The sequence below is a fragment of the Heloderma suspectum genome, chromosome 1 (genome assembly GCF_057233095.1).
Source record: "Heloderma suspectum isolate Gila_16-S chromosome 1, 16-S_ref, whole genome shotgun sequence".
Classification (NCBI taxonomy): domain Eukaryota; kingdom Metazoa; phylum Chordata; class Lepidosauria; order Squamata; family Helodermatidae; genus Heloderma; species Heloderma suspectum.
Genome location: NC_139458.1, coordinates 380,533,272 through 380,605,360, shown reverse-complemented (window position 1 = coordinate 380,605,360; position 72,089 = coordinate 380,533,272). Strand labels below are relative to the sequence as shown.

The 72,089-nt window shown below is 46.9% G+C and overlaps 1 long non-coding RNA gene across 2 annotated transcripts; it reads left to right on the top strand.

Annotated features, from left to right (window-relative positions):
* Positions 1-22,150: 22,150 nt before the first annotated feature.
* LOC146359932 (uncharacterized) lies at positions 22,151-60,576 on the top strand. Of its 2 annotated transcripts, none has more exons than XR_014786860.1 (4): positions 22,151-22,253; positions 54,449-54,816; positions 56,859-56,943; positions 59,919-60,576. It is a non-coding gene; the product is annotated as an uncharacterized LOC146359932 (long non-coding RNA). The 2 variants fall into 2 exon arrangements; XR_014786859.1 differs by lacking the exon at positions 22,151-22,253 and adding an exon at positions 24,611-25,081.
* Positions 60,577-72,089: the final 11,513 nt, after the last annotated feature.

Genomic DNA, 72,089 nt, shown 5'->3' with positions numbered 1-72,089 from the left:
GAGCAAATGACTCAGACCTTCATTTATAATCAATGCTTTCTTTTCTTAGATGGCTGGTACTTTTCTGCTCTGAACTGGGCATCTCACCCATGCTCTTTGGTATCCCAGCTGTGCCAAATAAGCCTTATAACTCAAGCACTCTAGAGATATGCCTCTTAAAAACCTTCCATAGGATGCATATTGCTCCTGGACTCTGGTTTCCAAACTGTTAAGACTTCCCACTTGTGCCTTGGCAATTTTCCATTTTGTTTCCCCAACCTCATGATGTATAATTTTTGTTTTGTCTTGTTTGTTACTCTTGTACCCAACTCTTCTTGCAGAGTTCAGAACGGGTTACATATGGTTCCCAGGTGGCTTCCAGTCCAGGACCAAGATCCGCTTATCCTCAGCAGCTGAACTACTAGGGTTGCCAACTTTATAACTGGTTCTAGTTTTAATGGCAGTGGGACATGCAGAAATTAAGCAGGGGAAGCTTCCTATTAGGAAGCTTCCAATTAACATGCAGGGTCAGTATAAACAGCTGCCAACTCTATCTTTCTCGTTTGCCTTCACATTTTTACAAACTCTTTCTCTGTAAGAAAGCAATTCTGGAGGAGGAAGAGGATAAATGATCAACAAAGCTGGAAGTAAACAACACTATAGTAAAGGGAAGGAAACAAAATGAAAATAAGGCTAGGGAAATAGGTTTGATGTGTGGAAAGCGTAACTGGAGAGGTCGCACATAGTGGAAGCTGGTGACTCTGATGTCAATGGGGCAATGGATCCTCTCCGAGTTACAGTCAGAACCAGTCAGAACAACAAAGGAGCTATCCAAGGTATGGAAGAACCCTGGAAGCTCCTCTAGAGTTCTGACTGGAGACTGGAGCAGATTCATTGCCCCACTAACATTGAAACCACCAGCCTCCACTGGTCACATGGCAACATTATTCTGTACTGTCTGAGCAGCTTTTCTACACTCTGGAAAAAAGACAGAAAGCTGAGAAGACCTCAAATTATAGACCTACTGCTGGCCTCTGCAGTCCTGCCTTTCATAGCAATTGGATGTGCAGACATGAGTAGGTGACAATGTTTTATCTCCATACTGTGAAAAGCTATTAGAAGCACAACAGCAGGCCAGGTGGGATTATTTTCCTGATTAGTTGGCAACCTCCAAATCATAGGAAAGAAAATGTTGTTGACATGGAACACCCACACCCATCTTCTTTCCCCCTCAATACCATGCTGAAGACAATGGCCTGGTTTGCATGACCACCGCAGCTTAGCAAGTCATGGTGGCTTGTTCAAGCTGTGGCGAGCGCCAGCATATGCCAGGCGCCTTTTGCCTAAGTACCTGCCTCGGCGTGCGGTTTGTCGTGTCATCCAAACCTGGACAGCTTGGCTTGTTTGAAGGGGAAACAACATAGCCCATGGGTTATTTGAGGGCTGTTTCCCTCTCCAAAAAGCCATGGTGCCCAGGTTCAGATGACACAAGAAGTTGTGCCTGGGCAGATAATTAGGCATGTGCCCTGGCTTTAACAAGTGAAAGTGGCTTTTTTAAGCCATGGTGATTGTGTGAGCCAGGTCAATGGTACCTTCTGCAAGTGTAAAGTAAGCAAGACTGATCTCTGAGTGGCTTTTCTGGATGAGAAAATGCCTTTGGCATTGAGGCTTCCATCACTTCCAAGCCTTTGTTTCTCCCAAGCTTGCCTTAATATTAGGACTCATGATGCCCTTTTGCCTCATTCTCCTCAGCTCTTCCTGAACTCAGGAGATACTCTTTGCTCTCCCACATCGCCTAGAAGTGAGAAAGCCACCTCATGTCCCGCACCGAGTAGTGACAATACAAGGCACACCCGGTTTCCTTGAAGCGCCTTTTCCTGGCAGGATAGCTTTGGGGCAGGTCTCTTTCACAACACATTAATCACTGTGTGCCCTCAGGAGGACACAGTCCAAATGACAGCAATAGCTCTGCAGGACAAACAAACATATTCTGGAGAGACTGGATACACTGCACAAATGCATCCTATGCATGCCTATAGCCCACCCAATTGTCAGGGTTGGAGCTGAGCCCATAGAGCCCCAAAGCAGCTCTGATTCTGAGGAAGAGCTACAACCCGTGGGAGAGGAGCCCACTCATCAATCAGAGGTGCAGCTGCAGGGAGAGGCCCTCCCTGCTCGTATTCCTGAGAGAGATAGTGACCCTGGCAGCAAAAGAGCGGGAGATCGGTTGTTGCTAGATGCAAGGTGCTGGCGCAGAGAGAGGTGCGATGTGGAGGGCGCCGAGAGGAGGCAGCCCGCTTGGCGCTACGGCAACGGCTGCACCCCGATGCCCCACGGGTAAGGGGGGGAGCCTCCCCTCGTAGCCCATAAGTTTCAGAGCTTTCCCGCCCTTCTCCTCAAAACAGGGACCAACTGAGTAGATGGAGCTTAGGTTACCCTGTTAGGATATCATTTGCAGTTCCTTGCTTAGTTGCTGGCAATTAGCATCTGAAAGAGTCATTAAGTTGGAAAGGAATAAAGCCTTGGAGAGAATCCCTTTTGTCTTGTTTGGGCTACTGGAGGGGACTTAAAGAGGCAGCTAGGGCACTCCTGACACCAATCTAGGTTAGACAATGAATTTAGATCTCCACTTTCTGTATAAAATACATTCAATATGGCTTACAGGCTTGGGCAGGGCTGGCCCTACCATGAGGCAGAGTGAGGTGAACACTTCAGGCAGCAGATGCTGTGGGGCAGCAGAGGCAACCCCTTGGCCATTCCTCTTGATCCCTCTGACCATTCTTCTCTGTAGGAGGACCACATTGTGTGTCCCACAAGACCTATCCTGCATCCCATGAACTTGTCCTTCGACTCAGGCAGCAAAACATCATGGGTTGGCCTTGGCCTTCAACTTAAACTGGCCCTGGTATTCACACTAGATAGCTCAAGGTGACAGTTGTGGGCTGTATAGTGTGAAGGTGCCTTCTTGCTAGTGTGTGTGTGTGTCCATCCAAGGAGGGAAAATGGCCCCTGCCATTTCTCCCCAGCTCCAGTGGTACAAGTCTGGAGCACCATCCCAGCCCACCATCGCAGTCTTTATTTCTAGATGTGCATCTATATGTATAAAACACATGTAAATGTTATGCAAATCTATGTCCTCTGTTGAGGACCAGCTGAAAAGATTTTGCTGCCTGAGGCAAAGGACAAGATGGCACCACCCCCATTCTACCTACAGAGGCCAACTGCACCAGCAGGTGAATCTTGCTTCTACATTGGCAATGGGACAGCATCCTCCACCTCACCTGAGGACAGCAGGCTGGCCTAGGAGATGCAAGGCAGGCTGCCTGGAACATACAGCTATGCCCTCCAACAGAGGGGAACAGCCAGGGGGCTGCCATTGCTGCCCCCTCCACACCACCCAGCATCTGCTGTCTGAGGTGGTTGCTTCACTTTGCTTAATGGTAGGGCCAGCTCTACATCTGGTGACCTCTCTTTTGGTGATGCCTTTCCTCTTTTATGGTGATGTGTAAGCAGCCACCCTAATGGCAGAAGGGAGGGGCTTGGGTTCCCCATTGTAATATGTCACAGGCAACATGGTTCCGGCCCAGCCTATCTTAAGGAGCGCCTCCAGCAGCACCAGACAGGCCGCTTAACAAGATCAGCCTCGGGTGGCCTTCTCTCTGTCCCATCAGCCAGGACAGCTAGACTGGTGGGGACGAGGGAGAGGGCCTTTTCTGTGGTGGCCCCCACTCTGTGGAACTCCCTCCCTAGGGAACTTGGTCATGCCCCCTCTTTAAGGAGCTTCCGTCGTGCATTAAAAACGTGGTTGTTCAGGCAGGCATTTGGGGTGGGTTAGGGTACTTTAGAAAATGTTTTTATTGTAGAATTTTATTGTTTTAAACTGTTTTATTGTATGCTGTACATCGCCCAGAGGGGCTGGGTGACCAGCCAGATGGGCGATTAATAAATTTATTAATAAATAAATAAACAAATAAATAAATAAAACATGACGTTGCATAACTGCTACCCAAACGATACCACTATTGTGGGTGGGAAATAAAATTTCCCAGCAACTTGAGGGCCCAGTTATGTCATAGGCCACATCCAAGAGGCATCTCATCCAACCAGTATCGGAACCTACTTGTAAGCACAGAAGAAAAGAGTTGACATTGTCCCAGTTGGCCAGTCATTAGCAAGAGTGCTGAGAAAAATGTGATTTGCCTGCATCAGGTAAGCTGACTGGGGAAAGCTGTCTACTTTGTCTTTGACAGCTGTGGGGACCTGTGGCTAGCTTTTCCTGCACTAGTGCAAAGATGAAAATTGGATACCTTCCTCTGTGCTCTTTGTGCTCTCCCACAAGTAGAATAACTATATATAGCCTGTGAAAATTGATATTTTTTAGACAGGGTTTCAGTTTCCAATGATTTCAGTACTGAATAGAAGAGGCTTTTCTTGAGCTTGTTGACAAGGTTCGTTTAGGCAGGAGAAGATGACTGCACCCCCTTGGTGTGTTGTTCGCTGCCTGTGTTGCAGGCCCTTTGGGACAGGCTCACACTCAAGCTCCCCTGAAGTCTTTGTGTAGGACCTACCTGGCACGGTGTCAACTGGGTCTGCAGTACAAAACAACACATAGCGATAAAGTCAGCACTGCTAGGGTGAGAGAGCTCTTCCCAGGGCAATTTAGAATGAGTTGGCAGCATGCATGGGAAGCGGGGGCAGGGGGAGAGAGAATCCCAGCAGCTCGCAAACACACTAGACAAATAACATGATCCATTGCATCAACCCAATAAAAGTTGCTATTTCCGTTGACAGTTATGTCATTGCTCTCACGAGCAGTTGTAGTGGAAAGGTCAGGAGGAGTGTGGTGTGGCCTGCCAGCCGTACAGAGGTTTCCTCCCTAAGCATGGTGAGTCACAAATGTCCATTGTACCTTTGCCCCAGCCAGAATGTTTTTCCTCCTCCATCATCATTGGATAAGGAGATGCCATCCGGACTGTTTTCTGGAATCAGAGGCTACGTGGAATCGGAGCAATGTCCTCTAGTGACTTTGGTACCCAATGCATATCTGACCCAAACGAAAACAAACAGAGATGATAAGTGTGAAATTCAAGGCAATGTTGGCTTGCATTCTGTGGGCATTGACAAGAAATCTTTGGGTTTTCCCCTCCAAAAGACGTGACTTTGGAGCATGCTTCTTTTGGGAGGGGAAACCCAAACACCTTTTGGCAAGATAGGGCTTCAGTGCATTGGACAAACATTTGCCTTTCCCTCTCCCAGCAATTGCCTGAGAGTGAGTACTGTGTCCAGGCCGTGGTTTGGCATGGATCACAGGCACCCAGTGGATATGATGCCTGTGACATCACAGTGACAAAGGACACAAGTCCCCCACTGCCATTCTTTGACTGTTACAGTGGAAATCTATACATGCCTACTCAGAAGTAACCTTCACTGAGTTCATTGGGGCATGTTCCCAGGTAAGTGTGTATATAGGGTTGCAGCCTTAAGTATTAATTAAAAACAAGCAGACACGAGGTGCGGGCCAAAAAATTTGACCCACAGTTTTTTTGGTCACTTTTGGGTGTGTGTGGAAAGGACAACAATGGTCCTGAAAGACAGGAATAATCTTCAGAGGCTTGGATGAAATGGAATAAGTTTCTGGTGGAAGGCTTACTGTTATAGAGGAGACAGCAGTGGGTTTCCACTTCCCTGCAACACACAAAAGCTTTGCTACTGCTTTAAGCAGTGTTGGGGCAGCCATGAGCAGCCCAGCAGAATTCCTCCCTTGGTTTCCAGTGAATTGCCCAATGGGAACAGCCATCTCTCCCCCTCCCTCCCACCAGAACAATGCCCTTGGGAATGACTACTTCATGATGTAGCATTATTCTCATTGGCCAATTCACTGGGAAATTAGGCAGGAATGTCGCTGGGCTGCTCATGGCAGCTTCATCAGCACTTAAAATGATAGCAAAACTTTTGTGGGGAAGGGGAGTAGAAACCCACTGCTGCCTCATCTATAATAGTAAGCCATCCAATGCAACATTATACCTCCTTGTTATAATTCACCCAACCACGCCAGAAATCTCTGAAAATTCCCCCTTTCATGAGGGACATATGGCACTGTGAGAGTGCTGGTGATAAGTGGTGTCTTTGGCCAGCACTGGAGGCTAAACCAGGGGTGCAAAACCTCAAGCACAAATTGGATTCTCTAGAGGATCCCCAGAAGGACACACCCCTGCCCCCACCCGCTTCCCTCTGATTATTTGGTGTCTTGCTGACTTCTAGCTTTTCTAGACTAGGCTGTTAATCAGATGTTAATCTGCTATATCTACTTTCAGTTTTGTTGCAGAATTGAGATCCGAGCAGGACAGGAAGAGCTTTTCCTTTCCTGCTTTTCTGCTACATAACCTCTAGGTGGCACTATGGTATAGCAGGCTAGAACAAATACACACCTGGCTTCCTTTTGCTTTCACAATTACATGTCATATTTTCCCAGCTCTAAAAATACTTACTGATAGTGGTGGTTAGACACAGAAAAAAAACCTGGAGGATCATGTTGTTGTCTGGAAGGAAAGGTTCCTCCTTTGCAAGCACCGGGTCATTACTGACCCCTAGAGGGACGCCTGCTTATGCTGGCATTTTCATGGCAGATTATAGTGGGGTGGTTTGCCATTGCCTTCCCCAGTCGTGACTACCTTTGCCCCAGCAAGCTGGGTACTCATTTTACCGACCTCAGAAGGATGGAGGGCTGAGTCGACCTGAGCCGGCTACCTGGGACCCAGCTTCCGCTGGGATCAAACTCAGGTTGTGGGGAGAGTTTTGGTTGCAATACTGCCGCCTACCACTCTGCGCCACACGAGGCTCTGTCTAAACAATGCATAAACAACTGTGAGTAGGGAATGATGAGCACCCGATAAACACCTGGTGTGGAAAAGCCCTTTTGCATAGTTTCCCCCGCCCCACTTCTAAAAGATTGAAATGCCTCTCTTTGGGCTTAGTTACTGGCAGTTGGAGCTTTAAGCTAATATATGATGATGCTGTTGTTTTGGGTTTTTTTGGCCTCGCTTACCACTGGAATGCAGCGCCTGAGAGCTTCTCTGAAATGGAATTTGGCTTTTTGGCTGAAAGAGGTTGTGCACCTCTGGGTTAAGCCCTCAAGTGGGAGCACTCGAACAATTCCTGTTCTCTGCAGCACCGTTCCACTATTTGGTGATCTTGTTTCTATTCTTTTTCCTCTTCACTTTTCATTTCAAGCACACTGGAGGCTGCGTGCTCCCTCTTTTCAGTGCTGGAGCGTATACCTCCTCTGGTAGCTTACTTGCTGCTTAAGAGGCATCAGGATACATGGCGCTCTGACACCCAAATAATTGCAGATATGGCTTGCTTGTGCCATTTGGGAGACTGGAGCTGCACAAAATCTTAAAGGGATGTCTGTATCCAGTGCAGTTCGACTTAGAATAGATCCACTGGAATGCATGGGACTTTAGACTAACATTGGATACACCCAATGGCTGGTGAAGGCCTGGTCCCTGCGCTTGCCAACGTCGTGCCTTTCTGTTCCCAGCCTCATCTAGATTAATATTTGATGTTCTGAAAGAAAAACAAATACTTTGATTTGGCTATGTATCTCAAAAGTGCAGCACTATTCATTGCACAGGGGAGATACTGGAGCTGAGGAGGTTGCGTTAGGACGCTCTCAAGGCAGAACAGTTTGTAGGGAGTCAGCTGAAGGAAATCCTGCTCTGAAATAACTGGAGACTTGTAATTCGCGACTGACATGTGTTGGATAGGACTGAACTAAGTGTTCATGGAGAAGTTTACATCAGACAAATTTAGACTCGTGGAGCATCATGGCAGCTAAAGCAGCATCCAGACCAAGAAGCAAGTGGAGCAGAGCCATTCAGATCTGCTCTGTTTGCTACGGAAAACTGCTGTGCAAGTGGACTTTTTCTTCCTCTACAGTCTCAAGAGTAGCAACATGGCCACACCATGGGGCAGGGAGGATGTTTGGCCCATAGGATCAGTGCTGGCTCCAGGTTTTGGTGGGCCCTTGGGCAGGACAACTTCAATGGGCTCTCTTCCTCCATGCATTTACCTCCTCACCAGCATTGTTAGCTGCTGCTGTTTCTTCTCTTCCTCATCATTGCTACCGTCTGCTTGCTTGCCAGGCAGAGAGCCAATGGGCATGCGGGCAGTGGCATTCACTGCTCTTCCTTCACACCACCACGGTTTTTTGGGCCAGAGCAACAGGTGGGCAAACACGCAGGTTGCAATGGTGAGGAGGAGGTGCAGGTCTGGGGTTTCTTGTCAGTAGACCCTTTCCTGAGGTATGGGCTCTTGGGAAGTCCCTAACCATGCTGATCCTTGTTGCTGGCCCTGCTTAAGATTCTGTACAAGAGTCCTTGATCCCCCTCCCCATAATGGAGCTAATTATAATAAGCCAGATCTTTGATGTATCCAGTGGAGGCTGATGGGTCTGATTTTGGTGGGGCTGTAATTACATTCTGGGTTTCAGTCAGAACCAGCCAGAACTCTAAAAAAGATGCCAAGGTGCTGAACCCATTTTGTGGATAGGGTTCAGCACCTTGGATAGCTCCATTAGAGTTTTGGCCAGTTCAGATTAAAACCCAGAATGGAAGCACAGCCCCACCGAAATTGAAGCTACCTGCCTCCACTGGAACTAGCCTGGTTCTTGGCTCTCCAAGGAAGCAGGCATTGGACTTTCCTACTGAGAATTGTATACATGTTACCGTAGATTATTCTTCAGTTGGAGATGCCAGGGTTGAATCTTTGACCTTGGGTGCTTCCAGATTTATTTATTTATTATTATTTATTAAATTTATTAATCGCCCATCTGGCTGGTCACCCAGCCACTCCAAAGCAGCATCCAGACCAAGAAGAAAGTGGAGCAGAGCCATTCAGATGGAGGGCTAATAACCCTACCAATCAAAAGATGTTGTGCAGCCATTCTATCTTTTCCTCCTTAATGGATATTTTTTTCCTGGTAAGAAAAAAAAGATGGAGGAAGTGGTGGAAAAAATGGGAGGGCTACAAGTAAAAGACGTTGTCTGGACCTCCCCTGTAAAATTCCATGCTTGGGCCAAGGCGATTGCTCAATAAAAGCCTTGTTTCGAAGCACCCCTTATAACATGCAAAATATTGTAATGAGATGCAGGTGGGGTGGGGTGGGGGTTGAGCTGGATGGATAACCTCAAGGTCCTTTCCAGCTCAATGGTTGAACGGTTGAAGTCTGGACAACAGGGGGATTTAAGTGGTCCAACCTACAAAACAGGTCCAGCTTTGTCAGGTAAAATAATGACCAAGTACCTTTCTTTTCGTTAAGGAGATTTCTTTATATAGCTGGACTCTTCTGAAAGGAGAGAGTATTTTGGGAATTGGGGCTTAGCTCCCCCAAATCCCTCCTGTGGGAGATGATGTTATCAAGTCTTTTGTGATGAGGTGGCAAATTTGGTTTTGGGGCAGGCAGAGCTGCAGCAAGGGGCAGACTCATACTACATCAGGCTGGGTGACCAGAGAGGGAAAAGGAGCTCTGGAAGTATCTTTAAGGTGCAAAACCTTCTCCATGAAGCCTGATGGAGCAGTATCTGTTGGACTGATAGTGCTGTGGACCTCCACTGATGCCAACCTGTATATTTGTAGATAAACGCAAATAGTACAAAATGCCCTAAGTCTCTGGTGATCCCATTCAAAGGAAACCAGATCCTTGGAAAGCAAATGTTTGCACTCCTGGAGTTCTCACTGCTTGGGGAATTGGTGCACGAGGTGGAGCAGTAAATTCTTTACCATTGGTTTGAGCCCCGCATTACCCTGACAAAGTGCTTTATGCAGCACAGATGCCCTGCCCAAAGCAGCTGTCTTGACAGTGACACAAAAATCATGTCCAGGTTTGTTCATAGTTGTGTTAGGCTGCAGTGCCACAGTAGTGCTCATGGACACCCTTGCACCTGCCTTTGCGTGAGAGCTCGGCTCTAGTGCTGGTACAGGTACCAGTTATGTTGACCTCTTCTGTCAGCAATGGAACCCTGCTTCCTGGTTCTGAGAAGCTTGCTCACGTTGGAGGGAAATGGGAGGGGCCATGGCTCAGTGGTGGAGCACCTGCTTTGCACGAGAAGGTCCCAGGTTCCATCCCCAGCAGCTCCAGGGAGGGCTAGGAAGGAATCCTGCCTGACACTCTGGAGAGCCGCTGCCAGTCAGTGTTGACAATACTGGGTTAGATGGACCAAGCGTCTGACTCAGGATAAGGCAGCTTCCTATGTGTCTGTTGCAGCCAATGGAGCTAAGTGCTTATTCTTACCACAACTCTGCTTCCTGTCTGTGGTGTTTCCCTGAGGATGATGAAGAGGATGTTGATGATGATTTTCAGTTCTATATTGCCCAATAGCCAAAGCGGTTCACAACAACTCACAAAAAACGCAAACAACATTATCCAACATTACATAATACATTATGATAAAACATGGTCTAAAAATTTTAAGGTACAAAATTTAAAACAATTTAAACAGCTAAAAACAATTTCAGTAAACAATTTCAGTAACAGACCTCTTCAGACAGCTGAGGTAAGTGCCCCATCAGATGCCATTAGAGGGCTGAGAGTAGATACTGGGAGTATTTGCTGATGGCAAATATACTGTGTGATAGAAACCCTGTAACCCCCTGGAGTAGTGTTCCCAGACCTTGTCACTGAAGGTATCAACGCACAGAGCGTCTTCTACAAGCTGTTCTTTAGATTCCTTCCTGTCTGCCCCCACGAGGGCAGCTTAGTGACCTATCCCTGCTGGTGAATATCCAGCACCAGTTTGGAATTGTTACGTTGGAACAAGTTAGGGCGCTTGGGATCGGAGAAGGCTCTTATTTCCCACTGAAAACGATACTTGCCGAACTGTGGCATGTGGTATCAATACAGAAGTGCTGGGAGGAGAGCATGAAGAGAGCGAGCGAGGGCTAATGTGCCGGGAGGCACGCACACTCGGCTCCTGAGTACAAAGGCATCAAGGCCAGGTGCAGTCCTAATGGAGGGAGAACAGGGGATAAGCACATGCCATCATCTGTTTCACTCCCTGGCAGCTGATCTGGCCGGCATACAGGAGCCTCAGCTGACTTTCGCTCGGCTTGCCAGCAAAGCCATTTCAAGAAAGAGATGCGTGTCGCTCGGCACTGGCGCACACCACCGGCTGCACGTACATGCCTCATGCCCCAAGACAGCCTTGGCAGTGGCTCACATCATGGCCCTTCCAGCCACGTCGCTTCCCCTTATCTGTGCACTTTTCCTCTCCCCCCCCTCGCCCCCAAGCTTCTCAGGATGCAATGAAGGGAGGCAGCTGTCTGGAGAGAGATGTTCTGGCCCTCATGATTTTGGAACCTTTGCCAAGTGTGTGCTCTCCTACCGCCTTTGTCTTTGTCTGATACTGTAGAGGGGAGGAGAGCGAGACTGGCTTTTTTCATCCTAAAAGGAAGAGCTTTCACTGGGGAACAGCTGTCCTGACCACAGCCAGGTGTGTCACATGTCCTGAACCAGCCTCACACTTGGCCCGGGCTAGGAAGGATGGATGGAAACCTGAACCATCCATTTCATGGTTGATTCCGACAACAATTGCAGACTGACCTCACCCCACTGTCCCTGTTCGCCTGCTTTTGCTCTTGTGAGGGTAATAAAAGGGTACGTTTGTTGGCAGTGGTGTAGTGGTAAATTTTGAATTGGAAGAGACCATCATGGTGGCTCCCATAGGAGAGTCCAAAATTGCGGGAAGCTGTGTCAATCCATTTCATGTATTCCAAAGAGCGGTGCTACATTAATATCCGAATTATTAGGATAATGATAATAGTCATAGAATAGTGAGCTAGCATAGGATGGTCTATGCAACCGCAGGCCCCCCAGATGTGTTGGACTACCAGCCTCTTTCCAGCCAGCATGCCCAATGGCTCAGATTCTGTTTCTAAAGCATGCCTCTGGGCCTCGATAATGAGGCACAATGTTTAGGCACTGACCAATTGTTAGCGAGAAATGAACTTCAGGAGACGGCCTTTTTAGTGGCTGCACCCAGGATCTAGAAATCCCTCCTGAGGGAGCCTTCTGTTAATGACTTCCTGCCAGTTGTTTAAAACTTTCCTTTTCAAAAAGGGTTTTGGGCCCTTTCATTGAATTGCTGGTTGGTTAAGTTACTTTTTGAATGGTGTTTGTGCTTTTAATCTTTCTATTCTGCTAGTGTTTTCCTGCTGCCTTGAGTGTTTCATTGGTATTTTATAATTTTTAACATCGTTTTAATTTGCTGATATTAGCCACCTGGAGCTTGATTAAGCCAAGACATGATGTGTGTGTGTGTGTGTGCATGTGTGCGTGGGTGTGTGTGTGTGTATAGGGTGCATCCAGATTCCACAGTCAAAAGCCATTGTACAGCTATTCTGTCTTTTCTTCCTTAACGTATTTTGGAGGAAAGAAGGAGGATGGAAGGAGTGATGGGAAAACACGGGACTGTTCCAAGTGGAAGACGATGTCATCTGGACTTCCCTGTAAACCTCCATGTATGAGGCAAGGTGATAGTGTGATAAAAGCCTCATCTGGAAGCACCCAAAGAGAAGAAGCTAAAGGATAACCCTCCAGTTTGCAAACAGACAAGGCCTTTCTTGTTGTCCGTTTTAGAAAGAAGACAACTTGTTGGCTCCAGGTTTTTGAGGGCCCTTCGGCAAGACAATCTCAGTGGGCCCCCTCCCTCCCTCAGCTAGTCTGCCTCCCCACTGACATTGTCACCAGCTTGCTCCTCATCCTCTGTCTCATCATTGCTGCAACTTGCTTGTTGACAAGCAGAGAGCCAGGGAGCAAGCAGGTCATGGCATCTCCTGCTCCTCACCACCACCGTTGTCTGGGCCGGAGCAAGAGGCAGGTGAACAAGCAGGTTGCAGTGGTGAAGAGGAGGAGCAAATCTAGGGGCCTCTTGTCAGTGGGCCCCTGCTGGGGTGTGGGCCCTTGGCAAGTGCCCAACCATGCCTACACTTGACGCAGACCCTGAAGACGAGGAACCATTGAAGGCAGAGGGAGAAGGAGAGGTCTGTCTTACATGTTTGTGACTAGGCCCAGCAAGATAATGCTTGGTCACAAGGCACCTGCCCTGGCACTGCAGCTATCTTCAGTGATATTGTATTAGTCCTTCTTCCCCACCCCCTGCACACACAGTATAGAGTGTACAAAGGCCATGATGGCCCTTTGTAGGGGGATCACAGGAAGATGCCCAGTGGTGTAGTGGTACATTTTGAAGTATAGGCACTCATCATGAGAGTCCTCATAGCCACACCCCCAGGAGAGTCCAAAAATTCAGGGAGCTGTGTTGATCTATATCAACAAACCAGTTCTAGCAGTTTTCATCTCTACCAGGAGTGGGTTAAAAAAAAAGCTAATAGGCCTTAATTACCTATGCAAGACTAAGCCATCCCCAAATACTTTGCATAACAATAGGAAACAATATATAATTGCTGGAAAATCTACCCCCCCCTACTGTGAGGACTGCAACTTTAAGCTCAGAGGGGACAAGGAATTCTGACAGGGTGGCAGATGAGTTCAGTGTCCCTGCTAATCAAAGAGGCCTGGCGTGCCTCCCTGCAAACCCCGGCTCCAAGACACCACTGAAGGCAACTGCGAATGCGATCTCTCTCACCTCTTTTATCTTATAGAAATCAAATCTGGCACAAACAGGAGTATCCAGATACAGTCAGAAGGAAGGGGATACCTCTTTTTCTGGGATGTGGGACGGAGCCAGTCAATTCTGTGTTGATCACTAGGCATAAGATTTCACTTTGGCTGCTCCCCTGATATTCTACATGATCCATTCCCCTGAGACCCAGTGTGGTGTTGTAGAGAGACGGTTGGACTTGGGTTAGGGGGACCACCTGGTGAAGGTTTTAAATACCTGTTCAAGTTTGAGGCTTACTGGATGGTCTTGGGCAAGTCCCTGTCAGCCTGGCATATACAGTAGGGCTGCGATCCTATGCACGCATACTAGGAAGTACGTCTGACTGAAGTGGCATCCAAGGAAACATGCACAGGATCAGGTTGTAAGGCTGCTAATGCTACTCAGCCTACGCACTCCGGTGGTTGTGAGGATAACATCTGCCCCCTTCCACCCCCTTCTCTTTTTTACTCTTAGACATTGGATGTTTTATTAAGGGCGGCTCCAGTTACTAGCATAGCTCTTCCTGTTAGGGTGGCCAGGTGTCTGATGGGCTGTCCAGTCCAAGTCTGGTTTAAAGTCAAAGAACCATAAGAAGGAAGGGAGTGCAAGGGCCTTGAAGTTGCCTACATGGGCAGCAGCCTGAACAGGCACACAGGTCACCTGGTCAGTCTTCTCAACCATGGGGAGATCTATTGTATTTCTATTTAAATTATACTTATTATTTCCAACTTTGATCTATACATATATCTTCATATGCAAATGTTATGCAGATAGATGCCCTCTTTGGTCCTCTGTTTTTGCAGATGCATAAATGGCCACCTGAATTGTTGTACAGTTATATTTTAGCAATTGCTGTTTTCTAATTTGTGCTTTTATTTTATTTTATTTTATTTTACTTTAATTTATTTTAATCTTATGCTTTACTGCTTGTGAATCAGTCGACAGAAAAACATCGTATCAATGTGAATAATAAATAATACAATGGGACAAACCCCTAAACTTCTTGGTGGGAGACTGACATGAGAAATAAGATAAGCATTTCTGATGTTATGACAGTCCACAGCTCTCCACCGACAGGCCCAGCATTTCTGTCTACTTCCATTGGATACCTGGAGAAATTCTCTGCTGCTATCACACTTCTGCAAACTGCTCATGAATCTTTACTCAAATGGAAGTCCATTGTGTTCAGTGGGGCTTATTTCCAGCCAGGCAAGAGAGCTTACATTTGTAGAAATGCAGCCCAACCAATGCATTTTTACCTGGAAATAAGTCCCACTACGTTCATTGGGTCTTAGTCCAAAGTGGCGTGGCCAGAGGACAGTCCTCTATTTGAAGGTGTCCTCTGTTTGATGGGCTGCCTAGTCCAAGTCTGGTTTAAAGTCAAGGAACCATCAGGAGGGAGAGCTGCACTTACTCATCAGGAGTTATCACCCTGACAGCCGACTTACCAGGCAGGCAGTCACCTAGTCAGCCTTCTCCGTTATGGTGAGATGTATTGTATTTATATTTATAGTTATTATTTCTGCACTGAAGCATAAATTTGCAGAAGCAAATGTCGCGCCAATTGATGTCCTCTTTTTGGTGATGCAACTCCTACTATTGGCAATGTGTAAGTGGCCACCCTACTCCCAAGTAAGTCTGCATAGTCTAAGGCAGCATTTGTGTACATGAGGGCTGGGGAATCTGTGGCCATCCACAGGAGCGGAAGAGGAGACATGATAGAGGTGTACAAAATTATACATGATGTGGAGAAAGTGGTTCGGGAGACATTTTTCTCCCTCTCTCATAATACTAGAGCCCAAAGGGGTCATCCCATCAGGTGACTGGTGGGAGATTCAGGGCAGATAAAAGGAAGTACTTCTTCACACAGCGCATAGTCAGCCTATCACGTGGCCGTGAAGGCAGCAAAAAAGGAATATTATGCTGCCTCTATTGCGTCTGCAGAGTGCTGTCCCAGGAGGCTGTTCCAAGTGGTCCGGAGCCTGGTCGGTCCTGTGGCTCCTGAACCACTGGAGCATTCTAAGGCCTCCTGTGAGGCCTTGGCAAGGCACTTTGCAGATAAAATTGATCAGATTAGGTGTGTTACTCTGCACGCTGTGGATACAGTTAGTGAGCAAGAGGTGGCCTGTGGCAAACCGGTTTTGTGGGATCGGTTCCAGCTTCTTCCTCCTGATGGAGTGGACAAGGTGCTTTCATCTGTAAGGCCGACCACCTGCTTACTTGATCCTTGCCCATCTTGGCTCATTATGGGCTGCAGAGAGAGACTGGGTGAGGGGATCAGGGTGGTGGTGAACACCTCCCTTGAGGAGGGAGTGATGCCATCAGCCCTCAAGGAGTCAGCGATAAGACCGCTCTTAAAGAAGCCCTCCTTGGATCCTCAAGTTCTGAACAACTTTCGCCCAGTCTCAAATCTGCCATTTTTGGGCAAGGTGATTGAGTGGGTGGTGGCGATGCAGTTGAAGGCAAATTTGGAAGAAACTGATTATCTAGACCCATTTCAGTTGGGCTTCAGGCTTGGGCATGGGACAGAAACGGCCTTGGTCGCCTTGGTAGATGATATGAGGAGGGCTCTGGATAGGGGTGAATGCTCCTTCCTTGTTCTCCTCGACCTCTCAGCGGCTTTTGATACCGTTGACCACAGTATCCTCCTGGACCGCCTGGAGGGGTTGGGCATTGGAGACACCGTATTGCAGTGGTTCCAGTCCTTCCTCTCTGGCAGGTACCAGAGGGTAGCACTGGGAGAGGAGGTTTCAGACCCGTGGCCACTCACTTGTGGGGTGCCACAGGGTTCCATCCTCTCCCCGATGCTATTTAACATCTATGTGAAGCCGCCGGGGGCTACCATCAGGAGATTTGGGGTGTGGTGTCATCAATATGCGGATGACACGCAACTCTACCTCTCGTTCAAATCTTCACCAAGGTTGGCCGTAGAATCCCTGTCCAAATGTCTGGAGACGGTGAGTGGCTGGATGGGGAGGAATAGGCTGAAGCTGAACCCTGACAAGACCGAGGTACTTTTGGTGGGAGACAAGAGGAGGCTGGGGGATGTTGACCTGGTATTGAATGGGGTACGGCTACCCTTGAAAGACCAGGTCCGCAGCCTGGGGGTCATTTTGGACTCCCAGCTGTCCATGGAGGCTCAGGTGTCAGCTGTGAGCCGGACAGCGCTGTATCAACTCCATCTGATACGGTGGCTGCGCCCCTTCCTTCCCGACCATCTGCTCCCATCGGTAGTACATGCCCTGGTCTCCTCTCATTTAGACTACTGTAATGCGCTCTACGTGGGGTTACCCTTGAAGACAGTTCAGAAGCTGCAGCTGGTACAGAACGCGGCGGCTCACCTGATTAAAGGCAGCCGCCGGCGAGATCACATCACTCCAGTGCTGAAGGAGTTGCACTGGTTACCAGTTGTTTTCCGGGCCAAATTCAAGGTGTTGGTTTTGACCTTTAAAACCCTATATGGTTCCGGCCCAGCCTATCTTAAGGAGCGCCTCCAGCAACACCAGACAGGCTGCTTAACAAGATCAGCCTCGGATGGCCTTCTCTCTGTCCCAGCAGCCAGGACAGCTAGACTGGTGGGGACGAGGGAGAGGGCCTTTTCTGTGGTGGCCCCCACTCTGTGGAACTCCCTCCCTAGGGAACTCCGCCATGCCCCCTCTTTAATGAGCTTCTGTCGTGCATTAAAAACGTGGTTGTTCAGGCAGGCATTTGGGGTGGGTTAGGGTACTGTAGAAAATGTTTTTACTGTAGAATTTTATTGGTTTAAACTGTTTTTATTGTACGCTGTACATCGCCCAGAGTGGCTGGGTGACCAGCCAGATGGGCGATTAATAAATTTAATAATAAAATAATAATAAAAATAAATAAATAGTTAAACTATGGAATTCGCTACCACAAGATGTAGAGATGGCCACCAACTTCGATGGCTTTAAAAGGGGGTTAGATAAATTCTTGGAGGAGAAGGCTATTGATGGCTACTAGTCCTGATGGCTATATGCTCCCTTCAGTATCATAGGCAGTATGCCTACATACCCCAGCTGCTGAGGAACATGGGCGGGAGGGTGCTGTTGCACTCATGCCCTGCTTGTGGTTTCCTGGCTGACAGCTGGTTGGCCAGTGTGTGAACACAATGCTGGACTAGATGGACCCTTGGTCTGATCTAGCACAGCTCTTCTTATGTTCTTACGTTGTTGGACTCCAGTTCCCACCAGGCTCAGCCAGACTGGCCAAGAGGGAGGGATGATGGGAGTAGTAGTTCATTAACATCTGGAAGGCCACAGGTTCCCCACCCCTGCTATACATACTTACTTGGAAGTAAGTTCCCTGGAACTTCAACTCTTTCCCATCTCTGAAGTCATGCTTGGAAACAGCCTATCTTCTTGCAGAGCCTCTCTCTCTCCGTCCCCACCCTGCTTCTTAACAAAAGACCAGGGAGTTTACTAACCACTAACCAGTCGAATACCTTGCAATGTAGACATTGTTTTCCATATAAGTTCTCCCTGTCTCTGTGTGCAGATCTACAAAAATAAATGAAGAGAAGAAGGTAACAACAGGCCAGTCTCTCTGGATGCTTCAGAATGATTGGCCAGTGGTTAGAAAGAGCAAAGGGGGGCAGGCTAGTGCCAGCCAGGACACCTCTACAGACAGTGGCTGCAACATCTGCCCCCCAAATACCCTCCGGCCTCCAGCGCTACGAGTAGCAAATTCTCGATAAACAGTTTAAAAATAACTCCCGAAGGGAAAGACGTCACCTCTCCCTCCTTGGCGATCCTATTTTTGTTGCCGGAGTCTGTGTTTGTATTCCAGGGCCCCTGCCAGCTTTCCAGCCAGCCCTATCGCTCATGTGATTCTCCTTGCCATTGTGGAACACTGGGGAGAGGGAGAAGCTGTCCCTGGGGGGAAAGGAAGAGGAAGAAGTTGCCCAGTTTATTTTTGCTGCTCCTAGGCAAAGCAAAGTCAGAGAATGTGCAGGAGCAGGTCTGGGGAAGATGCCAGGCTGTGGCACATCAGGCGAATAGGCACAGGAGGAATGTAGCTGCTCTTACACCCAGGGACAAAAGTGAATGGCCTGTGAAACTCATTGGGAAGGGAGAAGGAGCTCAGACTCTTAGCTGCAGGGGAAAATGTCAGACTATAGCCAAACTGGTGTGTGTTAGGCCAGACGTTCTCAAGCTGTGGTTCATGGACCACTACCGGGGCAGGGGGGAGATAGGGACGGGACAAACTCTATTCAGGTTGTAGAACAGTCATGAATATCTGCATCTGATTTATTCTTTTCTGACAACATTTTGACCAGGACCAGATGATCAAATAGGCTAACATAGCCCTGACCTGGGGCTTGTGTTTTTCATAATCTGGCAGTGGTGCAATCTACACACTTCAAATATACCAGTTAAAGGGACGCTTCCCTGTACCCTGGCCTGGGCTTATGATGCCGACACTGAAGAAAAACATGGTCTTAAGACATGAGTTTTGTATGTGACCATTTGTTTTGTAGAACAACAACAACAACAGTTTATTAAGTGGTCTGCTGAGAACCCCCAGCAATTTTCAAATGTGAAAAAAAGAAGTTTCCTTAGCTGCTTCCCTTGTCACCACCACTACAGCTTTGCCTCCGAGAGGGAGGAGGACTCTGCAGGCCCATCTTCAGGCCGGCAATTGGTGCTGGCGAGTAAACATCACATGATATCATCACGCAGGGAAGCCACATGAATACTACCAATCAGAAAGGGGCCACCTAACATGGTAATACATGACATCATGCCACACTATTTGATTCCAAACAACAGCTCCCTAGATGCACCTTGATGTTGTGCATGCACAAAAAACTCGTGAACACAGAATGACATTTTGTATTAAAGGAGACCTCTTGTCTGAGCTGACATGGATGAATTGCTTTCTGAATAAATAACAAATTCACCTGGGGTACATTTGCCCATCGCTAATTAGGATATACACGGTTGAACACGCTTTAAGCAGTGAATCTGCTGAGAAAGTGCATGTGCTGCGTTTTGGGCCCATGTTTATTTTCTGTATGTATGCATGTACCATCTTCTCCCCAGGCTCAAGTGCAAGGGAACCCTATTTGCAGCAGAAGCTGTATTTACACACTACTGATTGGTCAGCCCCCATGACAATCATGAAGCCACGTTCCCTCTTTCCTCCGAGCAGGGCTGTGAACCATGTTGACTGGCTGACTTTTCTTTCAGTCTTGAAGCTGCTTGCCCCCCTTCTTGGAACAGTGTAGGAGAAGTCTGAAAAAGCTGTAAAAATATATTCAGTGCGGATCAAACATTTGAGCAGAATAACGAGTTGGGTCAGCCATGCGAGACAGCCATTTTGGAATATGGGGTGGCCACTCACACATTGCCAAAAAAAGGAACTGTATCGCTGAATGAGAGGATAAATGAGGACACTGATTGGCATATGTTAATGTATATCTTTATATGCAAACTGAGAAATAATTATTATAATTAAAGTAGAAATACAATACATAGTGCAGAAGGCTGTGACCAGGTGACCTGTGTGCCTGCCTGTTCAGTTGCCTGTTTAGGTGCTCACTGGTGACTGGCAACAGTTCCTATAGTTCTTTATCTTTAAACTCGGATTGGACAGGACAGTCTTTCAAATGGAGGATGCTGTCATATAGAGGATTGTCCACTGTAAAAGAGGACACCTGGCCACCCTACAAAGACAGAATTCCACATCTGAGGGAGAGATTACACATCTTCAGTAGGCTTCCCCATTGCAAACGTTCCCTCAACGCGTAGCAGGACCCCGATAGTGGAGGTGGGGCCAGTGGGTGCAGCTTTGCTCAATGGCTATCCATACGAGGGGAACTCTCGAAGGGGGTATAGATCACAGCAATCAATGAGAATATATCAGCAAGCGTAAGGGCTTAACATGATAGAAGTCCCATCCCTGCACTTACAAGCCAGCCGCCGTTTAAATTCACACCATTTTGACATGAGTAAAAAATGTTTACCATGAAAGAATTTTTGCTCATGAGCCTACACCGCTTCGGGCACCTGGTCTGCTGCATACTGCTCACCGTGCCTGCTTTCAAATTCTGAACCAACAAATTACTTTTGGGGAGAAATGAAATACGGCTGATCATTACAAGCTAGTGAGATTTGTATTCTGAACCAGCTAATTGTGGACTTCGGTGAGATCACTAAGGAAAAACTCATGAATTTTTGTGGTGGGAGAAATGAGAGGAGAACCTTTAGTTCAACTGTATTTTGTAGTGAACTGCTGTCAGAATAGGTGAGTCCATGTGAGAAGTCTTTCAAGGTGATCTGTCTGAGGGCCAATTCATACAAGCAGTCCAGCATGTTATGAAGTGGATTATTGTGTCCATTGATAGTTGAAGTTACACTGAAGAGGTTCTCTGCTCTCTTCACCACAAGAGTAGAGCATGAATTATTTGCTTCATCTTAGGAACATAGGAAGTTGCCCTCTACTGAGTCTGATCATTGGTCCATCTAGCCCAGTATTGTCAACACTGACTGGCAGCATCTCTTCCAGGGTTTCAGGCAGGATTCCTTCCTAGCCCTACCTGAAGACGCCAGGGATTGAACCTGGGATCTTCTGCATGCCAAGCGGGTGTTCTAACACTGAGCTACGGCCCCTCCCTCAGCTCACATTTGAACTGTCTGCAAGAGTATGGTCATCTACAATCTCTGCTTGTGGTGTGCAGCAAGCAAACAGCTGCTTTGGTGTGAATTTAATTGTTGCCATGAGCACAGTAACTTCCACTGTAGCACGTCAGAATGGCGGGAGAGAATTATTCCTCCATGTTTCCATAGAAAAGCTTTTTGGACTTGGAGAACAATGCTGGCTTGAAGCAAAACGTTAATATGATATCCCTTTCATGAACATTTTGGTTAATAGTACACCAAGATGGAAGTTGGGGCAGGAAAATGACACCTCCTCTTGAATGTCCTCCTTGAAATAACTTATGAACAAAGGAAACCACTTTATATCGAATGAGACCACTGGTCCATCTAGTTTTGTATCGTTTGACTCAGTGGAGGCTGGTGGCTCTGATGTCAGTGGGGCAGCGAATCCTCTCCGGCTTTCGGTCAGAACCAGTCAGAACTCTAAAGGAAGAGCAGTGCTGGCCTGAAGCAAAATGTTCATACAATGCCCCTTTCATGCACATTTTGATTAATGATACACTGAGATGGAAGGTGGAGGCAGGAAAATGGCACCTCCTCTTGAGTTTCCTCCTTGAAGTAACTTAGGAACAAAGGAGCACCTTGTATAGCTCCTTTAGAGTTCTGACTGAAACCTGAAGTGGATTCACTGCCCCATTGACATTGGAGCCACCAGCCAAATTGGTTTGACTGGCAGAAGCTCTCCAGGTGCTCAGTCAGCAGCCATTCCCGGCCCCACTTGGACATGCCAGGCAGTGCTGGCTCCAGGTTTTTGAGGGCCCTTGGGCACGATACTCTCAATGGGGCTCCTCCTTCAGGGTTTTGTTTTTTTTGTCAGTGGGCCTCTGCTGGGGTGTGGGCCCTCAGCAGGTGCCCGACACGCCTACTCTTGATGATGGCCCTGATGCCAGGGATTGAGCCTTGAACCTTTGGCCTGCAACACACGTACCCTGCCTGGGTAAGGCTATCCCAGAAAGAGCTGGTGAGAGGATGGTGTCAGAGGAAGACTCAGGGGGTGCGGGGTGGTGGTCTGAGTGCTTGTATGGGGAATTGGCAGAAGGTTCTAGAGGGTGAGATGTTTGTGTTTGTGTGCGCCTCAGGGCTAGCGGTGCATGGTTTCTGCCCTGTATCTCTCTATCAGAAAGGCTATTGTATTTCAGTGCTGGGAAAAAGGAAAAAGACTGAGGCGGCCATCCTTCTTTGAGTGTGAGCTGCTCTGACACGCTGATCCTTGGAGAGCACTTGATGTTCTGCTTCCAGGTGCAGCAGCCAGTTAAGGGTAATTAGAGTGGAAAGGAAACCAAAGAGGCATCCCCTTTAATGGTCACCAGACTGGCTGCTTTCTGGGGCTGGCAGGTCTCCATAGGAGAAGGTTATTAGAGTTCTTATTTCTATTGTCCTTGGAACGGATTCTTTCAAGCCATCTGTGCAGAGCACAGGAGGAACTCTTTGATCTGATTTGAAAAAAAAGAAGGGGGAGAAAAGCGGAGGACAGAGTAATGCGTTGCACTTCACTAGTGCTTCATGCTCCTATTAATTAATGCAATACCGAAACTATAAGTGTCATTGAGACCCCAACGAGACCCGAACTGGGCCCTCTTGCTCATGGACAAAAGGGGCTATTACCTGCTTTCTAAGTGAATGCAAAAGTGAGAATGAGACAAAAGGAGGAAAGAGACCAGGGGATCTGGTGTGGGCAGAGCATTGGATTACACTAGATTTGCACTTCTCAGCCCCAGGAGTCACAGACTTGCTAGTGGCTCTGGTTGCTTTTCTCAGCCTCAGTTCCTCGACTGTAAAATGGGCAATAAGCCTGTTGCATTACTGGTGTGAATGTTAGAGAGAAGAAGGCATACAAGAGGAATGTATACAAGTGGCTGCATTTTACTGAGAGGTTCATTGGAGGTAAACCTTTATTGCTGATGCTCGTTAATGATTTTTTAAAATTATGCATAGTGTGGAGAATGTGGATAGGGAGACATTTTCTCCCCTCTCTCATAATGCTAGAACCCAATGGAGTCATCCCATGAAGCTGATTGGTGGGAGATTCAGGACACAGCGCATAGTTAAACTATGGAATTTGCTACCACAAGATGTAGAGATGGCCACCAACTTGGATGGCTTAAAAGGGGGTTAGACAAATTCCTGGAGGAGAAGGCTATTGATGGCTACTATGGCTATATGCTCCCTTCAGTATCAGAGGCAGTATGCCTATGTACACCAGTTGCTGGGGAACATGAGTGGGAGAGTGCTGTTTGACTCGTGTCCTGCTTGTGGTTTCCTGGCTGACAGCTGGTTGGCCACTGTGTGACCAGAATGCTGGACTAGATGCACCCTTGGTCTGATCCAGCATGGCTCTTCTTATGTTCTTATGATTTATCTCTTTTACACACACACACACACACACACACCCATATCCCCACTACAAGGTTAAAATGGGTATAATAGAAATTTCATCTCTGCAGATAACTGTAGAAATGTGAGGGGATAGAGAGCCTCTATCAGAGTATTCTCAGCACCCTTACCAAATTACAACCCTGAGAATTCTTTGGGTGCAAGCCAGGATGGTTAAACTTGATAGATGTCTGTAGTGTAGATATATCCATAGTCACAAGGAGCCAGTGATAGAGGCAAATAACTGGTTTATGATACTCCTTACCATCCTTCATTTAGTAGCTCTGTGGATGGTGTTTGCTGTGACAGACCACTTTTGCCAGGTCTAGGTTAGCAATATACACGTCAACCTTCTTTGCCACTCCATGTTTCCATGTGGATATTAAACACATGACCTTGGTTTGAACAGAGTCAGACTATGAGTCCATTGAGCCTAGTGTTAGTGACTGTGACTGGCAGCTGTTCTCCAGAGTTTTAGACAAGGCTCTTTTCCAGTACTGCCCATGAGATCACTTAGCTTTTAATGCATATATTAGGGAATGTTGCATGTAAAATGTGTGTGTTTGGGAAAGTTGCAAATAAAAATAAATGAGAACTTTGTACTTAAAAAAAAAATTGCAGACTGATGTAGACACTGGATGGAGCAGACATATGACTGAAAACATGCAAAACTGACATAGACCAAAGATAAACTGTTTTGTCCATCCCTAGTGTGGAACCTCCATTTTAATTCCAATCACAAGGACCTGTGGAAAAGTAATGCCTTGGCAGTGTTAAAGGGCTCTAGTGTAGCAGCCACCAATGTTTCTTTTCTCATGATTTTTAGCACAAATAGTGGTGGAATGGTACAACTGGAAGTGCAGGCACTCATCATGACAGCCCCCATAGCCACGCCCCCAGTGAGAGTTCCAAAATTCAGGCAGTGGTGTTGATCCATGTCAAGAAACCAGTTCTAGCAGTTTTATCTCCATTAGGAGGAGGACTTTTGTAAAGCAAATGGTCTTAATTGCCCTTTCAAGACCAAAATACTTTGCACTACAACAGGGATTAATTTGGATACTGGAAAAATTGAGTTTCCTCCAGCTATTGTGAGAATTGCAGCCATGATCAGAGGGAACATGGGATTCGGAGGTGGTGGCCCATGACGTCAGTGTTCCTGCCAATAGAAAAGTGCTGCTGGTGTGTTCCCGAGAGCCCTGGCTGCTCCATTACACCATTGGGTATGAGGATTCGGTGTCCTTTATGATGCCATCTTGGTCACTGAGCCGGGGTACTCTTGAATGTGTACACTACTAGAACTCTTTCTGGGAGTCCGGCCATTTGCTCAAATGACAGATGTCAGGATTTGGAACCCGTCCTGTAATGTGGTTTCTTTGAAGTCCTTGCTGAGATGTAAGTATGTGATCAACCTGAATAATGCTTCTAACTCCTCTTGTAGTTCTTTTGCTTCAGTGAAGTATTTCATAATCATGTCCACTTGTGTGTATTTCCTGTGGCAAAGTTGCCTTTGCCAGGCAATTTATTCATTATATGCACACACGTACAGACACAGACACAGTCATAGACACAGATACACACAGACACCCACCCACTGCTTTTCTCTGCAAGACAGGCACAAGGCAGCTCACAACAACATATAAAAAGAAAATACATATAAATAAATAATATAAAATTAAATATAGGAACAGGGAAAAAACCAAACCCCCAGGGCCTTCAACCAAACACACAAAAAGAAACGTTGATTTACTAAAGAACGCCTACTGGAACAAAACTGCTATATATAGCTTGAAATCTGCTATATATGAGTTCCTTTTTTATTTTACATCTAAGGAATAACATTGCAGTCTGAGTCACATGGAGTAGAGGTGTTTTGGGGCTGACAATAATGGTTTCTTAAAAATGGCATTTTTAAGCAGGGTGGCTTGTTAACCACATGGTGTGGCTTTTTTTTTTGTCAAACAAGCCACCTTGAGAACCCATGGTTTGTTGTTGGGTTGTTCAAGGTGGTCCACAAGCCACACTTCGTGGTTAACAAGCCACCCTGTGGAAAATGTCCTGGGTTCAGACAACAAGTTAACTCACAGTTCAACAAACAACCCCTGGTTCAACAACAACTGACATTCAACCACTGAGTTTGAGTTAGCTTGTTGTGTGAACAGCCCCAATAATATCATTTTCATCCATGCCATCCCATTTTAAAAACAGGATGTTTGGTAACTCTGGGCCAAAGTCGCCAAGATTCAGGAGATCTTTGTTCAGTTTCCTGATATTTCAAAAAATTGAAATTCAGCCAGGGAGGGTTGCAAATTTGATTAGAGCAGTGCAGAATGAGGAAGAGGAACCACATATCTTTTCCTCCACGTTCTGGGAAGCAGTTGAGTCCAGTTTTTGATCAGAAAAATAGTGCATGGGGAAAGGGTTAAGCATCCTTCCTCTGCTACTGCTCCCATCACATGAACACACATTGAAGCGATCTGCCCATCAGAACCCGAGTGCATTTGTTATGCCAACAAACATAAGTATTGTACTCTGCAAATGCCATTACACAGGAACAGTTGTGAGATCAGGAGAGATATCATGATGAAAGCTGTGGGTATTGTAGCAAAAGACATGAACCTGGCAAAAGCCCAGCATTTGGTAACATTCGCAGGCAAATGAGTCAAGTCTGATCGTGAGCTTTATTGCTTCTTGTACGGTTAATGCAGCCTTCCTAAGCATTCTCATCTGGCAGCCTTTATCCTTAATGCCTACAATAACCATTACTTCTCTGATCTGTTCTTTCAACATTCACATGAGTCTGTCATTTTGCAGAGGCTGCCAGCATAAATGATCTATGTCTTTAGCAGATTCTTGCTCACACTTGTTAGAGATAGAATTAATATACAACATTTGTTGTAAGCGCAAAATGATTTGGGAATGCTTCTAATAATGCAAAGGCATCTTTCCTGTCTGCTGATGGTCTACATAGATGTGGTCGGGGCACGCGCCGTGCCTTTCCTATCACACACAGTAGTGTTGCAACCCTAGGGTTATCCTGAATGGTGTCCACCCACCAGCGCAAGGGACACTGCTGGGGAATGGATTCCCCCCCCCCCGCAGCCCACCTCCACTCCAAATATGCACCAGAGGGTTGGGGGATCCTCTGGAGCAGATGGGATATGTGCGGATGAGGAGAGGAAAAGGAAGTTCCATTGTGTGAATGGAAGTCCACTCTCATGACATTGGATGGAACCTCTAGGGTGCACAACTTCACAACAGGGGGCCATATCTGGCCCTCCAGGGTTCCTCAGATGGCCATGCCCCTTTCCCTGGCTTCTTCCCTAGACCACTGATGATTTTGTGGCTTCCTGTCCTTTGAGCAGTTTCTTCCCCCATTGTAATTCATAACAAGTTGAAATTCCTCTCCTAACGCTGAGTTTCTGACAATAAGAGCTTTTAGCTAATATATGCTGGTATTTGAGGCCTGTCCCTTTTGCTTTCATCCCTGCCCACCACTGGAATGTGGGCCCTGAGAGCTTATCTGAAATGGAAGTTGGAACTTGGGCTGAAAGTGGTTCTGCACCCCTACCCTGGGGTTGTTGGTTGGTTGGTTGTTCAATCCTGCTACAATTTTGTAATGTCCAAATATTGAAAACATCACCTGTCCTGGAAATTGAATCTGAGTGGATAGCATAGCCTATGTGCTTGTTCCATTAATCTGCTTGTTCCACTAAAAATCAAAGCCCTTATCTTCAGAAAAGTACTTGGACTTTTGACACCATGATTTTATTTATTTATTTATTCATTCATTCATTTCATTTCTATACCACCCAATAGCCGAAGCTCTCGGCCATGTCCCCAGTTATTCAGGAGACTTGGTTCAATTATTCAGATGCTAGTTTTTATAGCTGGATTTTTATATCTGTCCAATGCAGGTAGGTTGGGTTAAAGAGATAACATTTATGTGACGTTTCTTGTAAGTTCAAAATAATTCTGCATAGAATGCAACAGATTTTCTTCATTCTGAGAAAAAACTTGACTCCTGTTTGTATGAAGTAAAGAATATAGTTCCATTCAGCTGTTTAATGCAACTCCCACATTTCTGAAATCCATATTTCACTCAAGCCCATACATATAACCAATAAACACAATGACTGGATCCATAGGAACATCTGTACCCTGTGCTCTATTATCAATATATCAATATTACTTTATTGCACAACAGGAAAATGGCCTTACAATATGTCAAAGATATTCAAACAAATCCACTGAGCCCACCTACATAAAATACACATTGGGTCGGATCCAGATTTTGTCATACTTAGACCTAGGGATGTACGGATTTTGCACAATCTGTTCCGTCTGCATTTCATGGATTGTGAGGTGCCTTTTGTTCCATCGTCGTTATTTGACAGAAACAGTTTTTTTCCAATTTTCCAAATTTGCACAAATTTGCACTTGCGAAAATGTGCAACCCCCCCATATGCAAATCCCCCCCCATGCAAATGTTCATGCTTTAGCCTATAGGGGAAACACACATTTTGGATGGTGTTTTTAAATCTTCCATATTTTTCCACAACTAAATTTGTGTAGAATTCTGGAAACTAAAAAAATGGTCCGCAACTCCATGGAATTGCGGACCATTTGTGACTTAGATTCCTGCATTCAGCAGGGGGTTGGACTCGATGGTCTTATAGGCCCCTTCCAACCCCACTATTCTATGATTCTATGAATCTGTGTGACTTGGAAAACCCAGTCCCCTGCAGAATCTGTGGGTCGGATTAATAGAAATCCGAACTCAGTTGATTCCATTGTGGATTTCTCCAACATCCCCACTTAGACCTACTGAAATCAATAGGACAAATTAGTCATTACTAACTCTGAGTATTCATTCATTCATTCTTTCATTCATTTGTATCATGAAATCTAGATTCAACCCATTAACTGCACAATTCTATGCATGTCTACATAGAAGTAAGTCTCCCTTGAGTTCAATTAAAATTGCTCCCAGATAAGTGTGTATAGGGTTGCAGCCTAAAACTATCAATTAATGATGTATGCCAGCTCTACAGTTACTATTTCATTATTTGCAATTTGTGAATAATCAATCTTAGCTGCACACACACGGCTAGGAATGCCAAAGATTTTGTTCAGTCTGTATTTCAAAGCAAACTGACCTGATCTACACCTCTCAGACTAATGTACTGACTGGCATGCAGTTATCCTTCCGATTTCTCTGGATTTTGTAATGCAGTCCTTGGCTCACAAATATACCCCAAATGGATATACAATGTGTGTATTAGGACAAAATGTTTAGAAGTGTGCACTTTGAGAGTAAATACATGTAGAAATGTATATTTTATAGGGCCGTGCACTGCTTCAGCCCAAAGCCTGAGCTCTGAGTTGAAGCAGGGCGCTTCAGGACACTTTGCGCCACCTCTGAGGTAAGGTAGAGGGGGCCTGAAGCGGCCCAAAGCAGCCTGAAGCGAAGCGGTTCACTCCAAAGTGTTTTGGCGCACTTCGGCGCAATCCGGAAGTCCAGCTGTCACACTGCTGCCACTGCCACCACCCAGCCCCCATCTCCTTACCAGGCTCCTATGGATGTGCACCGGCAGCCATCTTGTTGTTCTGGAGGGAGGGAGCCCTTTTAAAAAGTGCTCTCCCCCTCCAGAACAACAAGATGGCTGCTGGCGTGCATCCAGAGGGTCTAGGAGCTGGCAAGGGCAGCGGCTCCCCCAGCGCAGTGCTGGCTCCCCTAGTGGCAGTAGTGGGAGCAGCAGCAGCAGTGGCGGATCCTCCCAGCAGCACTGGCAGCAGCGCCAGCTCTCCTGGCAGCCCTGGTGGCGGCTCCCCCAGCAGTGGCTCCCCCCTATGGAATAAGGGCCCAGTTAAGGAGCTGGGGCCTGGGTGGTGTGTGTGTGTGTGTGTGGGGCGAAGTGGGATTCAGGTGTCTAAATCCCACTTGGCTTCATAAGCCGAAGTGAGTTGGGTGTGTGTGTGTCCCTGAATCAGCCTGAGCCAAATCGGGCATGCCTCGGAAACCCCAAAGCAGCCTCCGAGTCGGATTGGGGGTCTATGCACAGCCCTCATAGTTTGTGAGAAAATGTGTTCAAAACCATGCATTTAAATACAAATATTCATATGGTTTTAAAAATATCACAGATTAATGCAGAAATGGGACTAAATGTATTTATGAATGAAGACATGCAAAACTGACATGGACTGGAAATTACTGATCTATCTCTACAAAATGAATATGATGCTACTTTATAAAACTCTTACTTATTCAGTTAAACGTTTTTTAAAATGTTTGCATTTTGTACTTTAAATTTCAGCACAGAAAGTCTTAATTTCAGGACAAAGCTAACAAATATGACACGCACACACACACACACACACACACACTCTCCTTTAATATGACCCCATCTCCAGCAGTTCCCATCTGCCTCCATGAACATCTGCTCCAATTTCCAAGGAGTATTGTAACACTGGGAAAGCACTTTATAATTAGTATAGCTGAAAATAATTATAAAGTGCTTTCCCAATGTTACAATGACACAACGAGATGCCTTAATTCCATGCTTCCACGAGTATTTCCAAATATCTAACCTGATATGCCTAATCAGGTTGTTGTTGTTCAGTCGTTAAGTCGTGTCTGACTCTTTGTGACCCCATGGACCATAGCACGCCAGGCCTTCCTGTCCTCCGCTCTCTCCCGGAGTGTGCTCAAGTACATGTTCATTGCATCGGTGATGCTCTCTAGCCATCTCATCCTCTGCCATCCCCTTCTCCTTTTGCCTTCAGTCTCCCCCAGCATCAGGGTCTTTTCCAATGAGTTTTCTCTTCGCATTAGGTGGCCAAAATATTTGAGCTTCAGCTTCAGTATCTGTCCTTCCAATGAGCACTCAGGGTTGATTTCCTTTAGGATGGACTGATTTGACTTCCTTGCAGTCCAGGGGACTCGTAAGAGTCTTCTCCAGCACCACAGTTCAAAAGCATCAATTTTTTGGCGCTCAGCCTTCCTTATAGTCCAGCTCTCACAGCCATACATTACTACTGGGAAAACCATAGCTTTGATTATATGGACCTTTGTCGGCAAGGTGATGTCTCTGCTTCTTACTATGCTGTCTAGGTTTGCCATAGCTTTCCTCCCAAGGAGCAAGCGTCTTTTAATTTCATGGCTACAGTCACCGTCTGTGGTGATCTTGGAGCCCAAGAAAATAAAATCTGTCACTGCTTCCATTTCTTCCCCTTCTATATGCCAGGAAGTGATGGGGCCATGATCTTAGTTTTGTTAATGTTGAGTTTCAAGCCAGCTTTTGCACTCTCCACTTTCACTCTCAACTAGGGATGTCAGAGAATTCCGTCATGGATCTTGGTGAGGCCGAATGCCAGCACATTCGCCCCCCCGAAAACCGTGGCGGAACGGCCTGCCACCCCCCTGCCCCCCGCGGATCCCCCCCGGGACGAGACTCACCTGGGGTGGATATTCTGGGCGGCTGCGGCGGCAGTGGCGGCGGTGGCCGGTCTTCCGACCGGCCGCCGCCGCCGCCGCCATTTCCAGGCTTGCCTTGTGTAAAAAAAAATAAATAAATACGTGATAGGCTATGTAAAGATTTACGTAGCCTATCACAGCTGGGTGGGTAAAAAACCCCACAAAACCCGCATACGCAAATGGCGGCGGCTATGGCCGCCGCCATTTGCGTTCCTTCTTTTTACCGTCTTAATCTACGTAAATATTTACATAGACTATGTCGGCGAAAATAAAGGGGAACGCAAATAGCTTACCGGGCGCTATTTGTATCCCCTTTTGATTCACCGTTTTAGCCTACGTAAAGATTTACGTAGATCCTGGCTGGGGGGGGAGGCACTGGCCGAAGGGGATGGCCAAAATGAAGGAACGCAAATGGCGGCGGCCGTAGCCGCCATTTGCGTACGTGTTTTTTTTTTTTTTACCTAGAGCCCTCCGCGGCCGTAAATCCGGCTGCGGACAGCTCTGGCCTGGCCGGGCCGGGCCTGGCCGGCTGCTCCGCAGAGCTGCTGCGGAGCACAGCCGGCTGTTCGAGGATTCCGGGGGGAGGAACGGAGCGCCTCCCCCTCTGGCCAGGATTCCGGGGGGAGGGACGGAATGCCTCCCCCCCACCATCAACATAATCCGCGAAAGGTAAGTCACTTTCGTACATCCCTACTCTCAACAAGAGGCTCTTTAGATCCTCTCTTTTAGATCCTCTTTAGATCCTTTCTGCCATGAGGGTGGTATCGTCTGCATATCTGGGGTTGTTGATAATTCTCCCGGCAATCTTAATTCCGACCTGTGATTCATCCAACCCGGCGTTTCTCATGATGTACTCTGCATATAAGTTAAATAAGCAGGGCGACAATATGCAGCCTTGTCGTACTCCTTTCCCAATTTGGAACCAATCGGATGTTCCATGACTGGTTCTTAGTGCTGCTTCTTGACCCTCGTACAGGTTTCTCTCAGGAGACAGGTAAGGTGGTCTGGTACTCCCATCTCTTTAAGAATTTGCCACAGTTTGTTGTGATCCACACAATCAAAGGCTTTAGCGTAGTCAATGAAGCAGAAATAGATGCTTTTCTGGAATTCTCTTGCTTTCTCCATGATCCAGCGAATGTTGATTTGATCTCTAGTTCCTCTGCCTCTTCGAAACCCCGCTTGTACTTCCGGTAGTTCTCGGTTCACATACTGCTGAAGCCTAGCTTGTAGGATTTTGAGCATCACCTTGCTGGCATGTGAAATGAGCACAATTGTACGGTAGTTTGAACACTCTTTGGCATTACCCTTCTTTGGAATTGGAATGTAAACTGACCTTTTCCAGTCTTGTGGCCACTGTTGAATGTTCCAAATTTGTTGGCATATTGAGTGCAGCACTTTAACAGCATCATCTTTTAGGATTTTAAATAGCTCAGCTGGAATACTGTCATCTCCGCTAGCTTTGTTGTTAGCAATGCTTCCTAAGTCCAGCTTGACTTCATTCTCTAGGATGTCCGGCTCAAGTTCAGTGACTGCACTATGATAGCTATCAGGGACATTAGGATCTTTCCTGTATAGTTCTTCTGTGTATTCTTTCCACCTCTTCTTAATCTCTTCTGCTTCTGTTAGGTCCCTGCCTTCTTTGTCCTTTATCATGCCCGTCTTTGCACAAAACGTTCCCTTGAGATCTCCAATTTTCTTGGAGAGATCTCTAGTCTTTCCCATTCTATTGTTTTCCTCGATTTCTTTGCATTATTCATTTAAGAAGGCCTTCTTGTCTCTTCTTGCTATTCTCTGGAACTCTGCATTCAGTTGGATATATCTTCCCCTTTCTCCCTTGCTTTTTGCTTCCCTTCTTTCCTCAGCTACTTGTAAAGCCTCATCAGACAGCCACTTTGCTTTCTTGCATTTCTTTTTCTTTGGGATGGATTTAATTTCTGCCTCCTGAACAATGTTACGGACCTCCATCCATAGTTCCTCAGGCACTCTGTCTATCAGGTCTAATCCCTTAAATCTTTTCGTCACCTCCACTGTATATTCATCAGGGATATGATTTAGGTCATACCTGAATGGTTTAGTGGTTTTCCCTACGTTCTTCAATTTAAGCCAAAATTTTGCAAGAAGCAGCTCATGATCTGAGCCACAGTCAGCTCCAGGTCTTGTTTTTACTGACTGTATAGAGCTTCTCCATCTTTGGCTGCAAAGGACATCATCAATCTCATTTCGATATTGACCATCTGGTGATGTCCATGTGTAGAGTCGCCTCTTGTGCTGTTGGAAAAGAGTGTTTGCTATGATCAGCGTGTTCTCTTGGCAAAACTCTATTAGCCTTTGTCCTGCTTCATTCTGTAGACCAAGGCCATGCTTGCCTGTTATCCCAGTTATTTCTTGACTTCCTACTTTAGCATTCCAATCCCCTATGATGAAGAAGACATCTTTTTTTGGTGTTAGTTCTAGAAGGTGTTGTAGGTCTTCATAGAACTGATCAACCGCAGCTTCTTCAGCCTCAGTGGTTGGGGCATAGACTTGAATTACTGTGTGATGTTGAATGGATTTGTACTGAGATCATTCTATCATTTTTGAGATTGTACCCCAGTACTGCTTTTCCCACCCTTTTATTGACTATGAGTGCTACTCCATTTCTTCTTGGGGATTCTTGCCCACAGTAGTAGATAAAATGGTCACCTGAATTAAATTCGCCCACGCTTGTCCATTTTAGTTCGCTGCTTCCCAAGATGTCGATGTTCAATCTTGCCATCTCATGTTTGACCACTTCCAGCTTACCTTGATTCATTGATCTTACATTCCAGGTTCCTAAACAATATTGTTCTTTACAGCATCGGATTTTCTTTTCAGCACCAGACACATCCACAGCTGAGTGTCCTTTCGGCTTTGGCCCGGCCACTTCACTCTTTCTGGCGCTACTTGGAAATACCCATTGCTCTTCCCCAGTAGTATATTGGACACCTTCCGACCTGAGGGGCTCATCTTCCGGTGTCCTATCTTTTAGCCTTGTGATACGTTCCATGGGGTTTTCTTGGCAAGAATACTGGAGTGGGTTGCCATTTCCTTCTCGAGTGGACCACATTTTGTCAGAACTCCCGGCCATGACCTGTCCGTCTTGGGTGGCCCTGCACGGCATAGCTTATGGTTTCACTGAGTTACGCAAGCCCCTTCGCCACAACAAGGCAGTGATCTATGAAGGGGGCCTAATCAGGGCTTTAGTCCAATTATTTGTACAGTTACTTTCTCCGTCTTTACACTATGCAAGCAATAATTGATATAATTTAGAGAATGCATTTCCCCCCTTTTCTGTTTTCCAGGCATTTCTCAAATTTAGTTCCTTGCCATAAACTAGTATGTTGTTGAAAAACTAGGGGCAGTATCCAAGTGGGCTGTTGCCCAAGTGGTGCCCACCACCGATTCCATTCCACAAGTGGAATTGCTTGTGCAATGGGGATTTAGCTCTTTCTTTAGAGCTGGAAACAAGTGGAAACACTTGTTTCTGGAACAATCCCGGTTGTCAGAGCTTACACGAGGGAGCTCCCCTGACCTGCCCTGATCCAGAAATGAGATTTCTTCTCATTTGGGGGCTTCCAAAAGGAAGCACTAATTAAGGATAGATGGATTTGTCTTTATCTGGGGTGCAGGGGAGCTTGACGAGCCCCCCGAACTTGCGTTGCCCAGACCTGCCTAACGAGCTGTGCGAGCTGCCCCTCTCCACTCCAATGATTCTGGCAGGACTGCCAAGTCCTCAGCACAGTTAGCCCCCAGCGCTCTTGCCCTTTTGAGCACCGGGGTGCCACCAAGGCCCTTCCTTCCCATGGCGGCCATCAAGGGCTTCCTTAACAGCCGGTGGAGGCAGGATGGGTCCTGGCGCTGCCAGTCCCCAGCACTCCTGAGGAGGCTGGGGCCAGAGTGCTGGGGTATCACAGTGCTCCCAGCCACTTGCCGAGCTCGGGGGTGTTCAGCGGCCGGGCTGTCAGTGCCCCAGAGCTCGGCGAATGGGGCACTGAGCATCCAGAGACTGGATGGGAGGGGGGAGTCCATTGGACTCCAGCCCCTTTTCAGACGCCCGCACCATCCCTAGTGCTGATCTCCATTGTGCAAGTGGTGGGTGCCTCTTGTGGAAAGGAATCAGCAGTTGTTTGCAGAATGGCCCGCTTGGATACTGTCCTAGAATTTCTACTTTGGAAATATTGAAAAAGTTTCGAACCAGCCCCAGTGCAAGCTCTTCCACCTTCTGAAGTGGGAGAGAACATGCACCACTGCCACATTATGCCCCCTCCTCCATCCCCCATCCTGTGCTTCCCTTACTTTTGCCGCTGCTGCCGCCTGCCCTTTGTTTGCCCCACCTCGTGGAGAGCTGCACAGCTGGGAGAAGTGCCTATGGGTCTCTTGAGAGGGGTCTCAAGACCTGGGCAAGGCAAACAGAAGACATGTGGCTGCTCTAGAGAGCCCCGCAGGCTGCTCTCTTTCTCTGCGGCAAATGCAGGGCTCTCCAGACCACCTGCTGGAGGCAACGGGGCAGCAGTGGCGGGCACTCTGTGGGTGGGCAGGTGTCAGGGTGGACACTGAGCCCATAGAATCCCAGAGTAGTTCTGATTCTGAGGAAGAGCAGTCGCTCCTGGGAGAGGAGCGCGCTCCTTTTTCCCAGGGCCCACAGCTGACGGAGATTCCTCCCACCAGCATTCCTAGATTAGAAAGCAATCCAGGGAGTGACCGAGCAGAGATAGCAGACTTGGTGGATGCGCGACGCAGACGCAGAGAGCGGCGCCAGATGGAGGGCGCGGAAAGGAGGCACAGTGCCCAGTTGGCGCGCAAACAACGGCTGCGCCCCGAGGATCCAAGGGAAAAGGGGAGGGACTCTCCTTAGTCCTTAAGTTCAGGGGTCTGCCAGTAATTCCCTTTCAAATGGGGACCAACTGTTTCAACTTAGGGCATAGGTACTCTGCTGCTCAGATCTAGTTGCTACCTGTAGAGTTGTTAAGTTGTAAAAGAAGAATAAAGCTTTGAAAGGAACCCCTTTGTCTGTGTCTGGACTTGGCTACTGGATTAGACTGAGAGAGGCCTCCAAGGAGCCCTTGACAGCTTGGTCCCCGTTCCTCTTTTTTTTCCTCTCCTCTCTCTCTCTCTTCTCCTGTTGCCTTATGGAGGGTGCCAAGAACCCAGCGGTGCAAGCTCTGGCGCAAGAGAACCAGATGCTCCGTGATCAGATAGCTCAACTGACGGCTGCCGTGCAGAATCTACAGGCAGCGTTTCAAACCCCCCCCCTCCGATTCCCCCACGCCGCAAGTGCCTGGTGGCGTTGCCAGATAAGTTTTCTGGTAAGAAAGGACTTTTTCAGATTTTCAGGGCCCAATCAGAGCTGTACATGCATCTTAGACCTGAGGATTTCCAAACGGAACAGGTTCGTGTGGGTTTTGTCATTAACCTACTGTCAGGCATGGCAGCTAAATGGGCTTCGGGACTCCTGCTCGCTAATGACCCCCTGCTCGGGGACTATCAAGGTTTCATGACAGCCATGGCACGTTTTTTCGGTGACCCCCTGTGCACGCAGATGGCTTCTCGGGAGATTCGCCGCCTCTGGCAGGGCAAGGACTCAGTTTCCAGCGGTGAGACGCGAGCTTCCTTGCAGGCGAGTGAGAGGGGAGGTATTGGGTGGACAACCAAACCCAGTCCCCCGGTTGCAGAGGCGGACCCGGCTGGCGCCGCCAGTCTGCAGAGGCCTTGTAGGTTGTCTTGGCTTGCTCAAGGGAGTCCCGTAAGAGGTGGTGTACCACTCGCAACTCCTCTAAAAAGTCCTGGGCCGCTGGCACCGAAGAGGGAGCTAGGGTGGACGGGAAGGCCTTGGGGTGGTAACCAAAATTGGCAAAAAATGGAGTTTGGCAGGTGGAAGCACGGCAGGCATTGTTATAAGCAAATTCTGCGAGAGGCAGCAAGGAAAACCAGTCATCTTGCTGGTAATTGACATAACAGCGCAGATATTGCTCCAGAGTCGCATTGGTGTGCTCGGTCTGACCGTCTGTCTGTGGATGGTGGGCAGAGGAAAGACGGAGCGTCACATGGAGCAACGCCAGTAGCTCCCTCCAGAAATGGGCAGTGAATTGGGCCCCCCTATCGGAAATGAGACCCTCGGGCCATCCGTGGAGGCGGAAAACATGTGCCACGAACAGCTCTGCCGTCTCCCTGGCTGTGGGCAACCCAGAGCAGGGGATGAAATGGGCCATCTTAGAAAACAAATCCACCACCACCAGAATAGTGGTCTTACCGTGTGAGGGAGGCAAGTCAGTGATGAAGTCAAGGGAGAGCAGTTTCCAAGGTCCTGAGGGGGTAGGCAGGGGGTGAAGCAAGCCTGTGGGCTTGCCTGAGGGGGCCTTCGCCCGCTGGCAGGTTGGGCAGGAGGCGACATAGGACTTGACGTCCTGACACACACGAGGCCACCAAAAATCCCTCGTCACTCCATGCAGGGTCTTGGCGACGCCAAAATGCCCAGCTGTGGGGGAGTCGTGGCACTGATGGAGGACCCTCTCGCGGAGGGGTCTAGAAGGCACATAGACCTGGCCGGAATGGTAAAGCAGGCCACCTCGCAAAGAGAAGGGGGTAGAGTGGGGGGGGGGCAGAGGCTAGCCCCAATTCCTCCACCTTTGTGCGAACAAAAGCATCCTGAGCCTGTGCAGAGAGAAGGAGCTCCTCCCAAGAATGAGGCACCGCAGCTGCCGCCAGGCCTTGGGGGGGAAGCCGGTCAGCCTCCTTGTCAAACACATCCTGAAAAGCTGCATACTTCTCTAGGGGGATGATGGTAGCTGAGGGACTGCCAGAAGCAGAGAAGGAGGGGGGGGGAAGGGTTAATGCCTGGGCCGGGACTGGCACCTCCTCCGTGAGGCAATGCTCCCGGCAGTAGGAAGATGCAAACTCCACTTGCCGAAGCCCCCAAGAAATCTGAGGGTTGTGCTTAGAGAGCCAGGAAAAACCCAGCACGACTGGGTATAAGGGAACCTGAGCTAAGTGAACTTGAATCTGCTCAACGTGGGACTGGGTGCGCAGAGTGAACGGAACAGTAATATGGGTCACCTCGCCCGAAGAGAGAGGACGCCCATCAATGGTCTGCACTGCGAAGGGGGCAGGAAGGGGCAGGGTAGGAATCCTGTGGAAGAGGGCGAAGGTCTCATCCATGAAACTAGTCGTAGCCCCCGAGTCCACTAAAGCTAGGGCCTCCACCCCACCCCACTGTGAGGAGCGGAGGTGAACATGCAACAGCAGATGGAAGGGTGGGGGGGTTGGGGAAGGCACCCACCCGGTGGGGAGCTGACCCCCACACTGGAGGCCCCCAACAAGCTTGGGGGGCAGTCTAGTCAAGCCTGGGGACGAGGAGGAGGAGGAGGGGGAAGGAGAGGAGGAGGAGGCAGCAGAGCCGTGGATTTAACTCGGCAGGTCTTGGCAAAATGCCCCAGGTTTCCACATAGAAAACATCGGCGCTCAGCTCGCCGGCGCTCAAGTTCCTCTGGCGGCAGTGAGGCTCGGGTAGCCCCCAGCTGCATCGGGGTCTCCTCCACCCCCAGCGCCGGAGCGGGGGGTGGGGGAGGAGGCAGGAAACGTGGGGGAATGGGAGGAGGGAAATCCCGGCCCCCGGCGCCCCACCGGGTCTGCCGGCACCCCTCCAGCCGACTATCTATCTGAAGGCAGGTCTGGATGAGCTCCTCCAAAGTAGGCGGGCTGGGTGTGCGCGCCAACTCATCTAAGATCTCGTCGTTCAAACCATCCAAAAACTGAGCCAGTAGCGCGGCATCATTCCATTGTAAATCCTGCATCAGCAAGCGAAAGGTTGTCGCGTAGCTGGAAACTGAGTCCTTGCCCTGCCGGAGGCGGCGAATCTCCTGAGAAGCCGTCTGCGTGCGCAGGGGGTCACCGAAAAAACGTGCCATGGCTGTCATGAAACCTTGATAGTCCCCGAGCAGGGGGTCATTAGCGAGCAGGAGTCCCGAAGCCCATTTAGCTGCCATGCCTGACAGTAGGTTAATGACGAAACCCACACGAACCTGTTCCGTTTGGAAAACAGGTCTAAGATGCATGTACAGCTCTGATTGGGCCCTGAAAATCTGAAAAAGTCCTTTCTTACCAGAAAACTTCTCTGGCAACGCCACCAGGCACTTGCGGTAAAAGGCACTTTCAAATGGGGACCAACATTTTCCTTTCTTCTCCCCTGTAGCCCCCTTCACATGTGCCCCAAACCTGCACTGGAGACCCTCTGATCCCGCAGAGCAGATTTAGCAGGCAGACGGGGGCTGCTCTGGGGAGGGGGCAATCCATTTCGTTAGTGGTTCCCTCCTACCGGCGGAAGGACACAATGGGATACAACCCCAGTTTTTCAAAACTGGCAAAATGAACACATGGGAGCAGCTTTCCATCACTGCCCTCTACCCAGCCAGGCCAAATCTTTCACGTCACTGTTAGCAAAAAGCTGCTCCAACCGAACCCAGCTAGGTTGGGCTCCAGTGCTGCCTCTCAAAAGGCATTGTGCAGCTATTCCATCTTTTTTTCCTTGACAGATTTTCTCCAGTAAGAAAATAAGATGGAAGAAACGGTGGGAAAACATGAGAGGGTTACAAATGGAAGACGATAACATCTGAATTCCCTGTAAAAACTCTATGAATGAGTCAGGGTGATTGCACAACAAAAACCGCCTCTGGGAACAGCCTTATCTACTCCCTTATCTACTTGCTTAGTAGATAAGGTTTACCTAAGGGTGTGTCTTCTCCTGCATATGCCTGCACAGACCCTTAGGTCATCTTCAGGGTGCCTCCTTTGGGTGCCCTGCCAAAGGAAGCTATGCAGATGGCTACAAAAGAGAGGGCCTTCTCAGTGGTGACACCCCACTTACGGCATAAACTCCCCAAAGAGGTTCACCTGGCACCTATGCTGTTATTTCTCCAGCACCAGGCAAAGACTTTTCTCATTTTTAGAGACCTAGTGCTAGGCTAGTATGGCTCTTTTTATCAATTACTGTGCTGTTTGTTGTTTATTATATTGTATTTTATTGTTTTAAATATTTGTATTGTATTTTAGATTTTTAACTGTTTTAAAATGGCATTTTAGTTTTTTAACTGGTGGTAATCCACCAAGAGAACGTTAGTTATTGGGTGGATTAGAAATTTACAAAACAAAACAAAATAAAATAAAATTTTGTTAGGTTTGTTGCTAGCAAACCTGCTGCAAACCAGCAGAGACCCATGCCTTATCTCCCCTTTGTCTCTCCAGCCGGCCTTCCTCTGGTTTGCCTTCCTCCTACGTCACCTCCTATGACCCTGAACAATTTTTTTTTTTTAAGTTGGGACCCAGAAATGAGTTTTGGTTACTTGGTTCCTTAACAGTCCTGCAAGCCACTTGCTAGCACTCAGGACAGCAAGGGCAAGGGAGAGAGTTTAGACTTTGCAGCTGTTACTTCACTGTCCTGATGTGAGGCAACAGATCTCCATGGCAGTCAGGAATGCCTCCTTGCTGCTGACTCATCTTATGTATTATCAGGTGTACTGGGCAGCTGTTCAGGCTACTCCATTAGTTCTCCAACGCATTAACCTAGCTCCATGATAATATATTATTAACACAGAGAGAGATGTCATTTTGCATAAAAATGGCAGCTTAGGGCTTTCTGGAAATGTAATGTTATATAAATAGTGACTCCTTTATGGCCACCATTTATGCAACATTACATTTCCGGAAAACACTGAGTTGCCATTTTTACGCAAAATGGCAGCTTGTTAAGGGGATGGGCGGCCCCACAGTGCTCGCTGGGTCATCTGGTGGCTTGTATGGTGCGGCAAATGATGGTGGGCGGTGGGCGGCAGTTCAGTGAGCACCTGGCAAATGCCTGCGAGTGCAGATGGAAGTGAGTCAACAGGTGAACGACAACATTTATTAGTTTTTATGTTGTGTTTTATTTTTAAAAAATCATCTGTATTTTATTGTTAGTCACCATGAGCACCATTTTTTGGTGGAAAGACAGGTTTTCATTTAAATAATAACCTGAGGGCTTCTGCCCTGAAAAGCAGCCTGGAAATATTTTAAATCGATCTATCACTGGGGCTGTTCACACAACATGCTAACCTACACTCAGTAGTTGAGTATGGGTTGTTCTTGAACCATGGGTTGGTGTGTTGTGTGATGTCAACACATTTTACTCAGGGTGGCTTCTTAACATGCAGTGTAGATTGTTAATCACCCTGAACAACCCAACAACAAACCATGGGTTCTCAAGGTGGCTTGATTGAAAAAAATAAGCCACACTTTATGGTTAATAAGCAACCTTGAGGAAAATGTCCTGGATTCAGACAACACGCTAACCCAAAGTTCAACAAACAACCCACAGTTCAACAAACAACCCATGGTTCACCAACAACCCACACTCAACCACTGAGTGTGGGTTAGTGTGTTGTGCAAACCTAGTCCATCCATCCATCCATCCATCCGTCCACCCATCCACCCATCCACCCATCCACCCATCAAACAATGGCTTGTGAGGTGGATTATTGAAACCCATTTGGAGTCGAAAGATCTCCCAGTACCCTTTGCAAAGCAAGGGACCACTTTTCATAGTTTCCAACTGGAGCAGCCCTATGACCTTGCGCTCAAAACTGCTGCTTTATTCCTTTGCAGTCTCACATGGCTCCTCCAGCCACCTGAGAATGTCAGCTCGGCCGTGCTGCTGTCCACAATGTTCCACACAGTCCTGGGGTGGCAGTTCTCTGAGCAGGTGGTCCCCTGGAGCATTTCCAGATGATAAAACAAACCAGAGTTTCCCTTTGGTGTTATAAAAACATAATGGACGAAGAGCCCTGCCGGATCAGACCCGGCAGAAATCCATCTTGGCCAGCATTCTGTTTACAGCAGCTGCCATCCAGATGCCTCTGGGGAGGAGGCCATAAATGTCCCACCCCAGCTGTTGTCCCCAGAATGCCCAGGTTCTGAACATGGAGATTCCATTTAGCTAACATGGCTAACAGTTATTGATAGAATTATATCCTCCATTAATTTATCTAATCCTTTTAAAAATATGTATGAGTAAGAAGCCAAGGCTCTAAGGGAACTGTTAACCCAGCAAAGATCTGAGAGGAGACTGAGGGCTTATGCATGTGGAGGCTGTTCGCACATAGCGTAACCCACGAGTGGGAGAAGTAGGGTGCCCTGCCTGAAGTGCACCCATCTTTTCCGCTTTTACTCAGCGAACCATGATCAGCTCCTGTGAGACTGCTGGGTTGTTTGGGGGCGAAACAACCAGCGGTTAACCCAACAACAAACCATGGGTTACCCACTGGGTTGTTAGCCCCTAAGCCACCCATAAGTCTGGGTTTGGACATCACGCTCCCCAGGATCCGATCATGGGTTGCAGAGGAAGTGGTCGCGCTTCAGGCAGCGTGTCTGCAGAATCCTGCTTGTGCATGACAACCTAGCAGTTTTTAAACCAATGGGATGTCGTCATGTGCGAACCAAGTCATGCTGTCTCTTTGTGGTTCAACAGCAGCAGCTGGGACTTCTCCCCTCCTCCTGAGCAGATCTTGAGTAGGTCCCAGGTGAAGGGGTCTTCTGGCAGCCAGGCAGGCACTCTGAAGACAACTCTGAGTTTCCCACCTGGCCTGCCACCGCTGCTGCTCCGTAGAGCCATGAAATGAGGGAGGAGAGTTGGGAACCAAGGCAAGACTTGGGATGGAGCAGAGGGGGTCTGCCTGGGGTGAGGCAGGCCTTTGACGGGGCTCCTTAGGCTCCCCCACACCTTCTGTAGGAGTTTGCTGTGGAATCACAACAACCCTGCTCTTCTGAATAGGTCTCCCTTGGGCTTGGGTTGGCTGAGCACCCTCACTCATAAATATCATCACATCTTGTGGTGGTGAATCCCATGTGTTAGTTATGCTCTGGATAAAGAAGTATTTTCTTTTGTCTGCCCTGAGTCTACTGCCAGCCTGTTCCATCAGGTGACCCCAGGTTTTAGGACTATACGTGAGAAAGAAAGGCACTTCTCTGTTCAGTCTATCCACACAATTCATAACTTCCTAAATCTCTATTATGTCCTCCCTTAGCTCTGTTCTCCCCCCTAAATTAAAATGCCCCTGAAGGCCCCATTCATGCCTGCAGAAAGCGCTGCTGGTCTAAATATAATGCCTCTGATAGGTCCCCCAAAAGGACATTTATTCCAGGGATGGTCAGAACTGGCTTGGGATCCACTGGTTCCAAAGCTCCTTCATTTACCAGAGAGCAGCCTGAATTGGGCCCCTCAGCTAGGGATGTACAGACCCCCCACTGTCTGGTCTGGGAGGGGGGTCCACTGTGGGGCAATTTGGGCCGCTTGGGGCCCCACAGAATCCTCCGGAGCCTTGCCGCATCTGCCGGAGTTGGGGGAGCAGCTCTCCGGCTTTCTAAAAAATGAGATATGCTAATGCCGGCTACCAGTACTGTTTACAGCGGCATTTAGGTAAAATTAAGTGCTTTATGGCTGCAAATGGTGTACAATGCACCATTTATGGCTGTAACTTTCCTGCGATAAGCTAATGTATCACATTTTTTAGGAAGCTGGAGAGCTGCCCCACGGGAACTCCTCCAGAGCTGGAGGCAAGTGTGGCTGGTCTGCTGTGGACTCCGGAGGTCGGATTCTTTGGAATCCGGCCTCATTTGAGTCTGCGGCAGATTTCTCCAGCATCGCTACCCTCAGCTATGCCACTGTAAAGCTGGCATAGCCACATTCCTCCTCATTGCTTTGGGTGGGGGATTAATAACAGACTCACCAGGCTGAACTAGGGATATTGGAGAAATCTGTAATGTATTCAAATGAGTTCGGATCTTTATGAATCCGACCTGTGGATTTTGCAACGGATTGGCATTTTCCAAGTCACGTGGATTCCATGAACTTGTGGACCAGTTTTTTTTTACTTGTGTGTGTGTATTTGTGCAAATTTGCACTTGCCCTAATGAGCACATGCGCAAATGAAATGAAATCTTCACATGCCACTAAAAAAATCCAGTTCTGTCAATGAGCTGAAGATGGAATGGAAGACAACTGCAATCCACGAAACACAGACAGAATGGATTTAACAAAATCTGTACATCACTAGGATGAAACGTCTAGCAAAGCTGCACCTCCCACCCACCTCAGATTGCTCTGACAGGTGCGATTCAGCTGGTACCTGGGACAGTCACACACCCATATCATGCGCACTATTCAGTCTCTCAATCACCATGGATGTGTTAGGCAAGGTTCACGTTTTCCCACTGACAGCTCTCTGCTTTTGCATTCTTTTGCTAACATGGATTCTTTTAAAAAGAATCTTACTGAGCCAGTGCCTGGCTCTCCATTTTTGGGTTCTTGCTTATTTGCAGAAGTTAAATCCTCCCATAAACCAGTCATTTAAATGGTGGGGCCATTAATGGGAATATCTTGTATGGTCTCAGGGTCTTTAAAATCTGTTCACTGATCTTCACATACCTGATGATGGGTCTTTGAGATTGAGCCAGTCATCTTGTAAAAGTCTGGTGCTTTTGTGCTGCTCCAAACCGGAAAATGCTCTTGGAAGGACTCCTAGAAGCTCAGAAGTGGGTCACGCTTGGGAATCTTGGAACGTAACTCAGGAAAGGGCTCTTTACAGTTTTGTTATTTTAAACTCTCTGTGGCAGGTGACAGGGTCTTGCAGGTGGAGGGAGAGGGAATGGATGCCCTCGTGCACAGGAAAATGCACGAATGAGCTGAGAAGCAGTGATGGAGAAGGTCAGGTGAGTGAGTCTGGGACAGCATAATTGGAAACAAGACAGGCAGCAAAGTGCTGTGTATGCTGGCAACAGCTTGCAATATTAGTGTTTTCTGCCAAGAAGTCACAATATTTATCCGTTGAGCATGTCCATGCCAGTCCCTCCACCCCATGCAGTCTGTTACTGAAAATAGCACAGAAGAAGTTGGCACAGCTTGCCTTTCTCATCCCATGAGCAATTGTCACCAATAGCCAGTTCAAACATTGCCCCCAGCAATGGTCACTAATGGCCTAGCTGCACTACACAAACATGTGTTTCCCCTCTTGTGCACGGGACATCATGTTTCAAGGCTGCTTCTTCTGTGTGTCCAGTCTACCCAAACACATGCAGCGTCTGCGCACCAGCAGCCATCTGGGGAAATGCACCACTGGCATACAGATGTTGGATGTGCTTGGTCAGCGGCCTCTGGACGTCATTCCTTTTGCATGGAGTACCGTCCTTTTCTGCAGGATCCACAGGATGGTGGTAATGTCTGGAACCAGCCTTGACTGTCTGTCATAAGTACCCTGTTCTCAGCTCCCCTCTCCCCCAACGCCGTCGCCTTCACTCAAAAGGTAGAGATAGGAAATTAGCAAACATCCAACCTATTTAACACTGTCATACTAAACCGCAAAGGGGATGGCAAATGCTGTGAGAGAGACGAATGGACTTTTGCAAATTTGGTTGCCTTGTACCATTGCGATTCTGCTGTGTGGTCCTTCCAGCCGACCAGTCTGCCATTTGCACGCTCTGCAGACCAAGATACGGATCAGCACAGTATGTGTGCGTAGCTGTCAGCTACACTGAGCCAGCATATCTTTCACTTGTGAAAACCTCTTTCTGGAAGACCCCTTTGTACCTCATTAAAGGGATACACACTCTTCTGCCTTTGGACAAATGACCCCCATCCTGGCTATTGTTGTTCTCCTTAATCACCAGAGCTGTCTCACTTAATGAAGGCTCTTGAAAATTCTGACTCTTTGCTAGGGATGTCTGTCCTCTGTCGCTGTGTGCTCTGGTCCTTTTTTGGCTCGATGGAGTTCTGCGGCATGTAGGACTCACTTTGCGTATGTGAAGTGCACATACTGTGGGCTGTTCCCTGAACTCCAGGAACTATCTTGTGCATTGGGGGGGGGGGGAAGATTCTGTGACTTGCACTAATTTCTGAGCAATTTGTACATATTAATTTGTACAAATTTCCACAAATGAGATAAATTCGATTGTAATTTGCTTAATTTTTTTGCAAATTTGGCTGTCATTTCCGCAAATGGCTCAGAAATTCATGCAAATTGCAGAACCTTAAAAATGCGCAGAATTCCCAGAAAATCTGTAAACTGGTCCAACTTGCTGCAGATTGAGTTGGGCAATGCAGCGGGAACTGCGATGATTCACTGCTCTGAGGGCTGGTTTTGTTGTTGTTTTTAGTACATGGAGAGACGTTTCTTCACATTCCGAACCAGCTAATTGCTAATGTTGTTGGTGCAACCTGAACTTACTGCCCTGTGCCACTGCCCTGGCCTCCGAGATGGACAGGCCAAGGTATTAAGCATAAAAGGTGCGGGCCTCCTCACTCCACCATTTGCTACAGTACAGTGTGGATCTAGCAGCAGGTTTACAGGGACTTCACTCATGCCAGGGTTTGCTTCTGCCCGATCTGCCTTCAAACATCAGTGCCTGCCAGACTGAATGCAAAATAACTTCAGTGATTTGTTCTAGGTGGAATTGAAGATCTGAGGTTGGACTGGGAATGGAGCCAACATCCCTCCAAGCAAGGCCAGTGCTCATATGCCCTAGAACAGAGATGGCTAAATCATGGCTCATAGGCCACAACCCAGCTTGGGCAATTTTAATTAATGAATGGTAAAATGCTTGCCCACATATTCACTCATAAGGAAAAAGAAAAGGAAAAGTTCTGGCTGGGCTAGGGATGGACAGACTCACCTCTGTCCGAGTCGGCTGGGGGTTCGATGAGCCACCCCCACCACTCGTGCCGCCCGGACCCACTCATCAAGCCTCCATGCTCGCCCGCCCCTGCCTGCCGAGCCACCTGAGCCACCCGTGAGTGCCCACAGCCGCTCGTCCTCTGTGTGAGTTGCCGTTATACATAAAAATGGTGAATGGCTATTTTCCTTAAACTAAACCTCGTGCACAATGGCCAGCACTCTACGTTGTCACTCCTTTCTCCCTCTCCCATCCAGGGCCAGCTACCACAGTGTCAGGATTCCTTTTGCCTCCACTGAACTTCAAACGACGAATCAAACACAGACAAGAGGCTTCAGTTTACAGCTTTTAATCCATTTACTTCAAAGGGTCATACAGATGCAAATTCTCAGTGACTCTCAGTCTACAAGGAAATTACTTCAGGGGGTTCAAAAGGTAGCTACGAAAGTTGCCCACCATTTGAAAGAAAGGCAGTCTCACTAGCCTAACTTAAGGGGTGGGAGGCTAAACATTCCCTCCTGGAGTGCTGCTGGTCTGATCAATACTGGAGTCCTGTGAAGGATTATAAAAAAAACTTTGGAAACTTTATTTATTTATTTATTTATTTATTTATTTATTTATTTATTGTCATTTCATTTCTATACCGCCCAATAGCCGAAGCTCTCTGGGCGGTTCACGAAAAAGCTTCACTCCTGGATCTTCCACGTCACATATGTTTCGGCTCACAGACGTTGGCCATCCCTTCCCTGGAGCACCTCTCTTATCTTATTCCATGAAGCCACATGCAGGGCAGCTTTGCTGGCTGCAGCATGTCAGCAGAGCCTCTGGCATGCTCCAGGAATGCGACTAATGTGGCCGTGGCTTTAGCATGGGCGGATGTCATTCATCTAGGCAATCAATGCATAGAACCCAAGTGATCAACATGTTTATTTTCTTTGTGTTTCCCCTTGCTAGGTTCAAACCGCTGAGGTTATTTCCTTCTGCTGTCTTCCAAATTTTGTTGGAATAGAGGCACACTGGGCCTTTTTTCTTCATCCAAGCACATGCTGTCTTGAGCTATTCAGAGTTCGAAAGGATAGAGGTTGCAGTCCTCAAATCACAGTCTTGGCATCACTCCTCTGAAATCCATACCACTGTTTAGGTTGTACAATTGTAAGTGTAGGCTTTAGTCTATATTTGATGGTGTGTGTATATATCCTGAGGGCTCTCCCATGGATTGCTACAGAAAGGAAAGAGCCCCATGCTCTCATGGAGCTTTGGCTTCTGGAGACAGCAATGGGAACCCCGTGCACTTGTGATCTTCTGGATCACTCCCATGTCCTGTACTCTAGAAAAGCCAAGCATTCCCATTCTTCTCATCTGCTGCTGTTTCTGATCATCCTTCCTAGTGAATTTATGCCCTCAGTGCTGATGTAGCTTTTGCAACCAGCAAAGTACTCCTCGAATTATTCCTATACCTCTCTTCCATCCCAGCCTAAGTTGTCTAGCTCCATCATCTTTTGTTGTTGAGACTCACCTGTTTGTCTTCCACCCTCTGGCTTCTCAGCTTGAAGAGCCACATGTAATCTGTGTGTTTGGTGGATATAGTTAAGAAAGAAGAGATGTGCTGCCAAACATCATTAGCTTGTGTTCCAGCTATCCCAGACTCTTGCCTCAGTTCACTGAATGATCTTCAGTTAGCTATATGTTTTCATATGGACCAAGGAAGATAATTTTTGAAGCCATCCTGTGCATGCAACATGTTCAGTCAGAACTAGACTAGAGTCTTAACATTTCAACGGACTTGTTTCATCCCTTCAAACTGATGTAGAGTGATAGTGCGATTTTCATCTCAAGGGGCATGAGACAGAGGCTTTGTTCTCATATCTTTAATGCTCAGACTCCTAGATCTTCAGAGGTCCTCCTTCAGCTCCCTCAAAGGGAGTTAGGGAGGTGGCTACAAGAGAGAGGGCCTTTTCCGTTGTGGCACCCTGTTGATGGAATGCCCTCCCCAAAGAGGCTTGCCTGGCACCCCCATTGTTATCTTTTTGTTCCCAGGCTAGACCTTTCTTTTCTCCCAGGCATTTTAGAGTTTGTATTTCACGCAAGAGAATCTCTCTTATTGGGTGGGTAAAAAATACAATAAATAAATAATCACTGCAGTGGTAGACCAATCTGTGTCTGGGCTGTACCACTTCATACAGCATGCATGCATATTACTCCATATCTGTCCCCCACCCCAATAAATAAACTTTTAAAAATGCTTCTCTACATAGGGGGAAAAATCATGTAAAGGAAAAGCCTGGGCTAGCATCCTTTTACTTGACATCTAGTTTGCTATGCGTGGGGATTTTGTGTGTGTGGAAATTCAGGTCAAAGCGATGCCTTTTATTGGAACAATTTCTTCCTTAGCCACTCTCTTCCCGCCTAAAATGCACTTCAGGCTAAGAAGCAAGAGGGAATGTGGAGTCAAGGAAGTGGATCCCAAAACCCAAACGCACCAGAGGTAGACACTCAGGGCTCGGATGGGAGAGAGCGGAGCTGGGTGGGCGGAAAGAGTGGTTGTTCTTACAGACCTGCCACTAGCCCCTATGCTCTCCACACTCCAATAATCAAAGGGCAGCCTGTGTAATTAATACTATTTAGGCTACTCTAATGACAGAGGAAAATGTCTCTTGTCAGCCCCACTTTGCCCACTGGCCCTGATTTAGCAACATGAAAGCATTTTTTTCTGATTAAGTGCTCATTGAAGGAGATAAAAGGGATGGCCATGAAATGTTCTCTTTAATGTGATGAATGTAAAGGGACTGGCAAAGATGGACAAATGGAGAGAGGAAGAGAACGAGGGAGAGAGAGAGAGAGGGAGAGAGAGAAAGAGGAACAGCAGGTGGTGCTACAGATCGGGAGTCAAGGGCAACAGTAGGGTACCCTGAGAAGAACAGTAAAGACTGGAAGGGCATGATGAAAGGGCATGGACTGAGCTGGCTGGCAGGGGACAGGAGGAATGTGGCGAGGGGGATGGGGTTCAATCAGGAATGAGGGCATCAGCAAAGCTGTGGAACTGGTGGAGCTGTGGCACTGTGTGGAATAATTATACTAAATCTGTGTGCCACAAAAGGAGCTCTGTGTTTTGGGAAAGTCTTTGTGAAGGCCATCACAGAAGGCCAGGGCTTCAGTTTGAAGTGGAACCAGCTTTCAAGCAATACACATCTTGCCATCAATCTGGTCAAGCAAGTCCAGTCATCTGCATCTGCATCTGCTTCTCCATCTCTAGCATTTCCATCACCAATATAGGCTCAGGCCATCACAGTACAATACAACCATGCTTCTGCTGAATTATCTTTATTTAAAGATAAGGATGGCAAAGTAGAAGATGGAAACACTTGTAAGGTTAGAGCAGCCTACCCTGACTTGGTGCCCTCCAGGTGTTTTGGACTTCAACTCCCATCACTCCCAGTCAGCATGGCCAGTGTTCAGGAATTCTGGGAGTTGTAGTCCAGAACATCTGGAGGGCACCAGGTTGGGGGAAGTCTGGCTTAGAGGATAAACGTGTCTTGTACAGAGACTGGAAGCTGAAAAGCCAGTTCACACACGCCAGTTTTCTACTTGGGTATTGCTTTTGTGTAGAAAAAGTGCCTTCGGACCATGCACGCATTCTGATATGTAAGGAGTGCACATGTATCTGTTGCACCAACAATGTCTTTCCTCTGAACGTACATGCAGCAAACGAGATGAAAGTGAAAGAGAAAGAGGGCTGCACCAAGAGCAAGGAAAATGAAAGAGGCAAAGATGATGAGATGCAACTGCAATTTTTTTTTAAAAAAAATTCCCAACCTGTTTTGAATATTTTTGTCAATGGAAATTGATCAACAGTTTAACAGACCCAACGTTGCATCTGTTGCCTATCAGTTAGGGATGTACGAAAGTTCCGCCACGGATCTTGGGGAGGCTGAATGCCAGCGCATTCGGCCCCCTGAAATCGGGGCGGAACGGCCCGCCACCCCCCCGGGACGGGACTTACCTGGGGCGGATCTTCCTGGCGGCGGTGGCTGCGGCGGCGCTTCTGGCGGCGGTTCGGCAGCGGCGGCTGCGGTGGCTGTGGTGGCCGGTCTTCCGACTGGCTGCCGCCGCCGCCATTTCCAGGTTTTAAAAAAAACAAAACAAGAAAAGTGATAGGCTATGTAAAGATTTACGTAGCCTATCACAGCTAGATTTAAAAAAAACACCATGATAGGCTATGTAAATCTTTACGTAGCCTATCACGGCTGACTTAAAAAACCCCCAAAAAAGCGCGTATGCAAATGGCGGTAGCCATGTCCGCCGCCATTTGCGTCCTTTATTTTGGCACGCCTTAGTCTACGTAAACATTTACGTAGACTAAGACGGCGAAAATAAGGGGAACGCAAATAGCGTAGACGCTATGCTATTTGCATTCCCCTTATTTTCGCCGTCTTAGTCTACGTAAATGTTTACGTAGACTAAGACGTGCCAAAATAAGGAACGCAAATGGCGGTGGCCATGGGTGCCGCCATTTGCATACACATGTTTTTTGTTTTTTTTTAAATCAGCAGTGATAGGCAACGTAAAGGTTTACATAGCCTATCACGGCTGACTGCAGGGACACAAACGGTGGTGGCTACAGCCGCCGCCATTTGCATCCCTGCTAGCCAGTGGCCGGATGTCTGGCTGCTGGTGGAGCCGGCCAGCGGCTCCGCAGAATCGCTGTGGAGCACAGCCGGCCGGCCAGGATTCCGGGGGGGGGAGGAATAGAGTGCCTCCCCCCCGGCGAAGATTCCAGGGGGAGGGATGGAACACCTCCCCCCTCACCATCAACATAATCCCCGAAAGGCAAGTGATTTTCGTACATCCCTACTATCAGTGCAATACCAGAAGGAGATGCAACTGCAGGTCAGAATGGATGATACCAGTCTCCGGATCTCCCCCATGAATATGTTGGGGAGGGAGAAAGCTCCTGCCCTCATAGCATCATAGGAAGCTGCCTTATATGGAGTTTCGGCCATTGGTCCATCTAGCTTAGTATTGTCTACATTGGGGTAGACAACCTAGTGCCCTGCAAATGTTTTGGCCTACAACTGGCTTCAGCCCCAGCCAGCATGGCCAATGGTCAGGGATTGTGGGAATTATAGCCAAAAATATCTGGAGGCACCAGGTTGCCTATCCTGGTCTACCCTGTTTGGCAGTGGCTGTCTAGGGTTTTGGACAGGAGTCTTTCCCAGTCCCATCTGGAGATACCAGGGACTGAACCTGGGACCTCTGGCATGCAAAGCATGGGCTATGCCACAGAGCCACAGCTACAGCTCTTACCATCCCTGCCCACTCAGTGCACCTGCCTGGCTCTGATGGCCTCAAGGGTGCAACATTTGAACAGGGCTATGTGGATCATGTCTAATTTGAGTAGACCAGAGGTGGGCAGTCCAGACGACTGGGGGCCATTTTTGCTCTGTGGACCCCCATCGTAGGCTGCTGCCCATGGGGTGCCATGCCATCCCTCCACCCCCAAAAGCTGAAACCATTCCATAGCACTACAGAGAACTACAGTGGTGAAATGTAGCTAATTTCCAAGCTACATTTAGCCCTTTTGGCATTCCATAATAGCTATAGAGCGCTGAAAAGGTGAATTTAGCTTGCAAATGGGGTAATTTTGGTACTTTGGGCACTCTGTAACTAAAAATGTGGGGGGGCACCAGGGGGTAGCAGGGGGCAGCAGGGACCACAGTGGGGAGGGGGCTTGGCAGAGGCTGTACGTGGCTTGGGGGGCCCACAGATCACCCACTCCTGGCATAGGCCAATTTTGCAAGGGCAAAATCCTAGATAAATTCCTGGAATCAACTGAACCTACACAAATGAGATGTTCTGTGTGTGGCCCATGCTTAGAAAATTATGCCTCCACATGGATGCCGGTGGGCATTAGAAGTAGGGCAGATGCACTGGAGGGCAGTCTCTCTTTGCTCTCCATCCTACATCTGGGATGGATCTGGGGACAGGTGTCATCTGACCCGTCCTCTTGTGTCTCTTTAACTGTGGAATAATTTCCCCTGATGAACCCATTCAAAACATCTCGGCAATCATTTGTTACAATTTAGTTCCACCTCATTAGCTAATTAGCCTGTTGCATTTTTTCAGGGGTGTGCTATGTCTGCATGGTGCCAGAAGTGGAAGTGGTTGCATGTTAACTTCCTTGCCTGTGTGCCTATATGCATGGCGAGGGAGCAGGAAGTCTGTGAAAAAGAAGAGCAGAAAACATGGATTCTGATGTGTAGCACGTCTATGTGAATCCACCTGTACATATACTGATGAGAAGTTACTGGGTCAAATCCAACCAGTGCTGGCTCCAGATTTTGGAGGGCCCCCTCAATGGGCCCCTTCCTTCAGTCAGTCTACCTTCTCACCACCATCGTCATCAGCTGCTATTGCTCCTCATCCTCTGTCTCATTATTGCTGCCACTTGCTTGACTGACAGGCAGAGAGCCAAGGAGCAAGCAGGCTGTGGCATCTCTTGCTCCTCCTCTCCGTCACTATTGTCTGGGCCAAGGCAAGAGGGAGGTGAACAAGCAGGTTGCAATGGTGAAGAGGAGGAGCAAGTCCAGGGGACTTTTGTCACTGGGCCCCTCCTGGGGTGTGGGCCCTTGGCAAGTGCCTGACCAAGCATACCCTGACATCAGCCCTGAATCCAACATCGCGCTAATGGAAGCTCACTAGCATGATGGGACTTTCTCCCTCTTTTTCCCCACCTCCGCAACCCTCTGCACTGTCTGATAATCTGCTCTGGAAGATTTCCCAGCCAGAGATGATTTTGAAAGCACACGGGGGCTGTTGAAGAAGGGGACTTGCCCACCTTCCTGGTTCCGTTGGTGAAATGGCTTCTGTCAGCAGACTGACACAGATGGATTCTGTCCATTGTGTCCTAGTGATTTCATCTTGATATGTTTAATTGTTCAGTTTGGCCCAGTATACATAGCAATGACAACATGCATAGTTGTTGTAAAAGTGATAAGGGTTGAGAATCCTTCCTGTTTCAGGACAAACACTGATCACCACAGGAAAAGGGTCTTTATGGAAAGGGTGGAGGGGGGGGAGAAACAATCATGTCATGTGGTCCTTTGCACAGGTTTGATCTAGCAGCACATGCTTTTGGCTGCTGTTTTAAACAAATCCCAGAAAAGTTTTGTTTATGATCTTTGGGAGGTACATTTCTAAGCATCCCATCTTTGGATGGCCTTTACAAGAGTTCGCTAAAATAATACCGTATGCTGATGTCATGGATATTTTCTAAATTGTGAAGCAATGCTGCTGTTCATCTTTGGCATGTGGCTATGCCTTCAGGAGTGCCACTGGAATGAAAGAAATAGCGTTAAGTACAGTGTCGTGGCTTATGAAAATACCTGCAAGTGATCGTTATGGGGTAACATTTTCACCAAAGGCAGTAAATCTGTCGTCCTGGGGTTTAACTTTGTAAACACTTTGTGCTTTAAAACAAATAAATAAACTGGTAAAAATGGCCTATTAACAGGTGTTGTCTACATGCTAAGGCTGGAGAATTGAACCCTGTAATTGTCAGTTGTCTATTTATTCTGCAGGTTATTTATAGCTGGTCACATCTCCAAGGAGGAGCCTTTGTGTCGTGCTGTCTACAGCTTCATAATGGAGTGCATTCGATGTCAGAATTTTAATGCAAAATGTGACGTTTACAGAACAGGCCGCGGTACTGCATGTCCCAGATGCCAGCCATTCTCTGAGGGCAACAGGCTAAGCTGGCTATGCACACACGGTGGCTGCAATCCAGCCCACAGTTTTGCTGGCTCTTCCTGCCCACTGAAGTCAATGGGACATATATGTACGCAAACGTAGGAGCCGCAGACCACTTGAGCTGAAGTTAATAGAATCATCGCTTATGCTAGCTGTGCTGCCAGGAATATCATAGGGACACAAGGAGGTGATTGGTAAGGTATGTTGTAATTTAAAAAGCCCATGAGAAGAATTCTGTTTCCTAACCCATTTTCTAACCTCTCAGCAGTGAGTTTCTGTGGAAAATCTATCTGCCTTGTTGGAATGTTGTCCTGTTCCATTTGTGTTGTCGTTCCCTAAGTATTCCCAGGGCCAAACCAGATGCGTGCACCAGGGGAGGCTGGTGGTTCCGATGTCTGTGGGGTGCTGAATCTACTCCAGGTTTCAGTCAGAACCAGTCAGAACCCTGAAGGAGCTTCCTTTTATAGCTCCTTTAAAGTTCTGACTGGTTCTGGCTGAAACCCAGAGCAGATTCAGCACCGCACGGACATGGGAGCCACCAGCCTCCACTGGGGTGCCTGTTTCATAAGCATATGCTCAGCAGCTAGGCTCTAAAGCGGCGGTTGGGGGGTTAGTTTTTAACCCTAAACGGAGCACATGGGGAATGGGAGTGGAAAGTGTTATTCACCCCCACCTTGCCTCCCGAAGCTCTACTGCTTTAAGTCATTTTTCCTCAGCCCTGCCCAGATACCGAAGCGAGCTGAGTGGGAAGGAGAACTGTCTTAGAGTGGAGGGAGGTAAGATGGGGAGGGGTGTGTGTGTAAGATGCGGGGGAGGGTTTCTGCCCCCATCCCCTGTGTGCTCCAGTTAGTGTTAGAATTTAACCCACCCCCACTTCAGCTGAACTGGTGAGTAGGGTGGCCAGTAACCTATTGCCAAAAGGAAGAAATGCATCTCCCCCAGAAGAGAGGAGAAGAGAGGACACAGATTTGTGTAAAATGCATATATGTTAATTTAAATGCACATTTAGAAACAGTGACCATAATTTAAATAGAAATGCAATACATCTCCCCATAGTGGGGAAGATTGTGACCAAATGTCCTGTGAGCGGGGCCGTCTCAAGACATTTTGCTGTCTGAGGCAAAGAACAAGATGGCGCCCCCTCCCAGTCCATGGACAAAAGCCACCTGGACTGGCAGATGGACCTGTCGTCAGCACTCATGAGGCAGCAGCATCCTCCACTGCACCTGAAGGCAGCAGGCTAACCTAGGGGAAACCTATGCAGACTGCATGGCACACAGGGCTGTCCTTCAACACCTTTCTGACACCTCCTAGCATCTGCTACGTGAGGCAATTGCGTCATTCTGCCTAATGATAGGGCCAGCCCTGCCTGTGAGCCTGCTCACTCTACTCTCCAACTGCTGATGGGCAACGTCAAGACCCCTGCACTGCCTTCTTCTTGTTCTCTGTCTTTAAATTGGACTTTGACTGGACAGCCCATCAAATAGAGAATGTTTTCAAATAGAGGACTCTCCTCTGTAAAGCTTTTGTACGTGGCTTCCCTACCAGCAAGTGCAAGTCAGACTTTGTTGTCTGGACCCCCTGTAAAATTCCAAGAATGAGGCAGGGCAATGGAATTATAAAAGCCTTGTCTGGAAGCATCTTTTATCTGTGTTCTGTTGACAAGTGAGGACACTACTTTTTAATCAAGCAATTGACTCTGCTGTTGCTTAATTTTATTAATGACTGTTAGTGCATGTGTAACATTTTTTGCCGCTGCCTTTTGCTTGTTGACAATGTGTTCTAATGATGATTGTTTTTATTTGTGGGGGTATGGATGTTATTCAGTAAGCCTCTACTGAGATTCCTTGTTGGGAGGGATAACAATTTCTTAAATAAACGATTTCGTCAACATTTTGTGGTATGTGCCAGAGGTAGGTGCACAGCAACTGGTAGACAACAGACAAATTAGTGCACTTAATCTGTATAATTAGAAATCATTTGCATATTATGCAAACCAGGCTGCACAAATTTGGGATATGGCAACTTGGTATGCATGTGTACACTCACGCATGCGTGCACACATAACATTTCAATCAAACATTGTTGATTGTCTACCTCAGTAGAAAGATAGTTGAAAACTGGAGAAGATCTTTTGAAATATGTTTTCTTCCCATGAGGTATGGATGAAATGAATTCATTATATTTGTGGCCTGAATATCTTTAAGTCTCTCTCTCTCTCTCTCTCTCTCTCTCTTTCAGACTACAAAATGACACAGGATGATGTGGAAGAGCCCATGGGTAGCCTCAGGCTCTGACCAGGGAGTTTATTTGCACCACAGTTTCTGTGCGTGTCATACCATGTGCCAAATCCTACTCTTCCAGCTCTGGACATTGTAATCGTTGATCTAAGGATATTAATTATAACAATTTAGTTTAGAAATGTAGGAAATTCCAGGAGAAGCTTCTTAAAGGATGTTTTAGATTAGGGGATAAAGATATTTTGATAGTGTTGACTTATGGCTAATATGTACTGCTATCTTTTAGCCTACATTGGGAAGACTTAATTTTATCCAGGTGTAAGTGGGTTTGCTATTGCTGACAATAATACTGCCCAAGTGTAATGAACAGGCTATTATTTAGATTTACAGAACAAGGGCTTATGCCTCTGTTAAATCCCCTTTGGATTGTATGCAGTGAATACAATGTTACCCCATGCCAGATGTCAATGAAAAAGTTGGGACTTGTAAATGAAAGGGTTAGATTGGCTTACATTGATCCAGGGATATCTAGGTTGCTAGAGTGGTGTAAATTCAAAGTTGTCCATCTTTTGCATAATTTTTTTTTGTCCCCCTGGGTTGTTTACATATACAAGGAACCATAGGTTCTGTAGAGACTTTAGTCATACACCTGTAGGGTATATAACATTTGGAAGATGCCTTATATCAAGTTAGATCTATGCTCTATCTAGCCCAGCTGGAGATGGAGAAATCTGTCAGTTTCGCTTCCTCCTACATTCTGATATTTCAGATCTCAACTCCTTTCTATCCCGTTTATAAAGAAATGTGTGAATGTTGGTAAGTTGTTACCATAAACAAACTGGACAAAGTTCTCGTCCCTCTGTATTGGCCAAATCCAACAGGTACGGCTGTTCCAAGCATGGAGAGGTGTGCACTGTACCCGCCTGACAGGATCCCTAGCACAGCACCCGTGGGACCGCCAATGGTGCCCACAAAGCTCTCCCTTTGTTGCCCCCTTCAAAACAAGTATATTAAGAAAACCTTGGAAAATGTTCAGGCAGTCTTCTTTCTTGCCCCTTCTAGCCCCTAGCCTTGCTCTTTTTCTCCCCTCTGCCCCTTTGCCTTGCTTTCCCCCCCTCCTTTTAGCTCACTGTTTTCCCCCCTCCCAGCCTCTAGCTGTGCTGTTTGCTACCCCTTTGCCTTGCTGTTTCTCCCTCCCTCCCAGCCTCTAGCAGTGCTCTTTCTCTCCCTTGTACCCCTTTGCCTTGCTATTTTCACCTCCCTCTGAGCCTTTAGCATCACTATTTCTCTCCCTTGCCCCTCTTTAGCTCACGTTTGACTAGTCAGGCCCCCATTGCAGTCATTATATGACTACTAGCCACATCCTCCATGGAAGCCATTTTATGGTGGTGCCCACAGCAGTTTCTCAAATTCCCAAATGTGCCCACGGGTCCAAAAAGGTTGGGGATCCCTGTGTTAAAGATGAGTAGCCTGTCAGAAAAAAAGAGTCAACCCAGTTATACATCACAAGCATGGTCAAATACTCAAGGATAGAAAGCCAGGTATTACGAGCTAAGCATCCAAAACCCTCTGCTGGGATGGATGGATCTGTCAGTTTGACCTTCCCCCACATTCAAATGTTTAAAATCTCAAGTTGTTTCTGTCCCATTTATAAAGAAATTTGTGGATCTCGGGAAGACAAATTCCCACCCAACCTATGCAGTGCTGTCTCTCCTGACAGGCAGTGGCCCTTTGGGGTATCAAGTAGAGGTCTGTCTGAACTATGCTCCCTGCTTGGCTCTCATGGCAACATGATTTTGTGGGTCTACAGCAGGGGTGTTGAATCTCAGGCCCTTGGGCCAAATCCATCCCACCTGAGGTCCCAATCTGACCCTCCAGGTTCCCCAGATGGCCCCATCCCCTTCCCCTGGCCCCACCCCCTTTCCACTGACCATCAATCATCTGGTGGTTTCTTGGCTTTTGCATGCCCCCCCTTCTAAGAGATTGAAATGCTTCTCCTAAGGCTTAGTTACTGGCAGTAAGCGCTCTAGGTGAAAATATGCTGAGATTTTTGTCTCCACCCCTTCTGCCCCTTTTGCCATTGGTCCCACTCACCACTGGAATGTGGCCCCTGAGAGTTTCTCCAAAGTGGAATCCAGCCCTAATGCTGAAAGAGGTTCCCCACTCTTGGCTTAGAGGAGGCAGATGCTCACACAGAGCTAACATAATCACTCCCTTTGCAATCTCAAGGGATCCAGGTTTAATTGTCTTGTGAATATTGTAACCTTGTCTGCAATTTACTGGAAGGGGGCAGTGTTGCAGTTACTTTGTTCATGAGAATTTTGATCAAAGCTAGCCTTAGGATCTCTATAGCCTACGATGTGGTTTCCTGTGAGTTCTTCCTTTTTGCTCCTCCCCTTCCTTCCCCCTGCCCTCTCTGACTTCCACTGTTGCTGGGAGCACATCTGTTTGCTGTCTCACTCCTGCCAGTGTAACAGAACACAAAATGGACAGAACAAACTCTTTTGAAACTCTACGCTGTACCTGCATTGTATATGCAAGAACATTTGTGAGTAAAAGTGTTTTTCTTTTCTTCACTCAGGAAGGGTGTGGTTTCCTTTTGTTGTTCTAAGATAGCCTGTGTACATGTGAGACTGGTAAACGCTCATTCTGCTTTTGCCTTTTCCCCCCTCTCTGCTAATTACCCTTCTAACAGGAGGCATCATTACTAAATTATCCCATCAAACTGAGCCCACACTTACATCTCTGATCCCAAGTACCTGCTGTGAAGGAGCCATCTTGCTCTGGCTGATGTTTTGACTGGTGGCACTGCTGTGGCATCACCATCTGTGAAAGCAATAGCTACCATTAGGTGACTTCTTCAGAGCCTTGCAGTAAATGGTCTAGATTTACACCATAATAAAAGGTAACGTTGGTGAAATGTCTGTTTGTTCAGGGCAGGTTACCTGATAGTAAAATAGCACACAGGAAAGCTGTCTGCTGCCATATAGCACAGACTGGATTATTTAACTCCCCAGGCTCATTTGAGATTTCAGACTTGTAATCCTGTTGTCTTTTGCAGGTTTCGGAACTAGTTTCTTTCAATCTCTCCCTCTCTTATGGGAAATGGTTTGTTGGACCATAAACATTTTTGTACCAGACTGAGCATAGCTGAGTTTGAATGGGAAAAACGAAAGTCAGACACCATACTAAGAAATCCGTGGCAAAAAAGAAAAGGAAAGAAGAAGATCGTATTTGCATCTGTTTGCGTTTAGCAGCACTATGGTTTGGCTAGTTAAAGCAAGGCACATCTGTGCATCGTGACTTAAGGGAGAGTGTTTTTTCTACCTATTGGTGTGATAGTGCTTTGCACTGCTGACATCTACCTGGGATTGATCTGCAACCAAAAGAATGCTCTGAGAAAACAGGGGTGGTTTTAAAATGTTGGCTGGCATTTATGCCACAGTCCTCAAGCAAACAGGACGAGATCATAATCCTCAGACAGACAGAGCCATCATGCATCTGCACTAGATCAGGTGACCTAATATGCCTTAGAAAATTAAGGCTGGCTATGATCTTCAACTTTCCTCTGCCATCGTGACGCTGGAGTGACTTGGTTTCTGCAGTAAAAAACCTCCAAAACAACCCCCCCTCCAGGTTCTGTAAACAAGGGAACCAATTAGGTGATTATTCTTGTATGATATTATCCATGGGCATCCCCCCCACCCATTAGTGTTTGCAAAAGAAAAAGAAGAGGAAAAGAATATGAACACATGCACAAAAGTGACAGGATCCAGGAAATGAATCATCTTCCTTAGAAAGGTTAAAATGTCTGGAGCTTTAATCTTCAGAAAAAGATGACTAAAATGGCACATGGCAGAGACGTGTAAACACATGAGTGTTGTGGAGAAAGTAAATAGGGACGGGGGGATATTCACTTTCGCCCAAAATACAATGATGTCATTGAAAGTGATAAACAGTGGGTGTGAGACCTAAACAAGTTCACAGGTTCTTTGCACAACATACGATCAACCTATGGAACTCACCTCAACAAGATGTTACGGTGACAATGGGCTTGAACGAGTTTATACAAGGATTAGGTGGGACTCTTTTTCCGACCAACAAAGCAGCTGACATACTGCACTCACACAGCACACGGGTCAGCAGTATTCCCTGCTTGCACAAATCTGAAGTTCAACAGTTGAGAAGGACACGGAGAAGGAAAGAGGAAGCCAACTTCTGCCAAAAAGTGTGTAATTATTCAGACATTTCACCAGCATGTTTGAAGACGAAGAGGAGGAGTGGGTTAGAGAGGATAGGAAAGGTAATGGGTTGAGAGCATCTGGTCACTCTCAAGGACAAGCTGAGGAGCTCCCGGCCTGTTTACTCTACTGTGCCTTGGTTGGGATAAGGGCCAAGGGCCCTTGTCTTTTCACTTCCTTGCAAGGTGCTGCTAAGGAACGCAGTCAGGAGCATGTGACTCACAGCTACCGCGCGGCTGCTGTCTTTGAAGTCTGATAATAAGGAGGATGACTGTCATGTGACATGTCGTGCAAGCAGCACTCAGAGAAATAAAACAGATTTGAGAAAGGTCAGCCTTTGGTTTGAGGGCACATAGTGGAATGGATTAATGTATGGGATGTCCTATAAGAATCCAAAGAGGGTGAGAGGCAGGAGCATTTACGTGTGGTTGCTCTTTTCAGCAAAAGTGCCTTAGGGTCGAATATCTGAATCCGGCACAGAGCTAGCATGGGCTGCTTCATACATCTTTATTTGTTTATTCTTATTCATTAACCTGTTCCTAACCCACACCATATCAATGAATCTCAGGGTGGGCTACAAGCAATACAAAATAACTCATCAAGAAAACATAAAACAATCCTCTATAATCCAGTATATAAAATCAGCGATGATAAATCAGAACCGAGCTGTGGTCAATCAGACCCCAAAGCTGGGGTAAATAGCCAGATCTCAACTTGGCACCAAAATGAAGTCAGTGTCAGAGCCAGCAATGCCTCTGGGGGAGCAGAGGGCATGCCATAACCAGGGTGCCATGGCCAAAAAGGCCCTCCTTCGCATCTCCACATCAGCTCCCAATGGTGGGATGCAGAGGAGAGCTCCCTTGGTAGATCTTAATGCTCCCCCAGATATCGAGCTCCCATGCCATTTAGGCCATGGAGGCTGGTGGCTCCAATGTCAGTGGGGCAGTAAATCCGCTCCGGGTTTCAGTCAGAACTCTAACGAAGCTCTCCAAGGGGCTTGTATTTGCTGCCTTCTTTATTGTTATGATGGTGCTATAGGTTTAGTGCTTTTTATTGTACTGAATACTGTTTTAATTATACTTGTACATCACTCTGGTATCCATAAGGATGAAGGGTGATTTTAAAATGTTTTATTAAATAATACATTAATAATAACAATATAGCAAGTTTCTAACTTTAATGGTTATAGAGAAAAGTTATACGCTAAAAAGCATGAACATACAGTGCAGTAGGCAGAACTTCTGCTAATCAGGATTTAGGGTGCGTAAGGAAGCTTTGCCTATTGGGCGCTATAGAAATATAATAAATAGTTCTGATTACAGAATTGTGTGCGCGCGTGCACGTGCACAGATATGTCTGCAGTAATAAGCTGTCTTCTCTGTAGGTGCCATATCAGAAAGCTGATCAGAAAGCAAAACAACCAGAGCCTGCTTTATCATGAAGCAACAAGAGCTGCTTTGGGTAACAGATTCTTAGAGGGGAGCCGTTTTCCTGCCTTCTATCAGTGATGTTTTAAAAAACAAAACTCCCAACCCAAAGCTGTGTATAAGTGGCGTTTGGACTATGTGTTTCAGGCATGAGAGGTTCCATGGTTGGCAATGAAAACAACAAGGTAAACTAAGCAAGAAGAACTTCCATCTGTACTGCTATAGGAGGAAAGGTATGTGGAGAAGGCAAGCTAGCTGAGGTTTTTTTCCCCAGAGAGCCAAGCACCCTTAAAGATGGAAAAGCCTTGGCTTTCTTCTGCCTGCTTCATCTCTGATGTCACAGTGGGGCTGTATTATTCTTGCAAGAGAGTCACTGGCCTGGCCCACTGCTTGCAATGGACTTTGTGAGGTCAGCCAGCCTGATGAGGAGGTGCAGGCCTTCCGCCCACCACTGGCCCAGGTGCTCTGATGTTACGGAAGGTCTTAAAATTCCAGGGCCATGTAGCTACTGCTTATGGGCAATTGAGAAAGTTTGATTCAAAGTGCTGTCGGCAACATAAGGCTAAATTAACCTGTGCTGAAGCCTATCTACACAGCCACCAGCTTTGAAATGCGGGGCAAGTCAGTTGAGTAGCATCAGGGCTTTTTGCCAGAGACAGAGTGAGAGTAGTTGCTTCTTATCGGATAAGGTTATCTTCACAGACAAAATAGTTTTTTCAGAGCCTGTAGGGCAGCGGTAGAGCACATGCTTTACATGCAGAAGGTCCCTAGTTCAATCCTTAGCACCTCTCATTTAAAGGAGCAGGTAGAAGAACTGAGAATGCTGGAGAAGTCTCTTACGAGTCCCCTGGACTGCAAGGAGGTCAAATCAGTCCATCCTAAAGGAAATCAACCCTGAGTGCTCATTGGAAGGACAGATACTGAAGCTGAAGCTCAAATATTTTGGCCACCTAATGCGAAGAGAAAACTCCCTGGAAAAGACCCTGATGCTGGGAAAGACTGAAGGCAAAAGGAGAAGGGGACGGCAGAGGATGAGATGGCTAGAGAGCATCACCGATGCAATGAATATGAACTTGAGCACGCTCCGGGAGAGAGCGCAGGACAGGAAGGCCTGGCGTGCTATGGTCCATGGGGTCATGAAGAGTCGGACACGACTGAGCGACTGAACAAGAAGAAGAAGAAGAAGAAAAGAAGAAGAAGAAGAAGATCTGAGACCCTGGAGACCTTCTGCTTGGAATGCTTCAGGAATCCGATCTCTGTGAATTCCAGTATGAACTGACCTGATTCATGTATCCCAGACTAATGTGGGGATCGGAATGTAATGATCTTTTGGATTTCACACTGAATGCCGCAAAGGCGTTCCCTGCTCAAAACCTCCACCCCAAATTACATTTTAAAATCTGTATCTTATGTTAACATATTTTTAGAGCAGAGGTCCCCAACCTTTTTGGACGTGAAGGTGCATTTGGGAATTGGAGATATTGCTGTGGGCACCACCACATAATGCCTGATCAGTGGGTCAGCACTTTGGCGTCTATGTTTCACATCTATGGGTCTTAGGCTGTGTCTTATTCAGCAAAAAATTTGCTTCTTCTGTATTGGACACCTCAACATCTCTTTAATAAGGGATTGTCTAATTCAGCTAACTGCTCATGGTGCAATACAGCGAATGCTTCTTTTAAACATATGTTTTGGCAATGCCCAGTAGTTGCTTCTTTTTATGCGGAGGTTATTACACAGACAAATTTTGTGCCGGAAAAGTCTTTAATATTCACTGATATACATGCCCTTTTAATTATTTACCTGCTTCACGGAAATTGACAAATAGTCAGTGTAAATGGATTCTCTGCACGCTTATGACAGCTAAAAGACTAATATTACAACACTGGAAGGATAAACACTCACCTCCTGTAATGCAATGGATTGAGGACCTTATAGCACTTTCAATATTTAAAAGGGTGGCATATAGATGTCACTCACTGGAAAAGACCCTGATGCTGGGGGAGACTGAAGGCAAAAGGAGAAGGGGACGGCAGAGGATGAGATGGCTAGAGAGCATCACCGATGCAATGAATATGAACTTGAGCACGCTCCGGGAGAGAGCGCAGGACAGGAAGGCCTGGTGTGCTGTGGTCCATGGGGTCACGAAGAGTCGGACACGACTGAACGACTGAACAACAACAACATATAGATGTCACCTTCAAATGGATACTTATTTGGATATTTGGTCCACTTTTGTTGCATGTATAATTGTTGAAGCTGTATGCATTTCATACAAATCTATGTATGCATATTGAAAAAATGGGGGGGGGAACATTTTTGGGTGCTCACAGGCACCATGTTGGGGACCCCTCGTTTAGAGACTCTTACATATGTACTTGGTGAGAATACACATTGAAATGTGTGTCGATATACAAATTGCTGTGCGACTTTTAATTTTCATTTTATATCACACAATGCAGAAATGGGATGGAAAGGACTTACGAATGGACACATGCAGAATTTACATGGGCCTGAAACAGACTGATTCATCCATGCCTACCTGCTGGGCTAAATGGAGAAACAGTCTGACCTCTATGTCCATTTCTCTTATCCTTGGTGATTCCCAAGGAAGGGTGGGTACTATCCAGTTCATTCAAAGGTTTCCCATATTTGAAAACTTTTATCACATTCCTTCCTTAGCCTTCTCTTCTCTGAGCAAATCATGCCAAGTTCCTTTAACATTCCCTCAAAGGTTCTACATTCCGGACCATTTATCGTCTTTGAGGCTTTTCTCTGAAGTCTTGCCATCTGCCCCATCTTCCTTGAAGGGTGGTGCAAAGACTTCAGTACTCTGGCTAAGGCTGGAGTGCTCCCAAGCAGGGTGGAAGCACAACGGAATCCTTGTAGTTCACAGTCTTTGGAGGAGCATTTGTTCAGAACAAATGAGGGGTGTCCTGAAAACAGCTGGCCATAAGGTATAGAGGCAAAGCATCATGGAAGGCAGCACGCAAAGCATGCCCATTATGGCAGAACCAGATACACTTGGTTTACCGTCTTACTCATGCAATTTTTATGTGATGATTTCATTCACACATTCCCAAATGATATGTTTCTTGGGGAGTTTTTGCATTACTTTATTGGTTGGCTCCTATTTAGCTTGTGACAACTCCAAGACTTTTCTTTGCAGCATAATTTCCTAGCCAACAATTCTCTACATTTGATATGAGAGCGGATGAAGCTACACCAGCCTTTCCTCCAGATGTGTCTGATTGCGATCCCCATCACACCATGCTGGCTGGCCATGATGGGAGCTGTAGTCCAACACATCTGGAGGGCACCAGGCTGGGGGAGCTGGTGTAATGGTTATGAGTACAAGCTGCTTGGAAATTTCCAGCTGCAATCTCAGCCAGGAGTTTAAAGGGCGGCCACAGGCTCTCAGTCCTGCAGCTTCAGTTAGCCACCTGCGATATGACACTAATGATACTGGCATATATTACAGGGCTGTTGTAAGGGTTGAAGAGGCGCTGTATGTGAGACACTTTGAACACCTGAAATACACTACATAAATGCATGGAATTGTTACTATATTTGGTTTTTTGTTTGTTTTATTCCTGTGTGGGAGACTTCATATTAGCAGGGATGGACAAACAGGCTAAGTATGTTCCCTCCCTTGTTTGTATGTTCCTCCAAACAACCTGCCTGTTTCCCATGCAGATTTTTAGGGTAAAATCCTTAAAAATCTATATAATTTAGTCAAATTTTAAAACAAAACAGGTGGTCTGAGGTGGTCTAATGGCTCTATGTCCCCCCCCCCCCAGTATCCTGTGAGACTACCCAAAAGATGGCTGCCTTCATAGGTACATAATGGCAGCCATCACTTTCCCCTTATCAATACCCAGGAAGCAACAGGGCATCCTAATGTGCTGCCTCTTCTCAGGCATTTTTAGAAATAATTTTTGTCAAACACAGTCACTGCCAAGCTTTGTAGTTGCTTCAAGCAGCTCTGAACTGTAAAATAATTTTAGGAAAAAATGCCCCCCCCCCCGCGAGCCCTTGGACGACCTCATAAACTAATGGAAGTACTGTGGGGTGGGATGGAACCGTTTGCAGAGCAGTTTGTAGAAATGCAGAATAGCCCACATATCCATGTTCCATTCCGAGGACAGGTTGGGAGGGGAGAATTTTCAAATGTTTGCATAAAAAACCAGAGTGGATTAAATTCTGCCCCATTCCTACATGTTAGTCATCTCAAACCAAGTTGCTGTCCACCATGTTTGCTCAGCCACACTGAAGGGGACACTGGGACAATAGCAGAATAGTAAAAGATGTATTTTAGCCCATATGCTGATGGGTGTGCATCACAGCTCCACTCCACCAGGGTAAATATGTGCTTTTCCTTTAGGACATTTGCTGTTTTCTCCTCATCCTGTTGTCATGATGCCTCCTTTCTCTCCTTTTCTAAAGTGATTTTTAAAAACAATCTCAGTGTTGTCAGCCACAAGTATATTAAACAAACCCAGACATCCTATCCCTCCATCTAAAATAATGGGGGAAACATGCCTTAAAAAAATGCAGAAAAAGTCCTGAGGACCTTCATCATCTGGCATTGCTCTGGCACAATCTCCATTCATTGTAACAGAGCTTGATGTGGGGTCATGCTTAGTGGGTGGTGTTCTCTAAGCAGAAAAGGGCTCCTGGAGATTGCTGCAAAGGACGCTGAGGAAGCCATCGTCAAAGAAATGACAAATGAGCAAGGCTATGCCTGCCTGCTCCAGCTGTGTTTTGCATGATTTGTACCCAAATGATCCACAAAAAACTGGTGCCGTCAACACCTCATCCCAGGTGCTGTCACCATGAATTTCAGAAGCAGACCAAATACTGAACACGCATAATCACCATGTGCTCTATGGATGCAATTTAGTAAGCTGAATGAATCCCCTTTTGTACAGAATGCTCACTGAACAATTTCTTGTGATGGCTCTGTAGAAAAACACAATCTAACCACAAACATTTTGATTAAAAAAAAAGAGGAGTCAATTTGCCAAATAGTTTGCAGAGAATAATTCCAAAGCGGCTTCTTTTGTGGATTTATCATGTGTATGTTTGTTTAGATATTTCCACTCCCCCCTTTTATGCTTTATAACCATTTGGAGATAAAGCAGCCCAATAAAGGTCTGTTTTTCATCAGCCTCTTCATGTTTGGGATCAAGTAATTTTCTTTCCTGCGGTTGTCAAAGAGAGTTAATGGCTGGGAACTTCAGTTGGAAACAATCTATCCCATTTCTCTGGATGTAAGGTGATCAAGCCAGGGGCTGATGCAGGACGGGTCTGTGTCAGGAAAATCTGCCAGTTTTCAGAATTGGCCCCAAGCCAGCTAGCACCTGAAGCTGTGTTAACACTCGATGCTTCTCCCTACCTTACTGGCACCCTCACTGACTGCCCCAGTGATTGCTTTCATATTTTTACTTTCCAGTTCAGCTTTTGATTTATGACTGCAGCCACCTTCCTTTCAAGGAAATGACTTGCCAGTGGTTGTTAAAATGGCTCTGTTTTCAGAAAGCTTCTGCCTTGGTTTAACATCATCACCATCATATCGTTAGAATTGTTGGGACAGCTCTCAGAATATTAGCTGAATGGTTCCAAATACGTCTGAGGGCCAAATTACATACAATGGTGGTAGACTTGTGTTTTTAAATGTGTGTCTGCCTCAGTCACACAGAAAGTAAGGGTAGACGTGGATGAATCTGTCAATTTCAGGTTCTCTCAGTTTCTCATTGTTCCAATCTTAAGTTCAGTTCATCCTAAACTTTGAGAATTTTTCCAATGTTAAATTTGGTTCATCCCAAACATTAATTTTTTTTAACGTTTGCAGGAAAATGCATATGGATTTTTGTGCACATTTCTCCTAATATATGCATTTTTTGTGTGCAATTTTGCCCAGTATATGTAATTTTTGCAAGCAATTTTCCTGAAATAATTTATTTTCATAATATGCATTTTTGTGTATACTTCTCCCTAATATATTAATTTTTAAAAGCATTTTTTTAAAATTGGAGAACTCCCTTGCAGCATTTGGAGAAGTGCAGATTTCAAAGGGTAACAGCATTTCAGTTCGTGTATTGTTTCCAAAGTGCAAAATTAGCTAAGTTTGCATTGGAATGCAAACTGAACAAATTTCTTCCCTATTCCTAAGCAGGGGTGGGTGCTGTAATTTGTAGCACAGAAGAGCCATTAGGATGCTACTCCTCACTCCAAGGTAGGGTTTGTTGTTTTGTTCTGTTTTGACTGTTTCTGGCGGTGCTTCCAGACAAGGTTTTATTGTGCAATCAGCCTGACTCATTCACAGAATTCACATGTGTGTATGTGGTCCAGATGATGTCATCTTCAATTCGTAGCCCTTCTGTGTTTTGCCATCACTTCTTCCATCTTTCTTATCAGAAAAAAGTCTGTTAAGGGAGAAATTACAGAATAGCTGCACAATGCCTTTTGATTAGTAGTGACAGGAGCCCTTTATCTTGAAGTACCAGTGGTCTGAACAATATGGGAAGTGAGCCTGGGTGTGGGGAGAGCCTACAAGGGGAGAATTAGTGTGTGGGTACAGCACCCTCACCTGAGTGTGGGGGGGGGGCACTTACTGCCAAAAAAGAGGAAGGACAGCACCCCAAAAGAGGACACAGATTTGCATACAATTTTATTTGTTAATTTGTATTGCACACTAGCTTGGGTGGATTTTGAAAAAAAGAAAAAAGATCAGACAGATTCTTGAATGATACTAGTTATTAGCCATAACAATCTCCATGTTCAAATATGGTATTTCCCAGATTACCAGCTGCTGGGGGAAAACAAACAGCAATGACTCTGGTCATTATGCCCTGCTTATAAACTTTGGTATCTAGCTGACCACTGTTGGAGATAGAATGCTGGGCTAGGCAGACCCTGATCTGACCCAGAAAGGCAAGCCTTATGTTCAGGGTGGTTGGCAACATCCAAACAATCAACAACATATCTATATCCTATATATATTATTGTCATGGGCTGAGAGACCAAACTAGTTAAGCTAAGCTAACAGACCTCTTTCACTCAGGTCTAGCGTAGCGCTAGAATGAATTTCTAGCCTTGACATGAATTTTAATATGCAAGAGCAGGAAGAGGATTTGTTAGTTTATCTATCATATTGTCATCTCAACCACAAATAAGTTGCCATCATACTATCATATATTTATAACCAGAACAGGAACTATAGTGATGTGAAACTTAGGGCACAATCCTATCGGGATAGGTGGCCGCCTGTGAACTTGGAGGCAACTGCCTATCCAATGCAGGGCAGGAGCAGCACGGACGTGATCGTCCCCTCCGCGCTTCAGCTGCCCTGCATTTGCCGCTAGGTAGCCGCGGGAAGTCGGAGCGGGGGCGGGGGGAGAGATGCCAGACGATGCATAGGAAGTGTCATTATGGCACTTCTGCCCTCCCTGCCCCGGCATGCCCACAGGAATGCCCTGTTTTTGCTGTTCTGCACTCCTCTTCTGCTGTGGAGCGTGGTGTGTGGGGCCGTTCCGCGCTGCCTATAAGGCAGCACGGGAGGGGGTGGGGGTCAGTTCCCGGGAACTGACCTATCCTATGGCCATCTAGTTGCTGACTAGCGGCCATAGGATGGCTCCCTTAAACATATTTGTAATATTTAACTGCGTTGCTTCTGCAGTTGCGCTACCCAGAGGCTGTGGAATCATACCTAGGCCTGGGCTAGGGTTTCTGATCTCATGAGGGTAACAGAAATATTATTAAATAAGAAAAAAGTTTGTCCTAGAAAAAAAGTACACAAATGTAGGCATATAAGAAAATAAAAGAACTGCAGAAATGGAATCAATCATAACTGTGCACTAATTTAGGTTGGAAATAGCAAAAATCAGAATGATACTTAGAACTACAGGACTAACACTGGGTTGTATCCAATGTTAGTCCCAAATAGAGGAGACCCACTGAAATGAATAATAAGTTAGTCACAACTAACTTAAATCCCATTCGGGTCTACTCTACATAGGACTGACATTGGATACTACCCAATGTCTTCTTGTAACTCTAAGTATCTTTCTGATTTTTTTACAATTTCCACCTATTTCCAACTACTAATGTGTGCCTGGATCCAAAGTTATATTTTTCCTGTAGAGAGACGGTTTGGCTTCTAAGGTCAAAACTACATGCAATCAATAGTCATGTCTGTGTGTGTTTCAATCCAATTGGTCAATGATGTCTAATATATATTTAACCAAAAACATCCTTGGGAAGCTGCAAATTTGAGTGAAGAAACGTTGGGCTAGTGCAGCTGCTAAACCCTTTCTGTTGCTGCTGTTTTTTCCTCTCAAAATTGTCCCAACAAATTGCTTTCCAGGACTGTGCGGGTATAGGAAGGAGAGATCTTGAGCAGAAAAGCAGCAAATAGGAGAAAGTCTTAGAAACGTATTACTTTGCGCAAGGAAGAGCAGTTGCCCAGATGGTATTCACTGGATATTTCTTAGGGAATATCTGGATATCTGCCTAACAGCATGGTTTATTTGTTTATTATTTAGACAATTATACCCTTCTTTCCCTCTACCATGGAACTCAAAGGACCATTCACAGGTAGAGTAGCCACTTGCATCTTACCAAAAAAGAGGAAACACCCCCATATAGATGTGCATAAAATGTGTATATAGTAATTTATACATATACCTGCAAATTTAGAATTACTATAACTAAAACAGAAATACAACACAGTGGGGAAGACTAAAACCAGGTGACTCACATGCTTAGTCAGTCTGCTGCCCAGGTACAAATTGTTGATGGACATCTTTGCAGGCCCTGCTCTCCCCTCTTACAGTTTTTTAGCTTTGCATTTGGACTGGACAACTCTTCAGAGGATACTGCCCTGCTTGCAGTGGTGTGGGGGACAGAGCTCCAGGGAATCAGTCAGGACCAGTACCAAAGGCAAGGCCAGTAGGCAGTCCAAACACAGGGCATTCCAGAGAAGAGCTAGGTTATCAGGGCATGGTCTGAAGGCATATGAGGTAGCCACCTTGCTGAAGCTAAGCTGGACTAGGTGTGGTCAGTGCTTGGAGGGGAGACTACCTGGAAATCACATGTAGCCACCTTAAGTTCCACAGTAGAAGGTGGGATATAAATGTGATAAATAAATACAAAAAAACTGGCATACAGATGCCGCTCCCACACTCAATGGCTGGAATGGAAGTCTTTTAAGCCTGAGCCTTCAGAGCGCATGCCCCCAAGCACAGCTGCAGGCCATTAGTGCCACCAGAGGAATGGTCTGCTCATGAGCAGAGTCTTGCTCATGGGTATACCTTTACTCACAAGGAGTCCTTATTCCTTAGGCAGGCACTTCTGCTTGCTGAGCCTGAACATTTAGGCACCTGTGCTCTCTGGGGCTGGGTGGCCACTTGGCATCTGCCGCTGAGGCTGAAAGGGGGCTAATCCCTCCATTGTGAAGGGAAGGGCCCAGGATTCTCCCTGATCTGCCCCAAATTCACTAGGCACAGGCAGCTCCTCCATGATGTTTGGCTTGGGGGGCTCCAGGTCATCCTCTGAAAAGGG